Source organism: Symphalangus syndactylus, chromosome 22 (assembly GCF_028878055.3).
Source record: "Symphalangus syndactylus isolate Jambi chromosome 22, NHGRI_mSymSyn1-v2.1_pri, whole genome shotgun sequence".
NCBI lineage: Eukaryota > Metazoa > Chordata > Mammalia > Primates > Hylobatidae > Symphalangus > Symphalangus syndactylus.
Genome location: NC_072444.2, coordinates 69,778,935 through 69,851,023, shown reverse-complemented (window position 1 = coordinate 69,851,023; position 72,089 = coordinate 69,778,935). Strand labels below are relative to the sequence as shown.

General features: G+C 37.0%; 1 long non-coding RNA gene across 1 annotated transcript; it reads left to right on the top strand.

Annotated features, from left to right (window-relative positions):
* The first annotated feature begins 14,851 nt into the window (after positions 1 to 14,851).
* LOC134735607 (uncharacterized) lies at positions 14,852 to 63,174 on the top strand. Its single transcript, XR_010118869.1, has 6 exons — positions 14,852 to 14,933; positions 46,908 to 46,988; positions 48,124 to 48,177; positions 51,526 to 51,568; positions 62,010 to 62,080; positions 62,177 to 63,174. It is a non-coding gene; the product is annotated as an uncharacterized lncRNA (long non-coding RNA).
* The last annotated feature ends 8,915 nt before the right edge of the window (positions 63,175 to 72,089 follow it).

Genomic DNA, 72,089 nt, shown 5'->3' with positions numbered 1-72,089 from the left:
TTGCAAAATGTATTCTTTCTTTTACTCTTTTTTTAAGTTATGTTTCGGCAAGCCTGTAGGTAAAGATATAGACACCACAATTGTAAAGTGGTACATGAAATAAATACAAACTATAAATTTTTTTTTATTAAAAATGATTTTTTTTTTTTTTGAGATGGCGTCTTGCCCTGTTGCCCAGGCTAGAGTGCAGTGGCGCGTTCTTGGCTCACTGCAACCTCCGTCTCCTGGGTTCAAGCAATTCTCCTACCTCAGCCTCCTGAGTAGTAGGGATTACAGGTGCCTGCCACCACGCCCAGCTAATTTTTGCATTTTTAGTATAGACGGGGTTTCAGCATGTTGGCCAGGATGGTCTCAAACTCCCGACCTCAGGCAATCTGCCCAACTCGGCCTCCCAAAGTGCTGGGATTACTGGACTGAGCCACCGCAACTGGATGAAATGTTTCTTGCCAGATACATCAGATAATATATTGTTAACAGTAAAACTAGACCTATTTAGATATACTTAGATTTTCACTATCTTTAGCAGTCAAAATCTTCAAGTTTATAAGCTCATCACCAAATACAAAGTTGTATTTTGTAGCAATTAAGCAAAAAGTTTTACCACATAAAAATAGTTAATTTCCATATGGGATCTTTGGTTTTGTGCAGTCTGCTTTCTCTCTCTCTTGCTTGCTCTCTCTTTCTCTCTCTCTCTCACACACACACAATCCCAGTTCTTATCACTATTGGTCTTGTGAGTCTTTCCAATTAGACATATATGTATAATAAGATATGTGTAATAAGAAAGAGGAGCTATTGAAGATCAACGAAAAATTGTGAGTGTGTGTGTGTGTGTGTGTGTGTGTGAGTGTGTGGTGTTTTCTTCCTCTTAACAATAATGTATTAAGGTTAATACTTTATTATTATATTTTTCTTGGTGGTTGCTATTCCATTTTGTTTTGCTTTTGCTTATGTAGGAAGAATTCTTTCTTTGACACGAAGATTCGTTTCTTAGAAAACTATCTTCAATTGTCATAACTGGATTTAATAGTATGAATACTTCCAAAACTTTTAAAAGGGACTTTTTAAAAAGTCTAGTGTTCTAAAGAAAGGGCAAGAACTCGGGCTTCAGATAGATCAGGAATTTGTCTTTGTCCAATTGTCTTAAAGAAGCTATTTTTTTCCATCTTCTTTTTTATTTTGTGAGGTAATGAAATATTTAAATAACTGATACTTGGCAGAAACACTTATTCCCACAGTATTTCTTGCCAAAATGAAAGAAGAAAGATCCAAATATCAAACAAGGGACGCTGTATCTGTGAGATTATAAGCCTGATTTTGTACATGACCTCCTCCTTAAAATAAAATAAAATAAAATAAAATAAAGCAAGGCAAAGCAAAACAAAATGATTAAAGCAGTGGAAATCTAGAAAGCTGTTTGTGAAGTGATATAACCATCCTCAGTTGATGACAAAAATTAAAAATCCAAAAATATATAGCAAGAAACAATCTTGCTCTGACAGTAAATGGATCAGATAACCAAATCCTTTTTCCAGTTTCAATATCTGTTCAATTTTTAAAAGGAACAGAAAAGTTAGGACAACATGACCCATAACTTGTGATTATCTAAATAAAATTAAATGCCTTTGAAAAGTTTTCTACTAGAGTGGAGTGGGGGGAACTAGGTCAAAAATAACGTGTATTCACTGGGCTTCATTTTATGAAAGGAAATACTCTTCTGAGAAAATAAGTAATTCCATTCCATGCAGGTTTCATTTTTGTAAACATCAAATTGGCAAATATGCATTTGCTTTCTTCCCTAAGATTTGCCTTACAAAATGTTAAGGAAGAACTGACTTTACTAAGACTCCTCCATTTAATTATTGCATCCAAAATTTATTAAAGACAGAAAACAAAAACATTTGTAAGCCATGGGGACTGGTGGTAATTCAGGTACAGTGAAACCAGGAGGATCTGCTGATTCCAGATGGAGTGGATATATTCCCATGGCACCTATTACTTGCCAAATGTTTCGTAAAGCAAACACATGACCTAAAAGATTTTGCAAGTGTGGGGTCTTCAACAAAAAAAAAAAAGAATAAAGAAAAAAGTATACGCTTGCAAAAAAAAATTCTGTTCTTATTTAAAAGTCATTTCTTAATTCCGAACCATAAGTTGTTTTTAAAAACACACACACTTTTAATATTTTTCAGCTGTCATGCCCACTTTAGTGAGTCTACATGTGTGGGTACTCCGTAAAATCTCAGTGGTGGTGGCAGATGTCCCCTTTGAAATATTTCATCTGCTGCTGGGGGTGGGAAGGGGGTGTCACTTTGGTGCCATGAACGCCATTCCTTCTGAAGGCTCCAATTTAGGACAGTCTCTCTAGAGCAAAAGCAGTATTTCTTGATGTCACTCAAACCAGTGGTACAAAAAGCAAAGAAACATATGACTGTGTCAAAATGAAAAAAGAATTTTAAATAATAACATATTTATGAAGCCCTTTACAACCACAAAAGAACTGCTGTAAAAAAAATCAATAATTGTTATAATTAAGGCTTGGCTATGGGAGAGTAAAAAATTATATTGGTTGTTTGAAGTGACCAAATTCTATGTGCATGGAAGCCCCACCTATTCAGGGAAGACTCGCCTAGTGGTTGGAACCTCAGATGATCTCTTCCTTCCTAGCATTCCTCTAGCAGTTTCACTCTGCACCACACATTTTAGCACTTAATTGTCTACTGTCATCCTTTATCCTCTAATTGTTTAGAGGTCTGGTAGTTTAGTAGTTTCAACTTATTTTGAGTGAATCTGTTTTTCCTTCCTTCAAGACAATTAGTACGCTAAACAGAAGATACCTAATAAATATTTAATTGACGCATTCATTTATTCAGTAAATTTTCATAAACATCTAGTCCAGGCCAGGTTGAAAAAAAAATCACTGTCCCTTGCCCTCAAGTAGCATGATTTCCAAAATGTTTTCTTAATGTCCCAAGAGAAAGGGACATTAAGACAATGATCTCAGAAATATGAGTATAACTACAACCAGTGTTGGGTGCTGTGAAGGAAAAGCACAAGACACTGTAAGACAGTCTGTCAGGGGATTTGATGTAGATGAGGGAATGAGGTGAGGCAAAGTTTTCTGGGAAACTGACACTTCCTTTTAGGCCCAAAGAGTGAGTTAGAACTATCTAAAGAAGAGTGAAAAAAAACATCTTGGGAAGATGAAAATGCAGGCTAGTTTAAAGAACTGAAATAAGACCAGTGTGATAGGAGAGTAATAAATATGCTAGAGATGGAAGGAGACGCTGGAAAGTGTAGCAGCAGCCTCATCATGTAGATCCCTATGGTTCACAAAGAGGATTTTGAACTTCTATGCTGCATGAACTGGCAGGCCATTTAGGGTTTTGAAACAAGAAGTGGCATGATCAGATTTACCCTTTAGAAGAACCATTCTAGCTGCAGGGTGAATAATGGATTAGAAAGAACAAATGAAGAGGTAGGGAGACCAGGGAGAAACATATTTTATTAATCCAGGCCAAAAATGACACAATCATGAACTAGGGCAGATGACAGTAGAGGACATGGAAAGAGGTGGGCAAGCCTGAGGTACATTTGCAGAATTAAATCTTTAGGACCATATGGTGGATTTGATATAGAGCTTGAGACAGAAAAAAACCAAAAGTAATATGGCAGCTTCTGGCTTGAACTAGGTAGGCTGGGTGCAGTGGCTCATTTCTGTAATCCCAGCACTTTGGGAGACTGAGGTGGGTGGATCACTTGAGGTCAGGAGCTTGAGACCAGCCTGGCCAACATGGCAAAAGCTCATCTCTATTAAAAATATATCCGGCCTGGTGGTACACACCTGTAGTCCCAGCTACTCAGGAGGCTGAGGCCAGAAAATGGCTTGAACCCAGGAGGTGGAGGTTGCAGTGAGTTGAGATCATGCCACTGCACTCCAGCCTGGGCAACAGAGTGAGACTCTGTCTCTAAATAAATAAATAAATAAATAGAATAAACAACTAGGTGGATGATGGTATCACTTACCAAAACATAAAAATAAAAGAGAAAGCAGGACTTGATTGAGGAAGAGTAGGAATCAACAGATCTTAAGTTTCAACTGCTCCTGAGGTGTGAAAGTGGAGGTGTCAGATCAGCAGCTGGTAGAAGGTCTGGAGCTCAGGAGAGATTTGTTGGAAGAAGGTGGTTCGGGAGTCATCCCCCAAAAAGAGTGTTTGTAAAACAGGACTGAAAGAGTTCGCTTAGAGAAGGAGAAGGTAGGAAGAAGAGAAGCAGCCCAGGACAGCACAGAGGAACAAGGGAGAATTATAGATATGACAAGAAGGAGACAGAAAAACAAACCAAAAAAAAAAAAAAGATGAGGTAGGAGGAAAGCAGCGGAGTGCGAAGAAACTCAAGGACTCAAGAGAAGAGTCAGGAAGGACATCCTAGTTGTCGATGCCATTGTGAGGAGCAGCCTTCCATTTTAAGTGTCCACCTTGGGTCATTCCAATTGGAGGTTGTGCTGAAAACACAGCTTGTTCTTTCTGTCAGTAGCATCTGCTTTTATACGCCTTTTTTTCTCCCAATTAGCCTTACATGAGCTGCTCTGGATAATAATTACATATGTCTTTGCAAAACTGCGTGACTTACAAGAGGAATTCTTTGTATGCTAGGTAAACTAGGCTTTTAGGTCAAGCCATCTTAAATGTAGACTCCAAGTTTTGTAAAAATGTACCCAGCCATTTTTATATGATATGGTTAACAAACAGGCAAAATTTAATTTAGTATTCTATTATTAGATATTATTTGTAGACACATGACAATGAGTTGCGATTGTATCTAACTAGTCCTCATTCTCTCTTCTTAGCTCAAAAAAGAATTATTTTTAAAAATTGCCAAAATGGTAAGGGACACATAAAAATTAAAAAGAGATGTATTTTGTTGGTAAAATTACGGATATGTTTGTATTTTCTTTTAGAATTTCCCTTAAAGGCCTACGTTAAATACATTGCTGATGGTAATATAAATTAGTACAATCTCTTTGGAAAACTATTACTCCACTTTTTTAAACTTGGTATTTAATGATAATGTAATGCAAAAATTGCACATAATTGTATAGCTCTCTGAATTTTCACAAACTTAACATACCTCTATAATCAGCACACAGATAAGAAACAGACAATACCAATACCTCAGAAGATTCCTTGGCATTATATGTTTAATGTTGAACATTCCTTTAGGACTATTCTACTCATACACACACACACACAGACACACACACACGCACACACACAAACATGCTGTATATATGCACACATATACAGCTATTCTACATATGAATAATATATCCTGACAAAATAGTTGGAGTTGCTTTAAGAGTGTCCTTCAATAGCTATGAGAGTTTTGAAGTTTAGTTAGATTTTCAGGTTTACTTGGGGTGATATTCAAAATATTTAACCACTGATAATGCACATGTAACAACCAATCCAAACAGATGCCACCCTTGGACCTGGGGCACAGTCCTGCAGTCTCCCTGCTGTGCCGATATAATCTTTCCATTGCTGGATCATAAAGATATCTAGATGATTTCTAAGGAGAAGCCCTTGGAGCTAGAGTGTAGGGATAACGCCTGAGGACTATCTAACAAGTTATATAAGTAGGTCAATATTTTTAAAATTAATACAACTAGACATGGATCAATGATTTGTGCAGACTAACATTTATACAATTTGGAATATGTCCATGAAGAAAATAAATACAAATTGTCTTACTTTCACAAATAAAGAAAAGAAAAAACAGGAAAAAAGATTATTACTAGGGCCTCTCCCAGGATCCTAAGTATAAATAAGTTTCATATGATCAGTTTCATGAAAATCTACCTCTGGCTATGGGTGTACTGGAACATACCAGCTGAGTATTTGCTTTGAGTCCAGATGAATATTCCATGCTGCAGATTCTCAGACTAAACTAGACTACATGAGGACCTTCTCACTGTTAATGACCATGCCAGTGTAGACACGATCAGTGTATTTCTGTTTGCTGCTGTTTAGTTTGTGCATGATTCAGTTGCAAATTAAATTTGATTTTACTACATTAGAATTCTAATATTTGAGAAATACCAAGGATATACCTAAAATATTTCAGCAACAGTACTGCAGAATATGAAGCAACTTTGCAATCACTTCTACCACTATAGCACTTCTATAACTTAGGACAACTTTTCTTATACAATAAGGCATATGATACATGTTTGCTGTTTGAATAAATGAAGGCAAAGCTGGATTTGAATCTCAGCTTTACTAATTAACATTACACTTTTCTACACATTCTTAAAAGGGACAAGGTAATAAAACAAAAGGTGACTGTGAGGATTACTAAGAAAAAAAAATTCATATGGTAGATACTCAAAAACTGCAAATGCCTTCCCTTCTCTCCAGAATACAGTTAAAGAACACAAGCCTTGAATTCATAACAAAAAAAAAAATGGGCTTTTTCTGCTGAAACAGATCTCAGAACTCAAGACATTGGAACCAGGTTTTTCAATCATGCAGAAAGGTTTAATTAAGCGAGTGTCAATGTGATAACTAAGCCTATGTCACTGTGACCCAAGACCAAAATTAAATGTTATCAAAGACTTTGAATTCCACAGGGATATTTTACTGAGCACACAAGGGATTGTGTTCTATATTTGATGGCTTTGAGAAAGGGAAAGAAAGAAATCAGGAATTTTTTCCAATGAGTGGAGGGAAAAATGGAAGACAATACTGCTAGAAAAATACACAAATTATTAAATAATTCTTGACAACAAATAGAAACACGTTGGCCATAAATACATTTTAGAACAAGACAGATTATGTTTAAATGAATGACTAAAATTAAATAAATATTAATGCCTTTCTTTCTTAGCACACACAGAAAAGAATGAATTTTTCAGAAATTAGGGAAAGTCAAGTGAACTCAGAGAAAACAGAAAAATAAACTTGCCTTGTGGTTTTTAATAGCATATACATCATTAATGATCACTGAATTATTATTCATATCACCATTGAATGATGTGTAAGTTCTCATGCCTTAAATGTAATGAACACGTTAATATTTGTTAAGTGTGTGAACACATTAACAATATATGATAACCTTCTTTCTAGGAACTAGCTTATGGGTGCCAAAAGTTTTCTATTTCACAGTTTCATCATTGTTATTGAATTTTAAGTATTGTCTTAAGTTACCTTAACTTCACCCATCTGGTAAAGATATTTTATATGTAAAATCAAGGCTTTTCTTTTCAATTATATTTCACTCACATTCTCAACTCTATTTTTTATATCCTTAATTATGAACAAAGAGATCCTGAGAAATAAATCCATTTCCACTTCTAGCTACATTTCAAAATCTGGAATATTGAGTCTCCACGGAATGCTCAGCCTCAGAAAGATTTTCCCCTGGGTCTCACAGGATATATTTTACAGCAGTTTAGGAGAGGAACCAATAGTTTTTATGGTCCTCAGGAGGACTGGATTGGTAGAAGACCACCAAGCAATGGAATAAGATTTCAGTTCTGTGGGTGTTACTCGAAGGGATTTGCTAAACCTACAAATTTCCCCTTCAGGTTACTATAAGTCAAGGTGACATATATGTAATATATATATGAATTGGCAATGTAATTGCAACAAATGATTTCTGTCAAGAAGAATTTAAAATACATTTTTTAATCCTAAATATTTTTAAGAATATCAATGGAAATAATGTTTTCCAGTTTATGAGAAATCACTTGGTTACTTCCTAGAAAGACATTAAGGATAATATGAAATCTAGTACTCACAGAAAAAAAGTTATTTTTATATCTATAATTGTTTCACCTTAACAATACCATTTTTATTTGGAACCTCAGTGTCCTTAAAGGGTAAAATTTGTTATGTACATATTGTGACTATAAGGAGTCTTTGAAAAACAATAAAATAACACTGAAACAATAAAAGTTGACTAATGAGGAAATGAATGGAAAAAAACCAGATTAATAATCACAATAGTAACAGTTAACCGTTGGGTCAGGTGGAGTGGCTCACGCCTCTGATCTCAACACTCTGGGAGGTAGAAGTGGAAGGACTGCTTGAGGCCAGGAGCTTAAGACCAGCCCGGACAACAAAGGGGACCCGGCCTCAACAAAAATGTCTTTTTAAAAAAACAGCTGGGTACGGTGGCACGTGCCTGTAGTCCTAGCTACTCAGGAGGCTGAGGCAAGAGGACCACTTTAGCCCAGCAGGATGAGGCTGTAGTGAGCCGTGATCACACCACTGCACTCCAGCCTGGGCAACAGAGCAAGAACCTGTCTCTTTAAAACAAACCAGAAAAACAGTTAACCTTTGAAAAGTTTTTAGTTTGTGCAATGTGTGTAGTAAGCAGCAATTTTATGCATCTAATTTAATCCTCCTAACAATTACATAAAAAGAGAGGTAGGCTGGAATTAGAATTTGAATCCAAATAAGTGAAACTCTGCAGAATGACAGAGTAAGACTAAGAGAATAAAAAACATTTAGCCTATTCTGTTTCACATTACAAATTATTTCTTAAAAAAGAACCCTGGGCATGTACTGTATCCTTCAGGATAACTCTCAGGATTGCAATTTGTCAATATTCAATAGAAGAATTAAAAATCACCATGTATTTTGAACCAGTAATTCAACTTCTAAAATTGTATAAAATATAAATGCAAGGATGTTCATTAAAGCATTACATAAGATAATAAAAATTTAGAAATGGCACAAATGATTTGGGATTTGTTAGGTAAACTATGGTAGGTCTATGAGAGAGTTTACTGTATATCACTATAAATTATATTATAGAAAAATGTTTCTGAGCATGGAAAGAAAATGTTCACAATATATTGCTAACCTTCAAAAATGTATCCCATTTTGAATAGAAATAAAAACATGTATGTATATTTTGATCCCATTTTGAATAGAAATAAAAATATGTATGTATATTTTGAAAAGGTCTTGAAAGAAAACATATTAAAATGGTAATAAGCAACACTTCTCCCAGCTGTGCCCAGAATCTGGCATCCAAAGCTTCAGTGGTGGGGTGGCAGGAGGGGTGGCAGCAACATGGCGACCTCAAGGATGGAACTATGGTGTGAGTTTGGGTCTCATTCTAAGTGGTACAGCCCCCCAGCCTGGTTCTCTGGCTCACAGTAAACTCCACAATAGTTTTCAATAACTCTATTTTCTGCTTCAAGTATCCAAAACTTGTTTCTGTGGCTTGCCCTAAGGATGCCAGCAGATACAGGTCCTCCTTAGAGTCTTCAGTAAAGTCCTGTGTGAAACACAGAGCAAACGGCCAAGAGGTTCAGGTAATCTGTAGAAAAATGTCCAGCATCAGTTATTCTCATGATTTCTGGAATTATCAAATACAAATTCTCTTCCCCAAGATAAATTTTTGAGCAATAGCAGAGACACTGGAAGTTTACTGTGATAAAAGTGGAAATAAGGAAGAAATGAGGAAACTGCTGGAGGCTGGATTTCCCAGGTCCTACCTCCAGACGTGTGCCTATGTGTGCTTTGACCAGTGAGGGTAACAATTATCCCCATGGAAAAGAACTCTACAGAGAAATTCTATTTCAAGGTGAAGATCCAGATTCAGAAATTAGGACTCCACAAGTTACAAGTCTTGCAGTCAAAAACAAACAAAAAAATGCAGGCCTACTGAGGAGTTCAAAGTGGAAACTTGGTAAAGCAATTCCCAGCCCCTGAAAATAGCACCCACATGAAGGACTAAAGATATTCCAAATGGAGGATTTCCTAACATCCTCTAAGAGGTGATGACTGAGAAGAGTGACAAGTAGATAATTTCAGGGACTAGAAGAGAGAGGCAGCCTTTTGAAAAGGTACAATATAATTGATTTCATTTTCAGGTGAAATAGCTGGCACTATCACTGCCTCTCTCAATTCATCCATGTAACTTACAAGGGAGTTCCTATGACCATTTGGCTGAGAAAGAAAAACTGACCTGGGTCACATCATATGCTGGTACTGGCCAGCCATGGATTGCTATTCTACTGCAGCCTCACCCAAAGGTGTCCCTAAAGAAAAGTGATGAAGAGATAGCCTCTCTCGTGGGCAAAACTTGGAGCAGGAAGTCTTGTTATTTAGTATGCCTGGGAAGAGAAATGGCCTGAGGTTCAGACTGATTTAGAGGCAGTCACTGTTGGGTGGCTAGTTGGCCAGGAAATGGAAGAGTGTGAGAAGATTAGTGAGCACTGTCTGGGAAAAACGTTATGTGAATGTACCGAAACTGGGCACAAAGCATGAAGATGTTTGTATCCTGTGCAAAATGCTCTATGATTGTTGAGAACATCCATTCTTGAGGAAGTTCTCTACAATCATATTGTCAAAATAATTCATACAAAGGCTATCAGGCAGCATCCCTCCCCAGTGCTTATCCAATGGGCCCCTGTACAAAGATGCCATCATGACAGACAGAGGCAATGCAAGGCCTCAACCTCACAGTCTTCATCTCCACTTTATCACGATAACATGGTTTCTAAGTACAACCTCAGTGACCAATATTTAATACCTGACAGAGCATCATTATCAAAGGGATTAGCAGCTTTCAGGTGGCAGGTTGATTACAGTGGTCCTCTGTAATCAACAGTGAACCATTTTGGAAGGGGCAGAAATTTGGCTTCATTAGATGGATATCTATTCTATACATGGATTTGCTATGCTTCTGCCAGCACTATCATTTCATGAACTTATGGAAATATACTGTTAATCTTCATAGAATCCCACGACATGTTGGAGCTCATTTCACAGCAAAATGTGCAGCAAGGAATTTATACCCATGAAATTTACTTGTCTTGTAATGTACCCTATTGTCTGAAGAAAACTTACCTAATAGAACAATGAAATTAATTACTGATGATTCAGTTATGAAGTTAGCTGGGAGACCACATCCTAGGAATATTGAGTGCTTTGAACAAGGAACCATTATAAGGTGCTGCTTCTCTCATGGCCTGAATATAAAGGTTTGGAACAAATGGGTAAATGGAATTACCATTTTTGTTAATACACTAAATAACTATACTTGCATCATTTTTGCTGTCTTTATAACTTCATACTCAGCAGATTTAGAGGTCTTAGTTCCCAAAAAAGAAATACTTACATTAATAACACAAGAATTGTCCCTTTGAAATACAACTGAAACCCCCACCTTGATATACTTTGGGCTTCTCCTGCCATTGAGCCATCAGCCAAAGAAAGGGGTTGTGGGGATTGATCCTAACAACTGAAAATTGTTTTTGCTGAAACATGATGGGATTTACTCTCACCTTCCCTTAATACTTTCAAGCTTAGTAGTAAAAATCAAAATACAACTATCCAGTAAAGCCAAAATCACTAAGGGTTCCAACCCTTCAGGGAGGAAGTCTTGGTTCACCAGCCAGATAAATAACCCTGACCAATTGAGGTTCTGGTTGAGGGCAAGAGGAACATAAAAGAATGAAGGAAGGCAGCACACTCAAGATTAGAGACAGATATGAGGGTGATGCTAGCTCTGCCTGCTTTTGTTATGTATATATTAACAAATTATTTCTATTTTGCCCTTTCCTCTTTCTCTATTCATATGGTCTATGAGGGAGTGTTCATGATGCATAGATTTTCATTTTAATTCACAAATCACTGCAGTCTGAGAAACTGCATCTAGACCTGATGAAGAGGACATTGTATCACTTGACCACCTTCAACTTTGAGAATGAAAAGTGAAGATGAGACTTTTTATGTCCCTTTTGTGGAGAGGTGTGACAGCATCTTCATTTGTGTTATGGGTTGCATTTTATTAGGTAGAAGAATGAAGTCATTGTTTCATGGGAATAAATGATATATGGTTAGCAAAAATGCACGCTGCACAGGAAAAGGGGTGGACTATGCTACTTCCTTACTTCCTACTTCCTTACTGCTCACAGATTCATTTCCCACGCTTATTCTGCTTGCCAGAAATTAGCTTTTACAAACATGTTCAAGGTTTTTTGTCAACTACATTCTAGCTAGGTGGGGTAAATGGGAAGCCCTAATTATGAGTTTAGGCTGAAGGAAGGGATAAATTAAGCCCCCCATTCCAACCCTCCCACTGCTTCTGGTAGAAGCTCTAGTAATGGCCTCAACTCCTCATGGTTCAGGGATCTAAACAGCTCCTCTGACTGTGGTTTCACCTCCAGCTGACTGGCCCTGGTTCCTAGGCTCTGGTAATATCATCTTCTCCCTCTGCCCTCCAGGTGTAGGAATGGCAACACTTGTGTGGGTTGGCACACCATCCTTGGTTGGCTTTTCAGCCTTCTAATTCCTTTGTCATATATTTTAGGCTTCTTACATACTCCCAAGCATTGACTCTGTTTTCTCATTTGACCCTAACTGATCACAGTTATTTCAGTAGTTTAGGTGAAAGATAATGGTGATTTAAATTGAGGTGCTAGGGTGTTAGCAGTAGGTACCAAGAGATTTAAACAGAGTAGAGGACGTGCTATATATACTGTAGGTGTTGAAGAAAGGGAGGAATCAAGGAGAATACTTGTTTTTTTTTTTTTATTTTAAGCAACTGCATAGATAATGGCATAATTTATTGAAATGCACTAGATAAAGGAAGAAACAGTTTGGAGAATAAGAATTTTAAAATTCCTCTTTGTATGTGTTCATTATGAGATCCCTGTAGGATAGCAAAATGGGACTTCCCTATTTGACAGATGCTTAGTAGAAACTAGAGATTTGGGAAAAGACCCAGCCTCCTTCTTGATACTTCAGTTCCAAGTCCTCTTTTTCATTTGCAATTAACTTACGAGTAGTTAGATACCAGCTCCTTTTTCTGTTCTTGTCAAATGGAGAAAAAATGAGGAAAAATGAAATTTCTAGGGATATTTTCATTTAAATGATACTCTAATAGAATAAAAGAATTTGGTGGACTGTTTAAGTTTTACCAGAAAAGATTTTACCTGATTCTGAAATGGCAAAAATAAGTGATGTTCTAAACAAGGAAACCTTAAGGCAACTCTCATTTGCTTGTTCTGATGCTCTGAGAACAGGAAGCCTAATTACTCAACAGCCAAGTGCACTTAGCAATGTCTTGAGAAACTGCCCTCTGTCAACATTCTCTTTTAGGACATAATCAATTCGTTGCCTTAGCATCGGCTAAATTTCATTGGAATAAAAACAGGAGGAAAATACTGACCTCATAATGAGATTCTTGAGTCCAAAATAAAAATTTATAAGCACTGCGGTGCCTGAATGAAGGATATGAAAGAAGCACTAGTTTGTTTCTGGCTTTGCGAATTTAGCCATATTCTCATGTTTCTATTCCCACATAGTTATCGGCCATTCACATATAAACATATAATCAGGAATCAGGAACTACAATATTAATAAACAATAATGGGTAAGAACACATGAAAATATCACCAATATATTTCTGAAAAGGAAATTGGGTGTCAGATTATCTTTCCTAAATTTTATACATTTAGTGTTAGCTAATATATTTCTTGAAATACTTGTGCAGTTTATCTTTTTGTGATAATGTCTTTCAAAAAGTGTTGTGGAGTGTGATATAACATGAGAAAGCAATCCTACAGCAAATTTTGCTTTCTACCTTTGCTATAGACACTACATGCCAGTTGATGTGAAAGTGTGCATAGAATGTATATGTCTGTGTGTATATTTACTGAATACATCCTCGTTGATGGCTGGCCATTTCGCGGGGGAAATGTGAAGAGAAGTACAGTGGCATGGGGATGGGGAATTCTCCTCCTTAATCAGTCATATAAAATCAAAAATTCCCATGCTTAAAAGGTCAAAGAGAGAGTATAATGCACTTATGAAAAAGAGATAGCCTCATTAATCCAGTTGTTCTTGGCCCAGACAGCAGAAGAAATATAAATGCTGTCATCACTTACGTGTGAGATAAAGGATGAAATGTGGGAATTTGTCGGTTTACTGCAAAGACCATTCTTTTGGTTTGAGAACATTGGTGGAAATAACCTGAGCTGAGAAAAGCTCCCTATGAGGAATACACGTTATGGGAAAGTATTAAAGACAACGTTTGGTCAATGACCTTCTTGACATAGTTTAATCAAGCTGCACGCCCCGCACCAAAAAGACAACTGCTTGAAGAAGGGAGCCCTCAACAAGCCAAGACATTTTACCTTTCCTCTATTACATGAGTCTGGTAAAAGACACGAGTGTGCAATAAATCTCTAGTTCGTGCATTCAGAGGCTGCACTATAATAATGATAGACTATAAATCACAGAAAATATGTTACCTTTATTTTAGGACAGTCAATAGCTAGAAATAGTGCTAACCAATAGCACAGATGTCTAGTAGATACAAAAACGAAGGTTTGGCAGTTGTTTAAAAATGGGAAGTACAAGGATTTGACCTGAAATATATTAGAAAATAGCAGCAGTTTCATAGTTTTGTCAGGTTTCCAGTTGCATTTCACTATTTCTTTTTTAAATCCCATGTTCTGTTTTGGAAGGTAGACTGCAATTTTGGAAAACTGAAAAAATTTCTGTCATGCATTTCTAAAATAACGTTGTAAATATTTGTAGATCATATACACATACATGAGCTTTTATGTAAATTTGTTTTTCTTTGAAAGTTTAAGGATAATTGAATGCTGAGAATGGAAGTAAAATGAGGCTGTAAACAAATGGGAGGCTCCCGCAAGGACCCATGGGGATTGGAACTAGGCCTTCCATGTGCCAACTATTAGCTAATTGTGAGATGACACTGACTGAACAGACTCATGATCCACATCCCAGTGTCTGCCTCAAAAGAGCTGTTAGAAGAAGAAAATGCTCATTTGTTGCAACTGTGACCAAGTTCTCTGAAATCCAATAATGGGCAGCTGGAGATCCCTCACATAACTGACAACACTAAGGGTCAAAGAGGCTTCTGATACCCCTGAGGGAGAGGTAAGAAAAAGCAGACTAAGTATTTTAAGTACATCAGGGTTAACAAGCTATAATTTACTACCTTGTTGATTTTCTTGCTTGATGGAAGTCTGTAGAAACTGGGAACTTATGGAAAAGTAAATTACACTTTTTAAAAATCCTCTTTTTTGTCTTTCTCTTTTTTTTCTTGTGCCCCACTTTTTTTATGGTGGTGGGAGGGGGGATGGCCAGGAAGTTAGGCAAGTTGATTTACTTAAGCAGTTGAAACTCTAGAGAAATCTGATCTTAACTTCCCAGAGGTTGGAAAGTAATGCTGTTTCCTGCGATTCTCCATTTCCTGGGTTTAGCAGGGACACAGATCCCAAGAATTAAAATATGATGAGAAACTCTGTCCTCCTAAGATGTTCTCACCCCGGCAGGAAAGTACCATACCAGAAATTTCACAAGAAAGTCTGCTCTCATGAGACTCACAGCCAGACTTTTAACCATTTTGATAAGTTCAGAAGAGCTTCCATCAAAAAGCTTTCAAATGCCTGTCCCCAGTGACCCCACAGATCCCTTTGAGAGCCACCCAACACCACTTCATAGTTCCCATAAACACTTGGACCTTTCCCTGTGAAAGCTGACAAGTTTTCCCGAAAGTCCTTACATACCACACTCAGCCTCATCTTGCCAAATGTGCTATCTCAGTGGAAATTGCTGGAACTTTCCAGACAGATTTTATGCTACAGGCAAAAAGCACCTCAGTCACCAATGTGCCCACACCGTTTTCTGAGACTGTCGGTACCTACATATTTCATACACGATGTAAAAAGTCCCATGCTTTTTTTCCTCCCTATGTAACTAAGTATTGCTCTCATAATACTTTGTGAAAAATGTTTCATAACTATAGTAATTACTGATGTCAACGCCCCTGTTAATATTCTGGGTCTGCAAACATTTCACATCAGATCTGCACATGGAAAGGGGACTGCTCACCTCTACTTTGTAAATTAGCTATATGATTTATCTGTGGGAAACATTTCAAAAATATAGATTCAGAAAGACATCTACCACATGATGGCTTTTCCATATGGCATCTCATAATTATTTTGCTGTGTGTGAACATGATGAAAACAGTTTCATAATCCTCCAAGGGTCAGAGTAAATTATTTCAATTAGACATATTTCAGAGCAAACATTACCTTAGGGTTTATTAATAATATTACCTGAGAAGGAACAGCTGCCTTTTATGCATAAAAAGCTGTCAGCTTCTTACCGCTCCATACTATAGAAACCCTTTTGTGACTTTAAAAAAAAATGGCAGATTTTCTCATGCTTTACCTAAACACAGAACTTGGCAGCAGGGACCTGGTTGTAATCCTCAGCATGGGAGCTGGTGGGTGGATTTTTTTTTCTCTATAAACTCTTCTATAAACCACACCAGTCTCCTGGTATTTATTCTGGGTAATGCTAGAAATTGTACACAGATCCAACAGGCCATGTAAAGGAGTTTTGTAACTTCCTGAAGCCCTTTCATGCAAAATCCTTACTCTGAATGCAATTCCAGAAAGACGGGACATTACAGCAGCTTAAAAGGAAAGGTTTGCTCTGTTGTCTTTTTCTCCTCTACGTTGGGGCCTTGCATATATGAAATAGGTCAATTGGGGCAACATAATAACAGCAATTAATATGAAATTAATTGACCTATATTGAAAATGCAATGCCCATTGAAATGGCTTCAGAGCTAAATCACGTAGATAGCTATATTAATAATAATTAAGGATTGGAATTTTTCTCTGTAGATGGGTTGTCACTTTATAAGGGTTAGTTGGAGCTACATATTACTGCAGCACATCAATTAAGTTTTGCTTTATTATAACCACTAGTCTCTGAACATGCGTATTAAAAGATCTCAAGGCACAGAGTCTATGAGATGTGTGGAAAACAGATTAGAAATACTCTGTGTGTCTAAGAAATGTATCATCTTATCACAAGCTTTTCTTGCCTCCCACCCCAAGATAATGACATGATGACAATGATAATGTGATGATGATAATGATTATAATAATGGGATGATGATTTTGATAAGGGCTTCTCACCAACATGTCCTGCTTTTGGCAAAACTTTCCTAAGGCAAATGCATATTCATCTTGGCAGAACTGGCAAAGAATGTATTTTTTAGGAATTTGTTGCCGGTTGGATGAAAGATGGTATGGTAGGTAGTAGAATTAGTCAACATCAACTATTCAAATATTACTCTCTTGGCATTGAGACCCAGTGAGGCTTCAAATTCTCAGAGGATCTTAGCTGAGGCAGTATCTGTGACCTTATGAGTATTTTTTGAGATAAACTAATTTAAGTAGTGTGACTGAAATTTTGAAGGAAACTTAAATGTAAACACACATCTTTCAAATACTTGCAACCAACATTCCTTTTCACAAACATACATGAAGCCATAGATAAAGCAGTCCTTTACCAAAGACAGCAGGGAAATGCTGTGAGGAGAAGAGGGTAATCAGAAAATTGTCTTATATTTGTTTATTTTGCCAATGAATATTATACAGCTGTGGGTGAAGCACTGCATTTTGAGGAATAGAAATGAAAATTGCAATCAGAAAGGTTATTTGCATTATTCATTTCTATTTCATTTTAGGAAAATATCAATAAAAATGGGGAACATTATAGAATTTGAAAGAACCCTTGTATTATATTTTCTACATTCCTTACAGAAGGACAGAACATCTCATATGCTTTGTTGCAACTATTCCAGAAAAAAAAAAAAAAGACAAACACCATAATCATTGCTTCTCCATCCTACAATCTTATGCTTTCCAGGTCTCCTTTTTTCTCTCTCTCTTTTGGCACTCTAGCATGTCAGATTCTTGTTTTGTACTTGTTTTGACCCCAACTAAATGGTGGAGCACTAATAACCAAAAACAGAGCCATAACTGGATCAGGAGAGATCTGAAAACCTAATCATGCCACAGATGAACCATTGGCAATAGTTCAATGCTTACTTATGGCACCAATTTATTTCTTCCCATAGTGGCCACCATCTAAGTAAATGAAGCATCATCTACTCAGTAGCTCAGAAAAACAAAAACAAAACAAAAAAAAACCTGAGAGTCATCGTTGACTGCTCTCCTTCTCTCACACCCCAAATCCAAATCAACAGCAAAATGGTCAGTTCCTAATCAAAACATATTTAAAATTCAACAACTTATCATTTCCATGGCTATCGCCATAAGCGAAGCCAGTACCATCATTTTTCTGTACTACTGCAATAGTCTCTCAGTACTCCTCATACTACTTGCTTCTATGATACTTTTACTCTCTATAATTTGGCCTCCACACAGTTGTCTGTGATCTTTCTAAAAGATATATTATATCATGTTCCTACCCTCAACCTTCCAATGCCTTCCCATTATACTTAGAATAAAATTCGAAATCCTTATCATGGCTTCTAAGTCATGAGATTCTGACAACCACTCTGACTTAATTTCCTATCATACTTCAACTCACTCCCTGCACTCCAACAACCCTTGCCTTCATATTCCTCTACACCCCAAAACCCTTCCTATATCAGGGCTTTTACTTTCTGTTTGGAATACTTGTATTCCAGATATTTGCATGGCTCACTTTCTTTCCTCAACCACCTTTCTACCCAAATTTAACCTTCCAGAGGATAACTTTTACAATCCCACCTAGAATATTCTGCCATGTCAATGTCTGTAATGGTTAAGTATTTTTTTGGAGGTGGAGACAGAGTCTTGCTCTGTCACTCAGGCTGGAGTGCCTTGGCACAATCCTGGTTCATTGCAGCCTCAACCTCCTGGGTTTCAGCAATCTTCCTGCCTTGGCCTCCCAAAGTGCTGGGATTACAGGTGTCAGCCACCACACCTGGCTGTAATGGTAAATTGCATGTGTCAACTTGAGTGATCTAAGGGATGCCAAGAAGCTCATAAAACATTAATTCTGGGTGTGTCTTTGAGGGTGTTTCCCAAAGAGAGTGGCCTTTGATTTGGTAAACTGAGTAAGGAAGATCGCCCTCACCAATGGGTATGGGCATCATCCATTCTGTGGAGGGCCCCAGTAGAACAAAAAAGTGGAGAGAGGACAAATTTTTTCTCTTTGCTCAAACTGGGACATCCATTTCCTTCTGCCCTTGGGTATTAGCAACCCTGGTTCTTGGGCCTTCAGAACCTGACTGGGACTTACATCATTGGCCCCCAATTCTCAGGCCTTTGAATTTAGATTAGAACCTATATCTCTTGGCTCTCTTGGTTCCCAGGCCTCTAGGCTTGAACTGGAACTGCACCACTGGCTCTCCGGGGCCTCCAGCTTGCAGACAGTAGATCATAGGATTTCTCAGCCTCTATAGGCTTCTGAGCTAATCCTTCATTGATAATAAATCTCTTTCTATATATCTGTGTGTGTACATCCATCCATCTATCTATCATCTGTCTATCTGTCTATCCACCCATCCACCCATCCTTCCATCCATCTATCCATCTATGTATCCATTTATCCATCTACATCTCCCATTGGTTCTGCTTCTCTAGGGAACCTTCACTAATACACTATCCTTTTACCTTACTTCATTTTTATTGTTAAAACATACTTGACAGTTTAATATATATGAGCTACATTTATTTACTTACTTGCTTACTTAATTATCATATATCTTCTATCAGAATACAAGCTCCATGAGGTCAGAGACTTTGGGAGTTTACTTATCACTGTATTCCTAGCACCTAGAACATTTCCTAGCACATACTGGATACTAAATAAACATCCATGATCTAAATGATTATATTTGACTCAATTTAAAGGTTTGAAATACATGAAACTAAGATAACAACAGGACATGTCATGTAGTTTCATCTGCCCTTTTTCCATGTTAAGGGAAGTAAATGTGTATTCAATCGTTATCTAAAAAACTGACAAACCCACCTGAAGGTAATAACATGTATTGTCCTTAACTCCATACCTACTCCCCAAATACCAGGTAATGCACTGACTGTCTTTGGGTTTATCTACTTCTTCTCAAAGTATCTTGTCTACTTTTCATGTTTAACTCTGAGATCATAAAGTTTCAGGTTCTGCTTGTGTACCATTGAAAGACTTGAACTACATGTTCTCCAAGATCCCTTCTAGCTACATAATTCTACTGAAAATGTAGAGAAAGGTAGAACCAGTGGTGACTCAAGTTATTTAATATGCCTCTATGTTCTAGTTTATTAGTTACCCTGTCTATAATTTTAATATGCAACTATAGTTACTTGATAGCCTAGATTTTCACTTCGTAATGGAATACAACTTACAACGTTATGCATTCTCACCGAATGTCCCTGATAAGTCTCACAATCAAAAGAATGAGTGGTAATCAAAAGACTAGAAAATAGCCCTGATACCTAATGTGTCATGCGCTATTCCATTTAAGCAGGTTGTCTTCCTTTTGTAATTTCATTGCCCAACTTATAAAATAAGTTTGATGCACAAAACACCTACTGAAATCCTTTTAATATGGTCTTATTTCCAGGACCATATTCCAGGTTTCTTGGAAGAAGACATTAAGAGTGATTTTGATAAGTCAAGTATGTCAGAATAAGAGGTAGCATTGGTCAGAGGGAGAAATTGAACACCCATGGAGGTCTAATAAAACCTTGGCCAAAAGCTCAGGTGCATATAGAGCCCTTCAGAGTTCTCCTGCCTTAGGCGGAATATGATGGATATTTACATCTGCCTCAATCAATCATTCTATCAGGGCAAGGAGTGGGGTGGGGCAAGAACATGTCTTGGAACATGCAGCTCACGTAAAACTTTGGAAACCCTGGAGGAGCTGACGAATGGAGGCTGTCTTCCAGCAATTGAGTCAACAAGTCCTATCTTGTAGAGGGATTGGGGTGACACATTTCCATCCCTTCTGGTCACAGAACCATGTAGCAATTCCTCTTATATGTTTTACGTTAATGCAAAAGAATAAGATATGTCCTTTATGGGCACTTTTCAAAGACCACTAATATGATACTCTATGTGTATTACTGTGCATTCTATTTTCAATCTATAATGGGCAATGGTAATAAACATTTATGATCTACGCTGAGGTGTGCATGAATCTGCAAGTGCCCATGGGCTTGTGTGCATAAGAGAGCTTGAAGTATGTCAAAGGTCATTTACAGACTAATATCCAAAATAGAACAGAGCAATTACCAATTCATAAATTGTGCTTTGGCTAGACTTCTCCTTTCTAGACTTTTCCAGAGCATTGCCTTTAGCTATGGGCCTACTTAATTGGCGGTGTTTGAATTTTACAAACCTCAGATCTCACACTACTGTAAAGGGTTCATCAACATATTCATACATGTAGCTATCATAAAAACAGATGTTTACTTAAAAATAACATAATTCCTAAATTTTTCTAAGTGTTCTTTGCTGTCATTATTATTTGGCCTGGAACTACTAATCATAGAATACACCGTAATTATTCTTCCCTTTTTGCCCTTTCCACTTAAATAGTTTAAAAATCATGTTGGTCTTTTTTTCTCTCATTTTTTGAAATACTCCACCAATTGGCTTAGCCCTTTTTTTTTCTGTGTCACCTTTTAATACAGGTTTTCATCACCTCTGCAAAAGGGATTTTTTTTCTCCCCAGTGAAAAAGATGGATTGGTAAGCGGCCCTACAGCCTATAAACTGTTTCCTTTTAATTCAGGCCTGAGCAGTTTGGCCTGGCTCACATTCAGGTAGTATATAACTTGTCTGAACTCCTTCTAAAGGGCCTCCTGCTTGTGCATTTATGCCTGAACACTTGGGTGAGCCTTGAAACAGCCTCTCTACAGAGTGATGGGATGTTTGCTCACCTCCAGCCCACATTGTAATGAAGCATGCCCCTTGCTTTTAAAATTCTGAGGTTCTGACCTTTCCAGGTGAGGCTTTCCCTGGAAATGGCCCCCTGAGGCTACTCCCAACTGCATAGTTTATGTGTGGGACACCAGTAACTATGTTCACTCTTAAGGGTTTTCTTTCTCTTTACGTTGTCAGCTGCTTTCATGTTCCAACATAAAGGCCCACACAGGAAGTATTAGGAGAGATTTCTAGACCTCCTAAAGCTAAACCTGGTAAAGCTGTCCTTTAACATTCAAATACTCAAAATCACTTAGTGTAAATTACAAATTTTGCAATAGTATATTGATTTGAAGAAGAGTGGTATAATATGCAAAATAACAAAAGAAATTTTTTCATCATAAATGTCATTGCCAAGAACAGGAACTGATGTTACTTGGCTTTGATCTTTGTTTTCTTCCCCTTCCTCCACTGCTTAATTCAATATGTATCCCTCCTTTACATAATGCAAGAACCACTCCTCCAACTCCTTCTTAATTATAGACTATTCAGGGATCCTGGATGTCCTAGATAGAACCAGTATATTTTGGCATTGTTTTATTCAAACCTCTACCAGGTACTGCATGTTCAAGACAATTTTCCTTTTAAGCGCCCCCCGCCGCCCCCACCAAAATCAGACTACATAGATAATAGCTCATTCAGTAATCAGTAGATTATGAAGTGGTTGAAATGTATTTGAAAATTAATGGATAGATTGAGACAAAGAGGCTACTCAGATTCCTTTGATGAGATGATACAGCAACTTACATCTAACCTAACTGTCTGCTACTCCCTCTCACCCAATTAACTATGCAATTGCAAATTTTATGAAAATATTTCAAACTATATTTATATTACGGCCTTGTCAAATACAGTTTTTAAATAATTTTGGCCCAGGATTGAAGATTTAAAGGAAAAGTGAAAACTTCTCTGTCCTTTATACGCTACCTTTTTACCTAACACTTGGACTACCATCAATTATTCTGCTCATTTTGGGGGGAAAAGTGAGAAGAGTTATGGAAGGATAATATTTGTAAAAGGAGACAGCAGCACATCATGACAGACTTTACAGCATGTTTCTGTGCTAAGCCTACTACACAGCAAACTAAACTCAAGAGGGTCCTGTCCTCTACCATCTGTGACTGGAAAAAGAAGATAAGAACAAATAAAAAAGCATTAAGCAAGGATTCGTCAATGTGGTTAGATATCTAAAAATGATAGTTGTGAAAAGGTATCTGTGGGATGAACTGCAGTCTCTCTTTTAAAGTGTTATGTAAAAAGAATTTAAATTGTGATCATGAAGTATGACTTTAGGGAGCCAAACAAAGTCTTGTCTGAGAGAAAGACCAGAGGATGAGCTGGTCAAGATCCCTCTTCCCTCCAGCACAGTGAGTCAACTTCATATTAACCATTCTCTGATTAGCAATCTTTTTTATTTTTCTTTTCTTGGTTCAAAACATTTCCATAAATTGCAATTATTTCCCACAGTGTCAAATATATTTTCCTTGACAAAGGTGATTATTAGGTATTAAAGTCTAATCTCATAAGAAATTTGTGAATTGTTAAGCCTATTTCTTAACTAGTCAAGAGCAAATCCTTCCTTCTCACAACTTTTCATGCTAATGTTGCATGTTATCACCTGCATGTCAGCAGAAAATTCTTTAGGCAAAGATGGTCCCTTCAGAAGAGAACAAGGGCAGTTACTCTGCTCTAAATGTATCATGATGGACTTTGATCTTTCCAGTCACTCGAGATATCTTTTATTTTTACCCAGAAAAAGTAGTCCATATGTTCAATTGTAGAGATGAAAATATTAATTTAAACCAAAAGCATATTGCAGGAAAAGCAATCTAATTACAAAAAACCATTTATACAGAAAAAGCATACTTTCAAATAAAGTAGTGAAAAGGTCACCACAAATCTTTATAGGCTAAGAAAATGGAATCAAATACATAATGTTAAAAATGTACAGAAACAGTTTTTATGGAGGACTAACACTGTTCTCTGTTATTGATGTCTCTAGTAGATTAAGAGAAAAATAGAGACCATTTGAAAATTAACTAATATAGTTAAATTAACAAATATACTTTCAACTGGGCACAGTGGCTCATGCCTGTAATCTCAGCACTTTGGGAGGCCAAGGTAAATGGATCGCTTGCACCCAGGAGTTTGAGAGCAGCTGAACAACAGGGCAATATCCTATTTCTACAAAAAATGCAAAAAATTAGCCGTGCATGGTAATGCACATCTGTAGTCCCAGCTACTTGGGAGGCCAAAGTAAGAGGATTACCTAATCCTGAGAGGTTGAAGCTGCAGTGAGCCATGGTCATGCCGCTGCACCCTCCAGCTTGGGTGGCAGAGGAAGACCCTGTCTCAAGAAAAAAAAAAAAAAAAAAAAAAAAAATAGAAAAAATAAAATAAAATTAAAAAATATACTTTGACTATAAACTCTACAAAGAATATAGAATATACCACATTTATAAAACATGCAGAAAAAATAGGCATGTAGAGTTTCAGAAAATATTTTAGTATATTCCACAATGCAGAAATTATTTAGGGTACATTTTCTGACTAACATAAAATAATATAAGAAATAATAATAAAACGCTAAAGAAACAAAACAAGCAAAAACTCTAACCATTAGAAAAGTTGCTATAATTTTTCTAAATAACTTTGTTCAGACCAAAAAGAAATAAAAGTTAACAGTTAAAGATAATTTAGAAAATAATAAAAATTAGTATATTACATTTTAACTTTTATGAGATGCAGCCAAGGTGGTATGAAGAGACAAAATCACAGCCTTGTAATATTTTTGCAATTAAATAAGAAAGAAAATGAAAATAAACCAAGAGTTCAATTCAAGAAGTTAGAAAAAGAAAACCCACTTAAGGGGAATAGAAGAAAGATAACAGTGAAGATAAAAGCAGAAAATGATTTGTTATAAAAGAAAAAGATAATAGAAATATTAAATAAATTCAGGAAGTATAAAAGAAGAGAAAAATTTCCTGCAAATAAAACCCAGAGAAACAATGATTGAAATTATAATGATAAATACCTGTGATGTATTGTGTACTTTTTATGTAGCAGACACTACACTTAAGATTTGCCTATTATTTCAGTTAATCCTTAAAACAAAACTCTAAAGTGTTTATTTCTGGGTTTTTTTTTTTATTTTTTATAAATGTGGTCACTGAAGTTGGGGGTTTCACTTGCTATTATAGCAAAGCTTCTTATGTATCAATGATGGAATTTCAAAGAAGAATCCTCTCACCCTTACTCCAAAACCTGTGCTCCTAACAACTACACTATTTTTAACAAAATCATATGATAAAGATGGTCATGGAAGATTAAAATGCCTAATTCTAATTAGTTTGATAATTTGAATGAATTGGGCAATTTTCTGATAAAACATACATTTATCAATTGTACCATGTTTAATTAGACAATCCATATATACAAGTAAACATTGAATTAATTGGATATGTTACAAAAAAATTATCTCCAAACATGCTCTAAGCCAAAATGGTATTTTATTTTAACTAATGAGCTTTTGCTTTTAAATGTTCAAAGAACAAAATTGCTGTCCTTATATTACTTATCCTAGGATCTAAAAATAATAAACAGTAGTTTTTAAATTAAATTTTTACTTATTCATTATTTGAGACAGGGTGGTTCTTTGTTGCCCAGGCTGGAATGTAGTGGTGCAATCGTGGCTCATTGCAGCCTCAACCTCCTGAGCTCAATCGAGGGTCTCACCTTAGCCTCACAAGTAGCTGGGGCTGCAGGCATGTGCCCCCAAGCCCAGCTAATTTTTGTATTTTTTGTAAAGATGGAGTTTTGCCATGTTGCCCAGGTTGGTCTCAAACTCTTGGACTCAACCCATCTGCCCACCTTAGCCTCCAAGTGCGGGGATTACGGGCTTCAACAACCCGCCTGGCTAGTTTTTTAATTTTAAAAATTACATATATGGTATCAAAATTTGATAAGGATAACAAGAAAGTAAGGAGATTATGCATTTATCTCAGTTACATAGATGTGAAATCACCAAATACCAGCACTATTATGAAAACATCTGATTGGATAAAATGAAATCCCATTACTCGTTAACCATGATATAGAAAAGCTCTTAAATCATTCATCAGCCTCACCTTATTGTGAAATTACTAGAGATATTCTCATTAAATTCAGGAACAAGGGAAGAATTCTCATCATCATCATCATTGCATAATAAAGTTAGGAAGGCCCTGGCTAATTAAACAGCCAGTGAAACCATTTATAAGAAACAAACAACATTTGGAAAGTAGGAGATAAAACTATCTCTATGACTAGACCACACCGGAAACAAAATACATACCTTACAAATTCAAAATTAATGAGTGCTGATGAGATGATCCAACGCAACAGAAAAATGATACAGTCTTTAGCTTCTTATATATTATAAATAACCAATTTGTTGGAACAAAGTCCCACCTGCATCTAAGTATGCCTAAGAGCAGAAAAGAAGGACTAGATCCCTGCAAGTGGAAATCCCTGTGGCATGCTGCTGACAGGCTGAAATTTCCATGCCGTCTCTATTATTCACAAACAAAATGTTACTGTGGTCCTACTAGGCACCAGGGTCTGTCCAGATGTAGAGAAAACAGCATTGAAAAGATCCGGAAGATATAATTGTAATGGAGCTGATAATTGATTGGGATGAGTGGAACAAAGGATCATAAAAATGAAAAGTAAATAAACTGAAAATGGAGTGAAATATGCTATTATGAATAAAATGGGCTAATGAGGTGGAGACTCAGGGAGTACTTTGGGTTGGGAATTCAGTCTTTCCTCAACAGGTGACATTTAACCTGAGAATTGAATGATGAGAACTAGCTATGTGATCAGGTTGAAGAGAATTCCAGATAGAATCTTCTATGTCGACTTAAAACTTTATTTAACTTTTATGTTGTATTTTATAATACTATAATACATGCATGCTTCTTTCAATGTAAATACACTGTGGACTTTTCCTCCGAGATTAATGTCATATTCATTGAGAAGTCCATTCAGACAGGCTTCTCCATTTAGTCGCTTTGACTTCAGTTCATTTTGTCACTTCTTATAAACTAGCTGTTAGACATTGTTCTCCTCCTCTTAGCCAATATCCTTTTCCTCCTTCCCACTTTACTCATTAATATATGCAATATACTTTCTCATCTTATCTCTAACTCTCACCCCCATCTGAACTCATTACTGAAATGAACGATGGGGTGTCTCATTTGACATATTACTTGTTAATAAAAATTGTGATACCCAAGTGGCCTCAATAAATTGTATTCATACAAATTAAGGAAATATCAAATCGGCTGTTTCAAAATGTTCTTTTTTACCCCTTATCATTCTGACACACACCCCTAAGAGGGATCATTTTAAAAAATATATAAGAATATTAAAATAATTTCATTTTAATTCTGATAGTAAGATGGTAGCAGGTTAGATCTTATTCTTCTCTCCTCTCTTGGACTCTATGAGGTAAGGAAAATAGCAACAACAAAATTCGTGAACTCCATTTCCAGGGAAATAGCAAGATAAATTTCAAATTGTGTAAGTGTCGATTAAAGCAGCTGAGGCTGACAAAGCCTTTCAGAAATCCCTGCGGAAAGAGGCAACAGAAGCAGCAGTAGACTACGAAAAATGGGGTGGCGTGTTGGGTGGTATAGCTGGTGGTAGGAAAACCTAGCAAGTGCCAGAAAAAAAAAGTACACCTTCTATATAGGAACTATGTATTCTTTGGTGATAGTGGCCATGAAGACACTACCGAGCATGGGAATGAATGTAAAAGCACTAACGTGGTGGATTAGGTTCTGAGGGAAGCATGGGCTACAGAAGGGGTTCATACTAAGAAAATGTTCATCAGTAGACAGTGAAGTTTCTAAGAGTTTTTAGGGTGTTTTCACTCAGCAATCTCATAGGAAGCCTAAGATAAAGGGTTAATCTCAAAGAGATTTGTAGACATGGCTTTTCTCTAATGGAGTATATTATTAATTGATAACTAAGAAACCAAAAACTGAGCCAGGAACAGGAGCTCATGCCTGTAATCCCGGCTACTTACGAAGCTGAGGTGGGAGAAGTGCTTGAGGCCACAAGTTCAAGACCAGGCTGGGCAATATGGCAACACCCTGTTTCAAAAAAATTAAAAAAGAAAAAAGAAATCAAAAACTTTTTAAAGTAATTACATTGGGTTAGACTAAAATGGACAGAAATTGTACAAAATAAGAGGGCTTTGAACCTCAAAACTTCTACAGCCACAGAGCTGGTTGAGAAAGCTATTAATATGTAGATGTAAATATTGGCAATTTCTATCGGAAAAGAAAGGATAACTCAAAGGGAAGAATCAGGAACCCAGAGGGTATAGCCAAGACTCATGGAGAATCATTTTTAGGGAGTCAACAAGCCCCTAAACCATGCTGGATTTCAGAAATTGCTGTGAACCTTATACAACTGGATTACTTGATGTAATGACTCTATCTCTATCCCACCCCTGCATATTGTGGCAGGGGGAAGCAAGAGAGCAGAGAGTACATGGACCTCATTTAGTTGACAAAATTCTGGACTGCTAGCTGATGCCATAAGAGAATGAAACTTTTGCAGACCTTAGGAGGAGATGAAAGTATTTTATATGCTAGAGAAAGTAAACAATTCATGGCCAGAAGATGGAAGGTGTAGATTAAAGACAGCTACAAATTATTTTCTAGCCTTCTCTTTCAAGTATAATTCCTCTCCACTTAAATCAGGGTTGACCCTAGTGCTTGCTTACTGAATCGAATGCAGGTAAATTCAACTACTTCTGAGGCTGAGGCTAGGTCATAAGAAGCCCCTCAGAGCTCACCCAGTCTCCTTGTAATACCCCTATTTGAGCCATGAGCTGCCATATGGTAAGACTGAATACCCTGTTGAAGATACCACCTGGAAAGGCCCTGAGACCACATGGGAAGGAAGAGGGTCCCAGCTGAGCTTAACTTCTTGGCCCATCTCCACCAGGCCACCAACATACAAGTTAAACTATTTTGATACCTTCGGACCAGCCAAGCTAGCAGCTGAATACAAACAAGTGATAACAGTTAACAAAATATGGAGCAGAAGAACTGCCCAGCTGAGCCCTACCTGAATTCTTACTCCCTACATTGTGAGATATAACAAAATATTGTTGTTCTACGACACTAAGTTTTAGGATCACTTTTTAGGCATCAATGGACAACAGAGCATCCATAGTAATGTATATAATATGTACACACTATGTAATCTAAAAGAACAGGAGACTAAGGGTCTTACAGTGAGGTATAATTTTAAAGCTAACCACTGGAAGACAAATACAAACCTTATAAAACATCAAAGTCCCATCAAGAAAAAAACAAAGAAAACAGACTAGAAAAAAGGCTTAAAATGCACACACACGAATACTTGCTATAAAATCTTGCAATGAACAAATGTTTCTAGACAGCAATTTGTCAATATGTAGCACAAATCTTAAAATTGACTATATATTTTGATCTGAGAATTACATCGGAAAAAAAACTTCTAAAATAAATTTTAAGAAATGTATGTAAAAGTTTATGTACAACGTTGTTTGCTGAATAATCATTTATAATAGTAGAAACTTGTAGTCATCATTACTACCCGAAATATAAAATGATTTAATAAATTATGGCTTATCATATAAAAGAATAATGTGCAACCTCTGAAAAACATGTTTTTAAGAATATTTAATAGCATGAAATCCATGCAAAGTATAACGTGAAGTGCAAAAGAGCAGAAAGCAAAACTATATGTAGAGGATTATGCAATTTTATAGGAAAATGAAGCACTAATTAACATACAGGTACAGTTTTTTAAAAAGAAAAAACAAAAAACATCAGTAATGTCACCTACAGTTAATGGGAATAAATTTTTGTTTTATTCTATATATTTTAGGGATACTCACTAATATTTCCATATATTTTGTTAAAATTATAAAAATCTATTTTAAACAAGCAAACAGGTAAATCATCAAACTAAGGATCTGCCATCTTTCACAGTGAAGCTTTCTACTCTCCCTTCTATAATTATGAGTTGGATTCCACAAAGAGTGATGGTTAAATCAGCTCAACCAACATTAACACCCTAAGAAGACATATCTGGAGCAAAATCCTGAAGCATATTTATTCTCTATATTTCTGGAATACTTATTATTCTTGAGGTGTCCACAGATGTCTGGTTAAAGAGGAATTGTCTAGTTATGTATCATTTTAGGTACCTTCTAGATTCTTCAAAATCGAAAGGCAAAACCTTGTTCCTGGGGCCATCATGTAGCCAAGTGACATTTCCTACTAGATACTGAACTCTGAATACATATCACTCCACACAACATGGAGATATCTTATCTCTGACAAACTGTGTTGTCTTTATTTAATTAACGGTCTCCAATAAATCCCTGATAATTTGAATATAATTTTCAGTACCCCAAAACATTAAAAAAAGAAATCTTTCTGAGCCACTACTCTTTCTTGGTTTTCTGTTATTGTTAACTCAGTTCCTTTTTGCACATAGAGTAGTTTGCAAGCTGAATTAATTTCAGGATGTTAGGTAACTGTCCAGTCTTTTCCATGCCATTGCCTCCTAGGATCATGAAAGAGTTAAATCTCCTCCAAAGTCACCATCTAAGAGTACATACATGGGAGGAGCATCTGGCTCATTATTAGATTATGTGGGCACCAGTCAGCATAGAGCTCTGAGCAGACTAAGTAATAGCAGTGGAGGCATAGTTGTGGAAAAGCAACCCACAACTTGAATGGCCAGGACACAAAATTACTCTTTGGTCTTGGCACAGAGATAGGCACCACTTTCTTTTCTATGCAGCTCTTTTTACTTCAAAAGAAAAACATTCAAACTCATTAGCTTACATTACTTTCAATCAAGGATCTAAAAATATGAAAAATTTTAAATGCTGAGATATATTTTCTTCTCAGATCCTACCTTAGGTATTTCATTTTCTCATACCCTTTCATACTCTCCCACCCAGAAAGGAAAAAGAAAGTGCCTGGTATTTCACCGGACCTGAAGTCAGAAGATCCTAAGTACCACAAGAAAGACTACTCTTTTGATATTTTTGGCAAGCACCAGGATTGGATGTTCTAGAATTCTGGCCAAATTTTCCGTCTAATTTTGCCGACTAACTTGTGAGGTTCTGGGCATTTGGAAAGAAACAGATAAGCAACTCAGCATCAGACTTTTAAAAAAATAAAAAATAAAATCCAGACACTAAAGGTCTTCAGGCTCAACACAGGTGGTATTTTTACAGTTCGCAAAGTCCTGTTGCCTGGACTCCATTGAGAACTTCTCCATTGAGTAGTTTCTCTGAGTAGTCACTCAGAGGTCATTGCAAGCATCAGTGGTTCCTCTCGCTAAAGAACAGACACTCTGCAGAATCAGAAGGGGATTTCCGGGTTACTTGATGGGTCTAATAATCAACTCTCTAGCCACATCTAGACTCCACACTAGCTGTTTGACAGTCGGACTTTATGCATGCTTTGTTTGGGAACACAACTGTGAATACAACTTAAAATGTAACTGTAACTTGCAAGGCTTCAGGGTCTTTTCACTTGCATGCTTTTCCCTCTACTGAATATTCCTCCCCCAAATATTTGCATGGCTCACTCCCTTACTTATTTTAGGTATCTTCTTTTGATCATATCATCAGAAGACCTCATTGACTACTCAATACAAAGATAAAAATCCTTCTCCCTCTTCTAACCCAAATAAGATTGACAGATGTAGGGGCCTGGGTGGGAGGAAGGGTGCCCAGCTATATTTGAATTTCAGATGAACAACAAATATGCCATTTTTTATATAAGAATGCTCCAAATAATGCTTTGGACATACTTACACTAAAAAAATTACTTGGATTTATTTGGAATTCAAATTTAACTGGGTGTCCCGTATTTTATCTGTCAAGTCTAAACTACCCCAATGTTCCCTTTTCTCCCTCTATTTTAGCTTTTTCCACAGGATACATTGCTACCTGACTTGTCACATATTTATTAGTTATTTTATCTGTCTTCTGAGCTAGACTGAGGGCAGGGCACCATTGTATTCTAGCACCCAGAACAATGCCTAGCATGCGAAGATTTGTTGCATAAGTGGAATGAATGAGTGAATGTTGATACACTACTATGTAGAGCTTGGGGATGTGGTCTGTTTGCTCTAGGATTATCCTCTTCCTCTGCTACTCCATCCTGGCGAGAAAAGGGCAGGTTCTGAAGGCCTGGTTTGGCAGCTATAGGCTTCTCGGAAAATTCTGCTTATGCTTCCCCATTGTTCAGGCTTCCTTACCAAGCCCTAGCCAGTCAGTTTATTTTTTTCAAGTTTGCCTGGTGCTTTATACAGAAACCAAGGAGGCGGAGTAGTTTGGAGATTCTTAGCGGGCTGTGTTTTCAGAAGGAAAAACCTTGTTGGATAGCAAATGTCATTCTGAATTTGTTCAATGTCAGAGCAGAGCTCACAGAAAGTCATTGTCTATGTCTGACACAAATCTTTATTATGCAATTGAAAATGTTCTCAGTTACTCTAACGTACTTTTAATAAAAAGTTTAATGTGTTTTTATTTCTTCCAGGCAGTAGGTAAAAAGATGTCATGCAATATTGATTTAAAATCCTACCAAGTTTGCCCTTTTTTCTAAGTCATTTTTTTCTTTGAAGATAAATACACACCTTCATGGACTTTGTGTATGAGTATATATTAAGATTACTTTATGTCAGGAAGTAAATTGCTATTCTTTTTATTTTTAGGAAAAAATATTATCTTTCCATTACACATTAACAATGAGAAGCAATATAATATACTATCTAATTGAAATTAGTGTTAACATGTATACATCACATAAAAGTGTTCATGAACTCATCTTTAGGTATAACCTGAAAAAAAATCTGCCAAGCAAGAATCATAATATATGAAATTCTGTAGTTTAAAATATTAACTAGAAATAAGATTAAAATGATGAGAATATAAATGATTTCATAGTACTCAAGTTCATTTTACATTTAGGGAAACATAGGACATAGAATAAACATAAAAATCTGCTATAGATGGTGTAATTTTTAAATTACAAAGTTTCAAGTTTCTCAAGTCCCAAACACTCAAGTCTCTAGCACTTTGAAGTTAACAGTTACAATTTAAGATGCAAACAACAACTATTTGCCATAAATAATCCATTAATAATAAAGTTTCAGCTTAACCACTAAAGTAAAAACTTGACTTTTTTTTTTTTTTTTTTTTTAGAGAGAGAGTCTTGCTCTGTCACCTAGGCAGGAGTTAAGTGGCGCAATCTCGGCTCGCTGCAACCTCCACCTCCTAGGTTCAAGCAATTCTCCTGCCTCAGCCTCCTGAGTAGCTAAGACTACAGGTGTGTGCCACCATGCTTGGCTAATGTTTTGTACCTTTAGTAGAGATGGGGTTTTGCCATGTTGGCCAGGCTGATCCTGAACTCCTGGCCTCAAGTGATCCACCTCCCTCAGCCTCCCAAAGCGCTGGGATTACAGGCATGAGCCACCACACCTGGCCCAAACTCAACTCTTTCTATGGCTTTATAAAGAGTTGGTTTTCCTGCCATGTATATTTCCCAGGTAGTTCCACCTTGTCTCTATTATCTAATGTTTTATCTTGAAATTTCAAACATAGTTTTTGCTCTTCAGCATGTCTTGCTTCTATTCATCACCAAGGGCTCTTCCCAAACTCACTGTATCTTTGAGTCCATAAATAACCTGATCCCCATCTCAACTCTGGAAATCTGATTTCACTTCTTCCTTTAAAGATAATATAAAATCACCCTTTAACTTTTAGTTCAACCATATATAGGCTTCCATATTCTCCAAGCATGTTTTTCTCTCTCTGAACATTCCTCATTTTATTATATTTATAATAAAAATATTGCAAAATTTATTAATTATTATATGCCAGGTATTTTATATGCAGTTGATAAATTGTAACTTATTCCTAACACAACCATTGAATGTAGGTCCTATTATTATTTCTTTCTTCCAGAAAAGTAGCATGAGGCCCACAGAAACAGAGTAACTTAGAATTCAGCCTGAGAGTATAGTTCCAGGGCCCTAGCTCTCACTCACTGAGCTCTAATGACTTCCATTGACTTAACATGTATGCTTCCCCACCTGACTGTGAAAGCCTAAAGTTCAGTGGCTCTTTATTCATAAGCCTTGTATCTCCAGTGCCAGGCATAGTTCCTGTATCACAGTAGGAATTATATAGTCTTGTTAAATTGGAGGGAAGAAAGGACAAAGGGAAGGAAGGAAGGAAGGAAGGAAGGAAGGAAGGAAGGAAGGAAGGAAGGAAGGAAGGAAGGAAGGAAGGATTAAAGCAAAATATTGTGCTTATTTAGACAACTCAGTTGGTATTTTACTCTTTCAGCATCTTCTGAGACTGCTCATCTATTCTACCAAAGACAAACAAAAAGCAAACAAATCAAAACAAAACTTTCACCTACCCAAAGCAAATAAATGAACTTAAGTCCTTATTTAAGTATAACTCATTTCTTCTAGGACACTGAACACAAGACACCTAGAGGTTAACACACTATGCTTTCAGTCAATCTGTTACTTTTAAAATGTTTATTAAATACATATTGAGTCAGCCAGTTCACAGGGTGTTTGCCCTGTTCTGTTTTCTTTAATGAAAAAAAAATCTTCTATCATACATAATTTATTAATTATATTACCTGTTAATTGTCTGTCTTACCCTTTTGACACATAAACTCCACAAAGGTACACTTCCTTGCCTTATTCGCTAAGGTATCGTGGGCACCTACAACCATGCCTGACATAAATTACACATTCAATAAACATTTATTAAATGAATGAATCAGTGTGAAAAGTTATAGAAGCTGAACAGATCATGGTGCACTTAGAAGGGAACGGAATTAGCAGAATTTGGGGTCCCACTGGAGACATATAGTGAAGAAAAATGTAGAATCAAGAGTCACTGAAAACATGGATGATATTACCAATAACCCAATGGGGAATACAATAAAAGAGAAAAAGAGTTTGGAAAAAAAAGTTGGGAGTTAATTTTGACCAGGTTTAATTTCAGTTCCATGCAGAATATCCGGGAGAATTCCAGTAGGCAACCAAAATGCCTCACTACCTCATTACTAGCAGGCAAAGGCCATAAGTATCAAAGTATTCAAACCCTAATTAAGAACATCAGTATTTGTGACTGAGTTTGCAGTAGGTGATTCCTTGCTCTTCAGCCTTCTGCTGTGAAACTATAAATAGGTTGCACTATACAATTGAAAAAATAAGCTATATTCCTTAGAATTCAGTGTGTATGTGCATTTATGTGTATTTGTGTGTGTGTGTGTGTATGTGTGTGACTAATGTAAGATATGTTGAGTATAAAGTAAAGTGCTACTTAGTTTATTAATAGGAAGATTGAAGGGAGCCAGTTGATGGCAGTTTTTTTTTTTTGGTCCTATCCATTAAGATCACGCTCACTAATTTAGAGATAAAATAGAGAAAATGGAAAGACTTTCAAGACACAAAATATTGCTAAGACAGGATGCAAGAAATGAAGAGAATTTATAGAATCAAAACTACAATTGAAAATTGAAATTTTGGCAAGGAGTAAGGACAGCAGAAAGGGGCAAGAGCAGATGTACAGAGATCCTTTAAGGAACATAACAATGTCAGTGGTGTACAAATTGTATTACATTGATATTCTCAGAAAACGTAAGGCAAGTGCATCAGTCAGAGTTCTCCAGGGAAACAGAACCAATAGGATATATATACCCTATGTTATATCAGGAGCTGTGTTTTAAGGAATTGGCTCACAGGATTATAGAGGCTGGCAGGCCGGCAAGTCTGAAAGCCATGGGGCAGGCTGACAGGCTGGAAACTCAGGCACGAGTTGCTGTTACCGTCTTGTGGCAGAATGTCTTCTTCTTTGGAAAACTTCAGTTTTTGCTCTTTTTTTTATTATTATTATACTTCAAGTTTTAGGGTACATGTGCACAATGTGCAGGCTTGTTACATATGTGTACCTGTGCCATGTTGGTGTGCTGCACCCATTAACTCATCATTTAGCATTAGGTATATCTCCTAATGCTGTCCCTCCCCCCTCCCCCCACCCCACAACAGGCCCTGGTGTGTGACGTTCCCCTTCCTGTGTCCATGTGTTCTCATTGTTCAACTCCCACCTATGAGTGAGAACATGCAGTGTTTGGTTTTTTGGGGCCTTCCATCTTGGCTTTTTGGGGCCTTCCGATGATGGGATGAGACCCAACCCTGTTATGGATGGTAGTCTCCTTTACTTAAAGTCAACTGATTATAGATGTTCCCCATGACCTGGCAACACCTCACTCCATGTTTGATTAAATAATTGGGTCCTACAGCCTCACCAAGCTGACACATAAAATTAACCATCACAGCAAGATCATATCCAAAATTCAGGTGGAGTAAAAGTAAAAAGATTCAGCTGTTCTAGTTCCCAGTGTGTACCTTACTATTTATTGAAAAAGGTGGAGGAGGGAAGAATGGGTGAGAGAGAGTGAGTTTGTGTATGGAAGGCACTAGCTGAGGAGACAATGAGTAGTGAGAACATAAAGCACAGAACAGTGGAAATCTAGAATATCACTGGGCCAGGAACCAGAGCACCTGGTTTCTGCATTCCCCATTTGTTAGTTATTGTAATTTGGTCACCAGTAACACAATTTATCTGACCCTAAATGGAAATATCTATAACTGTTCCATACACATCAAAAGATAATTTTTCAAGTCAAATTAGATGAGATGTGAGTTATTTTACAAAACAAACGTCTTTATATTTACACATATATTATTACCACTATCAAGACCATATAAACTGAAGTCTAGGTTACTTCAGTAGAGATGGAGTTGAGTGAACATGTGAACTCAAGAGATATGTTACATTCAACATTTAGAACAGATTGTCACCAAATGCCACTGTCACCAATGCTGCCCACTGTTCCCTCAGCTTTATTTATTGAAGCTGCATGATTAGAGATCACTGTTCTCATCACAAAGCACCAATATCCACTTTAAATTAAAACTATGAGCTGAGCAAATATGCATTGCATCTACCAGGCTATGGTGATCAATATGAAATTAACATCTATAACTTCAAATGAGACTTAGAGTTAGTCTCTGAGTGAAGATTTAGCAACAAAGATTGCTGAGTGTTTAATCAAAAGGTGATTCATAGTTTTAATCCTATGTTATTAGTCTTTCTTCTAGCTTTAGGAATGTTTTAGTAATCAAAATGTCAACATGGAAGACAAATAATTTGAAAGTCTTGAGTTATTGGAGGTTCACAAATTATACAAGCAAACTACATTTAAGCATAATTAATAGCATATATAGCATTGCGATTAATGAGTTGCAGGAAAAGCAAGAAAAATACTTTCTTTTTTCCCAATAAAAAGAGAAATATCTATGTGTACATACTATTCACTTTAATGTATTTATGCATCATTACTACGAAAATGGGGAAAAAGTTTCCAAGCCCAAGTGAAGTGCACCAGCAATAGCGATTAAAATCCATACAAACCTGAAATAACACAAATAAAATCTAAGTTAAAATATATGAAAATACATATACTAGCCAGTAAGTAAGTTTGCTTTTACCAGCAAAACGATTATGTCTTCATAATAGTCCTTTAATAACTGAATTTCTAGTACATTTAAATATTTATTTACAGATTATCATCTGTTTGGTATAAAAGCTAGAAGATATCCGAGGTGGTATCTAAGAGTTGGAAGTCTTAATTAAAGTTTTATAACAGAATAAAGATAAGGCATTTCTAAAACTGAAATGCAAAATAATGAAGAAAACATTGCTTTAGAAAAATTTAAATTGTACTCAAAATTGCTGAAGCATTTTCACTGGGAATGAAGAGTAAAGTGAACTTCATGTACATATATTGATCCAATAGAAATCTTCCTTAACTTGAATTCTCCAAAAAAGCAGCCTCAGGAGGATTTGTGGATAGGCACTTTTATTTTGGGAAATTCCTCTTAGGAAGCAACTAGCGATGGGCACTGGAGAAAGCAAAACAGGAAAGGAAGAAAAATATTATTGAACTGAATATGACTGTGGAAATGGGGGCTCAGTGCTATTGGGGACCCTCTGGGAAACCATATAGAATTCACCCCAGAATTGTCTTCCGGAGCTCAGTCTAGAGGGCAGTATTTCATCATGGTTCCAACTTCCCACTCGTCAAAGGTCTATTGAAGCCATGGATTCTCAACACTTCCAGTGGGGCACATGCTCGGCCTTTTATTCTGCAGCTGCACAGAAGCCTGGGGCAAAAAGCAAAGGAAACAAGACAGCTGATGTCGGACATTATCAGGCTCACCTGCTCCTGGCTGCAAGGCAGGGCAATGGCCAATAGGTGAGCTGCTACAGGATGAGATCACACAGTGTCCCTAAGGGGTTAGCCTTCTTCAAATATCGCTGGCACAGCATAAAGCCAACCTGGATGGCAACATGTTTTTAGAAGCTTTTTTCAGAGACATCTGCCCCAACATTTTAGCAGAGTTAGGTAAATAGATTCATGGAACTTTGGATCCAGAAGTTATCTTGGAATACTTCCGGTCAAGACATTTGCTTTTATGTAGTAGGAAAGAGAGGCCCTAGATATTTTAAAACCAAATGATCCAGAGCAGGATGAAACCTAAGGATTTTGTTTTGTTTTGTTTTGTTTTGTTTTTCCCTAATCCAGAGCTTCTCTCTTTTTATTGCATATTTGAGATTCATTTGTGTGTTTCTCCACAAATATTCAATGCCTTCTGGATACTTTTGCAGGCACTATGCTAGATGCTGGGGACACAGTGGTAGAAACCAGACAAGGTCCCTGCAATGAAAGAAAACATGGGGAGGGGAAGGGGGAAAAGAGAGAAAGAAGAAAGGAAGGCAAATTTATAGTTACAACTGATGTTAAGCTTTGAAGGAAAAATCCATGGTGCTAATTTGTGACACAATTACCTAATAATCACTGAAGAAGCCTTACTCATTTGATTCCACTACCAATTTCTGTTTATCTGTCTCGTTAGAATAATGTCATTAGTTTTATTTTAGTTTTTTTGTTTTTTGTTTGTTTTTTTAGCATATGCAAGTCCTTCTAACAAAGCCCACAAAGAAACAAAAAAAGGTAAATTGGTTTTGCCTCAGGATAGCAGAGCCTGTAATACATTTTATTTTCATTTTCCTCCATCATGTAACTTCTCTTTCCTCCATTTTTATACTATTATACTTTCTTCTTTTCCTCCTGCCTCCCTGACCATTGGTTTTGTTTTTCAACATTTGCTTCTTCTTTGTCATTTCAATGTTGCATTTTCCTAGGCAGGTTGTGTCGCTTTTTTCTTCTCCTTCTATCTTCTTCTTAGGCAGCCTTATTCATTCCCCATGACCGACCACACACGAAGTTTCACCGTTGTGTATCTGTGGTCTCGATGTCTCCTCTGAGCTTGAGACCTTGTATCCCACTTCTCTCTGGATACTTTCACTTGGATATTTCAAAAGCAATAGGTCAAAATGAAATACACAGTTTTCCTTCTATCCTGGCCTTCTTCCTCAGCAACTCTCTCCTTCCCCATTGAAGGGCATCTCAGGACACCAATGCACAAGTCAGTTGCCAGGGGCATTCTGCACATGCCTTCTCTTAAACTCCTCCATATCCATTCCATAATAGAAAAACATTTATTGACACCTTTCTTTTCTTTTCTTTCCTCTACCGACATCCCAGTCCAAGCTCTCATCCTCTCTGTCTTGGACTACTGCAGCAACCTCCTATCAAAGGTAGCCATTCACATTCAATGTGGTTTTCCACACCATAGCCAGATTGCTCTTTCCAAAATGAAAATTCTAGCTATATTCACCACTTGTGTCTTTTCCCCCTTGTCCTGAGTAAAATGTCAGTGACTTCCGCTGCATTCAGATGAAGGCCAAATTCCTTCAAGTGGCCACAAGATACTACCTAGTCTGGCATAGGGAAGCTAGGAATATACTCAACTTTGTTTAATAGTGTTTGGTTATAATGCAGTCAAAACAAACATTCTCTGCTTTCCTCACATAAAAAACATAATGCCTGGATTCCTAGAGGTCTTGTCACAATTGTAAATATGAGTAAGCAAATTTTATATCTTTTTCAAAAGATCAAATCTCTCCAACAGCTTCTGGTTTCAGTATTTGTTTCTCTCTTAAGAGCAAAAAGAAACCCATTAGTAGCCACATGCTCAGAATATTCAATGGTATTAATTATATCCTATTTAAATGTAAAGTAAAATAATCACAAGAATCCTGGAGCCATAATTATTGAAGACTAAGGTTCTGGTTGTTGCAGACCTGTAGAATCGGAGAGGAAAGTGTGGTGGGGAGAGATGAGGAAAGAAAGAAGATGGAAAAGTTGTAGAAGGAAAAAAACAAGGTAATAAGATTTCAATCCACTAGCAGCACTGGACATACCAGATCTTGATGGCAACATTGGACAAGGTTCCCCTCCAGAGATAAGGCCCATGTCCTGAAAAAGGGAAAGACTAGGAGCCTAGTTCATTCACCATCTTCTTAATTTTTCACAAAGCCAGTCCACAGTGTGACAATTTTCAGGTCATGATAAAAGTTGCCATTGGGCTTGGCATGGTGGCTCGTGCCTGTAACCCCAGCACTTTGGGAGGCCAAGGTGGAGAGATGACTTGAGGTCAGGAGTTCAAGACCAGCCTAGCCAACATGGTGAAAACCCGTTTTTATTTAAAAAATTAATAAATAAAAATTAGCCCAGTGTGGTGGTATGCACCTGCAGTCCTAGCTACTCGGGAGGCTGAGGCAGAAGAGTCTCTTGAACCCAGGAGGCGGAGGTTGTAGTGAGCCAAGATCATACCACTGCACTCCAGCCTGGGTGACAGAGCGAGGCTCTGTCTCAAAGATAAAAATTTTAAAAAAATTAATTAAAAATAAAAAATAAAATTTGCTGTTGTACTCCTGAAATAATAAGACTCTTATAGACATTAAAATGAAAGAAAGAAATATAAGAAGGAAAGGAACATGCCTTATTTAAAAAAAAAAATCTGCATACACCTAAAATATATGCCTCAAAAAAGATTGCTTTCTTTCTAGTTTTTCTTTCAAAATTTCAAAGGCAGGACAAGTTCCCATAACAATAAGAAATAGTTTTTTAAAAAACTACAATATAAATATGTATTTTGTGGTCTATGCTAAAATCTGCTTTTTGAGTCATGCTTCATGGTGACTGCTTTAGAAATGTCAGTCCACAACAGACTCAAACTTTATCACTCAAACTTTCCTCTATTGCACAAGACTGAAGTGGTATTCGTAGATCCATTTTTATTTCTTTTACTAAACTACTGCTGATTGCTTCTACAATTTAAAAAATTCCAAATATGAATGAATATTTAGTATCTTTTTCCTTTTTGAGTGATCAGTGTGAAAAAAAATACAAAACTTAAAACAAACAAAATGGACTTTTCTCAACACCAAGAAGTCGTCTTTGGAATTATCTTTAACATATAAACATCAATAGAAAGATCTAGAAAGGTAATTCTGTTGATCTCCTTAGGCTGAAGTGAAGACATTAATTATTTTACAAATGACAAATCATCTTGATTGATTTCCTCAACCAATTAAATTTATTAGCTAACTTTCCCATATTCTACCTGATTCTCTCTCTAGAACAAAAACTTTTAACTAAATAAAAGAACTATCAAAAAGAAAAGTGAGAATATGCTGCATTCATAAGTACTTAATACATGTTGACTAGCTATATTTTTATCTATTGTGTGTTCTATATGTATTGTGTGTTTTCAAAGTTGCATTTTACATTATTGAATGAAGGTTGGCTTGAATGACTAGGGAAAAATGTGTGAATTAGATCCAGAGTAAAGCAGAGCAAACAGTCATCCATCAATAGATGATCTATGGGAAATGGACCTCTCCATTTTGCTGCTATCTGTAATATTTTTATTCATTCTAATCAGGCACATTGCCCACAGATTAGTGCGTGCACATACACACACACAAACACATACAAACACATACACACCAATGTTTAAGAAACCTCCAGGTCTATCTCTATGGCATCATTGAGTAGAATAGGAATATTTTCCTCTGTTAATCTGTATGTTCTATACAGTTGGAAGTATACATTAAGTCTAGTTTTTTTTTTTTTTGAGACGGAGTCCCGCTTTGTCGCCCAGGCTGGAGTGCAGTGGCGCAATCTCGGCTCACTGCAAGCTCCGCCTCCCGGGTTCACGCCATTCTCCTGCCTCAGCCTCTCTGAGTAGCTGGGACTACAGGCGCCCGCCACCACGCCCGGCTAATTTTTTTTGTATTTTTAGTAGAGACGGGGTTTCACCGTGGTCTCGATCTCCTGACCTCGTGATCCGCCCGCCTCGGCCTCCCAAAGTGCTGGGATTACAAGCGTGAGCCACCGCGCCCGGCCAAGTCTAGTTTTTAATTCCCAGAATTGAATTCTTTTTTCTTGCATGGCTGAAAACATGTAGGTTAGTGACTCTTGAGCCCATATGCGCACAAATACACACCCACACTTCTGTGACACGCAGAAGAGAGAATCTCTGGAGTACCTCCCTTCCGCAGAACACTTTTCCTCTACATTTAGGTCAATGAGAACTACATTCAGGTACAACAGCCTAGGGAGTAGGAATTTTTAGCAGGTAATTGTTATTGAAATAGAGTTTTAGAGAGCACCTCAAAAAAGAATCAAAGATGAATCCACCTGAAATCTTTGCTTTGAGCCAAGAATAAAATAAAAACTTCACAGCATTCTTTGTAAAAAAGAAAATTACTTTATAACTAATAATCAGAACTAAGAACAAAGTTTTCATGAGTTTTGTGTTCCTCATTATAACCTTGTGTACCTTGCAGAGTTATACTTAAAAAGAATTTTTTAACTACTCTGAGTTAATCAATTTGCTAGAAATTCTACATTAATCTAAATGATGATTTTCCTCTCAACAGATTATTCAAATCTCACTCAGATCAACAACAGTTAAAAAACAAAAAGGCTCACTGTATCTTACCTAATTCTAATTTTGCATTATGGATGGATGAAGTAACACCTAGTAGTAACAAGAATTGCTTTAGGCATTTTATTACTATGTTATTATTCATTTATTCAATAAATATTTATTGAGCACTTACTGTGTTTCAGGCAATGGTACAAGTTGCTGAGCACAGAGTGATGAACACAAAAATGATACTGCCTTCAAAAGAGCTTATATTTTAGCAGGAGAGATGTGTATTAAATGAATAACTGCACAAATAATTGTGGTAGGGTGACATTTTGAAATGTGAATTCATATATTTTCTATATATTTTCTTAGACTTTCTTTAGCCAATTAATATCTTCTATGCTTTTGCCTCAGGAAAGGAATATGCCACAACTTAAATAAAAAAAAAAAATAATTCAAACAAACAAGTCTATTCTTAGCTTAGCCCTCAAAAGGAAGCAAAGAAATAACCCTCAGGTTGTAAAAAATGTATTAATTAATGAGTTAGAACCAAGATATCATATTTCAAGATAAAGAATACAATTTCTTAGAGGATGATAGGGTACATGTTGAGTGAGTCCTGAAGAAAGATTTCTGGCTATCTGCTTCCTCTTCTACCTAGTCAGGTTTAAGCAAGAGAAAAACAGAAATCTTAGATTGGCTGGAAATCTGAGTATGAGGAGACTGGTGCTCCTTTCCCACGTGGAGACTTGGGGGTGGGGGCAGCAGGCTGCAGGCTGTCAGGCCTGGTGGATCTGAGTTGGCTCAGAGAGTGTTTGCATCTCATGACAGTAGCATAATGCCCATGTGCTTAAGCGTAGCCAAAAATATGACAAAAGGCCTCTCAGAGATTCCTGTGACCCCAGCAGACCATGAGACTGGCAGAATTTTGCTCAGAGATGCAAGAGGGGGCCTGGAAAGGAAGAGAAAAAGAGAAAACCACCAGTCCTGAACCGGTTTGCCTGGCAGGATCCAGAAGCAGCCCGTGTGGACTAGTGGGTAAGACCAGGACACCAGACATCTCAGAGGTTCCCATTCAGGCTGTGACCTTGACACTTGATGTCCTTGCCTGAAGCCTTGGCTCTGTGTGAGCCCCGTGGTGCTTTGACATATCCTGTTTTGAGTGACTGTTGCCCCACTTTCCCTCCCCCTTACACATCCTTCTTCCCACCCACCTAGGACTAACCCAAGAGAAGGATAGGGTCTTGTTCTTTTCTCAGGGACCCACCCATTCTAAGTTTTCAATGTTTATTTTCCAACTTTCTGTACACCTCAGGCTGAGAAGGTTTTATCTAATGGCAATAAGGCAGCTTAGCTCTGAATTTGTTGGGTAGTTTTTCAAATGTTTTGTCTATGCCCCGAGTTCTTTCTACTTCCCCAGAAAAATAGGCTTTGGAAACTCAAAAGCTAAGACTTTACCAATTTTTACTTAGCATTTCACCACGTTATTACTTTCCTGAATTTTAGGGGAAGAACTAAGGGTACAAGGATATAAAAGGTACTGTATCAGCTAACATTTCAAAACCTTAATCCACTACATAATTATTTATGTGCAGTTGTAATAAGCCTTGAAAGAAAATACAGAATTCACGAAGAGTAGAAATTAGGATGAAGCAAATTTAGTATATGAATGAATTATAAGGAATGAAAGAGGGAATAAGAGAGAAAATAGGGAAGAAGGTATGTATTTGTGTTCAAATATGTGTGTGGGAGGAGGCTTAAAAAATCTAACATTCAGTAAATAATAGAATTCATAATATCTTGAAGTTATCTGAGACAGATCTTAGTACTTAAAGAAAGACATGAAAAATGCCATAAAAGTGCTCTGTTGTAACATCAGAATTCATTTGTATTTATTTTTAAGCACTGAAATTTTAAGACGCATATTAGCTATTCATATCACCATAAAAAGACAACATTTTAATTACAATTAGCAAAATTGCTAAATCTTAGAAAAGACACCATCGCTTCTAAAATCCTCTGAACACTCTCACAAAGAAAATACCCTTCTCTGTCCCAGTTCCAACCCTCTCCCACAGTCCTTACTCCAAAGCTCAGTTAGTGTCTTGGTCACAGAATAGAAGAAGAGGTTTTATGTAGATAAATGAAATCAATAATATTTCACTCATTTTACAAGTTCATAAGTTATACAGGCAACAGAAACAGAATGCCCAAGAAGGAAACACCAAATAGTCCTGCTCAATTTGTGTAAATAGATGACATTTTAGAAGGCAAAATCTTGACTATTTTCAGCTGACAAATTCTTTGGAAGCTTCTTGAAAAAATAAGCTGGCGATGGTCACATATTTCAACTTTAAAATGAAAGGAATCTCTGAACTTTCCTTCTTTAGCAATAAACTCCCTTAACCCCTTCCCCTCCACACCATAACAGCAACAACAAAAGAGTATCAGTTAAGATTCTTTCTATGTATGCACACACCCCTCTTTGCCTACAGCCAAGTTGAAATTGAAACCCGGACTCTGAATATACCCTTCAGATCTCATCAATCAAGTTTAATACTTGCATTTTTCTCTTTAGTTTAGATCACATTTTCTCATGATAAAAATGGGTAGTTGGGGCTTAGAAAATGGGAAAACTGGACCAACTATGAACTAGAGCAAAGTTGAAGACAACTCTAAATATTCTGAGTATGTTCCGTGATTCCATGAGCTTTCCTGACAACTGGTCATTCTAGCCTCACCGCATCCTGTGGTATAATGTCACATACCCAAAGACCATGATGCAACATGGCACGACTTCAGGAATAGGAGTTTCCATTTAAAAACAATAAATAAATTGTTTTTCCAAGCAAGTCCAATTATTTTACTGGGTATTGGCTCTGAAAAAGAGTTGTGAGTTTATTAAAGATATTTAGGGTGCTGGTTCCGTGAAACTTAGCTGCATGTGGCTATTGGATCACTTACCCATTTTCTCTGCCATGTAAGAAGAAAACATCACAAAATATAACTATTAGTTGGCTTTGTGGTGTTGGGTTAGTGTGCCAGTCTGAGGTTAGAGCAGAGATGGGATCCCAAGCCCTGGGCTTTGTATTATATAGTATTGTATTTTTGATGTTGTACTTAAGGGTCAATTACTGTTTCCATTATAAACCCTGTTTTTCAAGGGTTTATAGCTCACCAATTTTCATTTTGGTATGCAAGCTGCATGAATATACAGGTTTTAAAAATAGCTTAAATTGGGCAGTGCCATTTTTAGATATAAGTCAGTAAAATACACTTTTCATTGGTTTCAGTTTGTTTTCAATGTTTCCAATCTAAAAATTTATTCTCTCTTAAAATGCAAAAATGCACATTTTTTCATGCTTTTTCATAACAGCTTTGCATAGGGGAACTGATAAAGGGAGTAAAAAACATATCAACTGAAACTTCAAAGAAGAAAACAAAAATAACTTTTGTGAAAATTTGTAGGTAAATGTCACTTTAGTCAATGTTCTCAAAAATCAATAAACTAATCGATCAGTATTCCCTAACCATGGGCACTATTTCGTGCTCAATACTGTGGTCAGCACTGTGAGGAATAGCTCCTGTCCTCAATGTGCTTGAAATCCTAGTTCTTGGGATCCTTATGAGAAACAAAATTATATAGCTGGAGCTCTGGACTTCTTTAATCCTTCTTAAGTAGCCAACGCTAGTAGGTTCTAACTATGGAGACATCAATATTAAGCAAAACAGCACTGTACATTAAGGCAGTAAAGTGGTAAATCATTAGCCAAGACCTTAAGAGGCAAAGGCACTTAAAGAGTTCTGCAACTTATTGGTGTCCTACAAAAGGAGCAAAGGGTTCCAGTGTATAGACAAATGCCCAGATACAGAAATGTATCCATCTATGGTCTTGCAAGTTTTAAAACTCCTACCCTGACCATCAGAATTAGAAAATCCCTACCTGAGAGTGAATTGTTTTCCATAGCATTCTGAATTTTCCAAAACATAAAACAAATTAAATTTTGTTTTATTGCAAAGTAAAATTCTTAAAAGAGTTGTCTACCTTATTTCTACTCTCACTCAACTCTCATTCCTCAACTTATTCTTTTCTGGTTTCTAGCACTGCTGGCTTCCAGCACTCTACTCATCGTACTGCACTTACCTAAGTTACCGATAACCCTCTTGTTGCTACTGCCAATGAGTAAGTATTTGCTTTTATCTTTTATCCAAATTTATCTGTATTTAGCAGATTGCCACCGTTTTCTGTCTTTTGTCTCATAATGACCTTTGTCATTTTGTTGTTGTTGTTCAACTCAACCTCTACCCTCCCCCTCCTATTGTCATTTCTACTTACCTTTGGGGGAATGCTCCATTGGTATCGAGTTTTGGTGGGTGATAGTTATTTCTCATTTATGGAAATTGAACGGACAAAACCTTCTCGTTTCCCTAGAACAAGGTGCAGTGCTGTAAGCAAGGCTCAGTTAATCAGATACTTTCTCCTAGGGCTTGAAGCTTGATCAAGTCTGGATCTAGGGATAGTTAGAGACCATTTTCTTTTAGTGGCAGTTACAACCCATCTCCCAATTCCTTCTGCATTGCATTTGTTGTCTTTTATGCTATCTAGTTCTCCAGAGCTTGGTTTGTTCGTACCCATTTTCCAAACCTAGTTCTCCATATCCTCATCATTTCTGTTATCTCCGGATATTCTTCAATAAAGTTATATTTGTATAAGATAGTCAGCCACTGTTGCTTATAAAAACATTGATTGATATGATTTATTTCTGGCTCTTCTTTTCTGTAGTGTTTATAGGTTCATTTTCCTCTGTTTCTTAAGTTACTTTTAAGTTTCCTCTGTCTATTCCTTATCTACTAATAAGTTACAACTCCTCCAGATACTTTTTAATGTCCTTTCTCATTTCACTCTACATTATCTATCTGTGCTTATTGCAGCTACTCCCTTGACCTCAATCTCATCCATATGCTAATGACTTCCAAATCTATAAAACCATTCTAAATCTCTCCTGTGATCTTCAGATTTTTTATTCATGCTATTTTTAATTAATTTATTATATAAATATTTATTGAATTTTAACTATTCATCAGATATATGGTAGGAGATATGGTCTGGCTGTGTCCCCACTGAAATATCATCTTGAATTGTACACAGAATTCCCATGTGTTGTGGGAGGGACCTGGTGGGAGATAATTTGAATCATGGGGCCAGTGTCCCCCATACTGTTCTCGTGGTAGTGAATAAGCCTCATGAGATCTGATGGTTTTATCAGGGGTTTCCGCTTTTGTATCTTTCTCATTTTCTCTTGCTGCCGCCACGTAAGAAGTGCCTTTTGCCTCCTGCCATGATTCTGAGGCCTCCCCAGCCATATGGAACTGTAAGTCCAATTAAACCTCTTTTCCTTCCCAGTCTTGTGTATGTCTTTATAGCAGCGTGAATGGACTAATACAGTAGGATACACACACACACACACACACATACACACACACACACACACACACACACGGATAAGAATAAGAAGCAAAGTGATAAGGTTTTCCATTTTATGGAAGTTAGTCAAGTGGATTCCATAATTTTGTGAACTCCATCATGTCATGAATCATCAATCTGACGGATTTCATATTCTAGTGGACTCCACAGGTGCTATGCAATACTCAACATGAGATATCAACTTGGATATCTCAAAAGTACTGAATTCATTTCCTATCTCCCACATCTGCACCAGTATATTCCTCCTACTGGACTCCCTATTTCAATGAAAGTATTCAATTGCTACGTCAGCAACCTACTGAAAACACTAAGTACTGCTCTTCACCCTGTCCTCACATCTGTACCAATCATTAAAGCCTGTTTATTCATCCTTCTCAATATATTTAGAATTTTTCCACTTTCCATGATCACTCCAACTCCTTTCTCTAGGGTCAGCACAACAGTCTGTTAACAGTCTTGGCTTCTATGTCTAAATTGAAGCCAAAGTGAATTTGATAAAACACAAGCTTATTTGTGATTGTCTTTTCATTAAAACCCTTCGAGGACTCCATAATAATCTCAAAAAGAAGTCCAAACTTTTTCAAGTCACTTCCCTTCTCTTTGTTCACATTTCTAATCCCTCTTTTATTGACCCACACGCTCCTTACTCTAGCCATCAGAAATTCTCTCACATCAGCAAACAAATTGCGTGCTCTCTCAACTTGCCTGCTACTCTGCATATCTTCCCTGTTCCATATGAATTCCAACCAGACCAATTCCATTCATTCTTAACATACCTTTACTTTTCCTAGGAAGCCTCACTCTTCCTACAAGACTGGGCCATATCCTCTTTTATCCATTCTGAAGTCATCTTGGTCTCCCTAACATTTATTACTCTGTATTATTAACTGTTGTGTTTTACTGGTAGATTTCACTAGACTGTAAGGTATTTGAAGGCAGAAGATATATCTCCTCGTATGTTTTTTCCACACTACATAGTAGGTGATCAACAAGCATTAGCTAAACAAATAGATGAGAAATGTCTATCTTAAACTCGCATTATCAAAAACCCAGTTTCAAACTGTGAAAATACTTCTGTTGCTTTTTCAAGGCTTACAATACTTTGAATAGATTAATTTGACTATTCACAGATAGTTATACCTATCTGAAAATTATGGCACTTACGTTAATAAGATGTGCTATATTGCATCCATGATCAGATGATAAAACAGCAGCAGGATCTAGATGTGTTGTTTAGCCGTGCCCCATCCATGCCACACAACACACTTTCAATATCCTATTTTCTTTGAAACTAACATGTTTCTGAAACCATTTTAGAACCTACTAAGGTTGACTACTTCAGAAGGATTGCAGAAATCCAGAGTCCCAGGAATATAATTTTGTTCCTCATAAGGATCCCACGAGTCTATTTTTTTTCATTTTTATTATCTTTTTTCTTCCTTAAACTTCTTCGAAGGTAAAGAGAAGTGGTCCTGAGAAGAGATCCAGGGTGAGAGAATGGTCTCCATAATCACACAGGTGTACATGAAAGTACCTATTAAGCGTCAGGTTATGCTGAACCCATCACACAGGGCAGTGTAGATAGTCATGTGCATTCAATGTTTTATAAAATTAGCATTGTGGAGATTCTGCAGGATCAAAACTATCTGCATAGTAATATTAAGATGATTTTGTTTTTTTCATCCTCACTTTCTCATGGGTGTACAAAGGAGGTTTTTCCAGAGGCAAGATACTATTCAATATGACAATAAATTGAATGAAGAAGCAGATATAAGAACCCAGACAATTAATGAGATTTACTAAAATCTCATTATAAAATAGTACTATATAAATACAGTGCTACTCTTCTCATTAAATACTTTTGGCTTGGAAAAAATGTGGTTTTTTTAATCAAATAAAACCACATTTATGTTAACATGGAATAGATATTTTGAGAACATATTAATAAGTAAATGTTTAAAATTTCAGTTTTAATTTCTGGTAAGGTAATATTGATAGCTATAACACGTAATTATTGCATGTTCTAAATAACTTTTTAGTGTAACAGGATCTTGAAGGCAAAAAGTTTGAGAAGTGCTGACATAAACAGTGAAGTAATTATAAAAAGAGGCACCTAACCACGAATGATACTGCAGTGGACCCCACTGGGGACTGAAACATGTCCAGGTGTGAGTGATGACCAGGTTTGATTTGGCACCCCTCCCTGCCATATGCGTGTCAGTCTTCCAGGATTGCAGCGCCAGGATACACAGCCTGTACACTCATGCAAATGTAAGCACTAGGCTTTCGATGATTAGTTGAGGACACTCCTTGCACTTTCAAATCCCTTTTCTTTCTTACATAATCTATTCTAATCTATTCAAAGGGTATAATTATTTGATTCTTATGGAAGGCCATATTTTCAGACATACCACTATAGTGCAGTAAATTTTGGCCAAGTGTGAGTTAAATAAGGAGAGTCTTGGAGCACGCATCGTTCTCTACTCTGTTTGCAGCTGTCTTGCTTCAGCTGACTCTCAATAGTTGTTTGGATGCCATGCCAAGAAGGTGTGCAATGTCTGTTAAGTAATTGACTGATTGATCAATGATGGCCTGGAGTCCAGGAGAGAGCATTGCTTCATTCTAGGTAGACTAGCCTATTAACAATGTAACAAACTACATCTGTGAATAGAAGTATTCAACTATTCTCTTATTCAATGTAAATGTCTCATTCTGAAAGAGTGAATACAAGGTCAGTGCAAGTGTCTTCAGTGCCTTGGGAGAGGATGTTAAGGTTTCTTTTTTTGATAGACTTTTGCTAAGAGTAGCAAAGGCATCATAAAAAGAACAGTTAACAAAACTATTTTTTTCGTTATCAAACAATATAAATATGTCAACACAAATGTTCTTCTTTTTAAAAAATTATTCATGAAGTCTATCTTTGCTGGAACTAGAGGGCAAAGATAAGAATTATAGAAGACTAACTCAGAACTGATTGCAATTTCAGAGGACTAATATAAAAATATTTTAACCCCAATATTATTTAATACCTTAACATAAGGGATAATTCTTCACCCCGAAAATACAGTATAATAAAATAAAGAATGCAGGTTAATCCTTAATTTGACCTACATGAAATAGTCACCATGTAGAGGTAAAATTACAGAAAATTTCAAGGTCTCTAGAAGGTCTCTGCTTAAGTAAATGAGATCTCAGATTTTATATTCTGACATTCCTTACTTTTATTTTTCCTCAGGTACAAAGTTATATTAGGACCCCTCTCCTATGAAATCAACAAGGTAACTGTCTTACCTAGCTGGTATTGCCCCTCTTTATTTTGGGGTCTGCATGCATTTGTCACTCATACTCAGATCATGTTTTTGTGAGAGGCCACAGAGTAATTTTCTTTAAGGCTATCAAAGCCTTCCTCATTATCCTTTATGGGCTGTGCAGAAAACATCTCAACTATTAGATATTTAACTGGAGTGCAGAAGAATGGGTTTGCTGGCCCCCTCCAGTTCCTTGGTTAAAAGCTCTGTTCATAATCAGTTTCTGGTTCTTTAAATGACCCTCAAGAGGTTCCTTCCGGTCCACTTCAGCTCCCTTTTTAGTGTTCCATTGATTTTCCAGACTTTAGGAACGTGTCCTTAACAGCCTGCTTTTCCATTGGCTCTCTCTACTGAATGCTAAAGCAATACTTTGTTGCTTCATACACTGAGACAGGAATATCTTGAGAACTAACACACCATTTATAACAGTACAGTTTACAATAGCACTTCCTGCAGAAAGAAGGTGCCTCTCTCAGAAAGAGAAGGACAATTTCTGCACCCAATTTACTTTCATAACTACAAGCAACACCCTTGTTTCTTGTCAATAAAAAGGAAGATAAAATAGAGTAGCAATCACAATACATAAATGATATTATTTGTCCCCAGAGTGCATACCAAAGAGTAATTCACTCAAAGAGCTCACATGAATTATGAATGGCAGGAAGGCAAAGAGAGGGAATGTTAGTACAGACCCATCTGCACTGCTGTTCTACGAATATTTTAAAGTCAGAGCAGCCAAAGGAACTATGTGATAAAATTGTAAAGGTATATCATTTACTTTTGGCTCCTTCTCTACTCTCAATCTCATTTTAACATTGAGACACGACAGAATCTGTGAATCTGAAAATATAATTTGTATTAAATTGTAATATCAAATAGATGATCAATATAAAAATCTGAAAAACGTCATGGGAATGGTGAGATTTTCAGAGACGTTTCCTTGACCTTCCCCAAAACAGGAATGAAAAAGCAAAGGAAAAAGAACAGAAAACGATGTGAGTTCAAAATTACCCATAAAAGTAGAAGGCAAAAATATTTGCTCACAGAAACTGGAGCATTTATGTGGCATTTGGTAATGTAATAGCGTGCACGATGGGCTCTGTCCTGACTGAAACTCAGTGGCAAAGCCGTTATTGTTTCTGTGGCCAAGAAAAGGAGTATTCATATTGTAATATAACATATTGTTATATTGTCCAGTTCTTTTTTGGACTCCATAATAAAAAATTATAGTCATTTTCTAAGGAAAAGTCATAGAATGATCAGATCATAAGCTCCATAAAAAAAAATGTGCTGGAGACCTTGAGTCTTGTCTCAGAATACAGTATTCATGTGCCCTATTTTCTTGTATTTTCCTCCAACATTTTCTTTAAGGTCCTTTTGAAGTAAAAAGCCAGGGGGAATTTGGAGGGGATGGGGGCAAGAAATCTTTTCTTTCTGCAGGAAAAAAAAAAAGTTCCAATTTATAGAAGAGTTTCTCTCTCTCACACACACACACACCCAAAAGGGAATAGCTGAATTGAAACAGAATCATTACGAGGAAGGAGTGTGTTAGGAGAAAAAATATATATATAAAGGCAAAGACTCATCTAAATGAACCTAGTTTAGGACCTTACCAAGGAGACAGCTTAAGTTATCTTTGAAAACGGGTGAGTCGCCCTGCTTGGCTGAGTTTGAATTGAATGTTCCTAAAGTAACATTTCACAAATAGGGATACCCTTCCATTTCACACTGCTCTTTCTCGAAATAGCAACACCATTTAGCAATATTTCATATCAAGACAATTACATTGTAGAATTATTGTAGTCTTAGTGCTTCATTAAAATTTAAAAAAAGTTAAATCCCTGTTTTGTTGAACACGAGAAATGAATAGTAAATATTGATTTAGAATGAATGCAAACATTTCCCTAGGAGTGGATAATTACTGCCTTTCTATGCAAAACACTTATATTTGAAGAAGCACTTCACTTACTTTGCCATGCGGCATACATTCCTTAGTACATTTTAAATTATACGTTGTCCTGGACAGTGTCTGCTCTATAATTTCTTGTGTCTCTACACCAGAGTCAGTATGTAATTTTAAACTACAAAGTTTCTGCCAACTAGGAGAATAGGCTTAACTCTTTCTCTTTGCTGGGTTCACAAATCCTTACACGAGGAGATCTGGAAAACCATAGGACAGATGATCTCAGACCTTGAGCAGTTCGGTCTCTTTTCTCAGGCTAACAGAAATGCCACTAGTAACTGGCCACAGATTTATAAACCACAGACTAAATGGAATATAAAATTTATGTACCTAAGCTTACATAGTGTACATTTAAAAAACAAATTAAATAATTACATCAGAAATGTTGAATGAATGACAAGTGTTATGAATACTTGCCATACAAAGGTTTCGTTTAAAAAGGGACCATCATACTTTAGAATAAATCTTTTGTCAACACCTTTGATTATCCTAGCTTTATCCCTCTGCCAAGATATTTGCAACTCAGCACTGTCTAAATTGTGTAAAGAAATACATTTTAATCATTTCAATATCACCTGGATAGGTGGTAATTTAATTTAGAAATTGATGTTGGAACACTTTTAATTGAGTTCCTAAATACAGAAATATTAAACAGTACAAAGTTATTAAAGATTATGATTTTCATCATTTTACCTATAAAAGTACCCTTCCCTAAAGTAATAAAAACACTTGTGGAATAACTTCATATTAGAAAGACCAAAGTAAATGAAGAAAGCAAAGAAATGCTAAATTTGGAGTCAAGTTACTATGCAGGAGAAAAACAAGGTCAATGGATTGTTTATGTATCTGGATGCAGCAGCATATCTGGATTCCATAGAATCTCTGTGTTTGTAGCTTATGGGATTTAGTCTTATTTATTCTCCCTGGTTTCAAACAGCATGCAACCTTCTACCTCTTGGATATATTAGTTTTACGATATAGGAAAGATAAATTCTAAGAGAAGCAATACAATTTCAGTGATTATACCAACTATATATGTGCTTGAAAAACATAGATCAAAGTTTTATCCTTTTGCATGCCATGTCGTATCTTGTGGCATCCACTGTGTTCTCTTATGTTGACATCCTCTCCTGTTATTGGCTTATTTTATAAGAATTTGCCTGGTCACAGGAACTGCCTGGGGAGCTCATTAAAAACACCATTCTGAAGACTTATTCCTGAGAGGCTGACCCGATGAGTCTGGAACTGGGCCCAGGGAACTACATTTTTTAAATGCTCAAGATAATTTTTATGATTAAGCTTGCTAAGCACTGATCTAGATCTTCACCTAACCCATCTTCTAAGCTCAACTTTATTTTTAATCGGTGTAAGTGGTATTTTCACTAGACATACTTCCGGGGAAAAGGGCGAAGTCTACTCCTTCAATCTGCTCAGTGAGAAATAGTTTTCCTAAATGTCTTAGTGTAAAATGAAAGCACAACTAGACTTGACATTAATTCATTCCGAAGTGACAGTATTGAGTGCCAGGCCTACTTCTTGATGAGGGTTTTGATAGAGGTGTCCTTTAAGGAATGGAAAGGTACTGAGTTACTGAAGTGCAGACTGGAAAGGAAGTGGGCACAGTAAATAGATACAGAACTGAGAGGGCTGGATGAAAAGAAGACTGATGTGATGTTGCCTTTGTCAGAAATGAGTCTAAACTCTGCGCTTCGGAGATATACTAAATCCAACAGTCATCTGAGAATAGACTGAATCTGCAAAAGATTACCTGGATTTTGCTGATGTTAACTAAAAGAAAACAAAAACAAATGCACACACAATAAAAAAACACAGAAATGACAATACTTCCATAGAGATTATAAATAAAGAGAGACCGCACTGGCGAATTTACTAGCACGTGGAAATTTTTCAAATGTCAGGTTCCATCATAACCACGTGAATCGAATACAAGCTTCATTGTATTTGTGCGAGCGGTATCAGGAGATGTTCTGAAAGAGAATGTAGCAAATATCCTACATGATGTCAATACTAATGTAAATGATATTGATGAATATCAGAAATACTTACAACAAGAAATAGTTAAATGTGAAATATCATGAAGGTAATTCATAGGTACGTTAATGTGTTTCACTTTGCCTATCATGTCCCACCCACTTCTTAGACACTCTAAACAGTGAATTTTATACAAGTGGCTTTTGCCCTTTTCAGTGCATTCAGTGCTAGCATGGGTGGTAGGGAAGGTGTGAGCAAAATGCCAAGGCTCTTACTGAAAGAAGATACACCTAGACCAGGGTCTAGAATCTAGCCCTTGACACCAGCATTCACTGGATCTCAGAACTAATTTATTTTTTCTTATCTAAACCACTACTGATGGTAACACACTTTCCAAGTTCAGCAATGTTAAAAGGTGAAAAGAAAATGTACATCTTATACAACGGACTTTGGGGACTCGTGACAAAGGATGGGAGGTGGGTGAGAAATAAAACACTACTTGGGTACAGTGTACGCTGCTTGGGTGATGGGTGCACCAAAATTTCAGAAATCACCACTAGAGAACTTACGCATACAACCAAACACCACCTTCTCCCTAAAATCCCATTGGAATAAAAAATAAATTTTTAAAAAAGAAAATGTGCATCTTAGAATCAGTAATATGCAGAAGCCCTTAAAGTTAAAAAAAAATAGGAAGACTCCGTAGGTTTTTAAAGGTATTTATCAAAGAAACGCAAAATTGGCAAATAAAGAGCTAGGAATTGCCAACCCCTGAATCAGTCTCCTAGTTACTGGCCCCTATGAGGATGACATGAGCTGCTAAAGCCACTTTGTCATGGCACAAGGACCTTTGTCCCTCTCAGATGAGGCTATGACACAATGGACAAGAGACATCTTTCAGAGAGCAGATCTTAGAGCAGCCAGACTGTGGGACCATGGGAAGCTCTCTACTACCAGAGGGGAGCAGTCCTGCTCTCGAGTCCAAAAGAATATGATATATGCCAAAAACTCCAGACCATTGTAAGTTGTTTCCCTTTCTCTCTTTTTCTAAATGGTAGTTTTAATAAATTTATCCTCTCCTTCCTGCTCTATCATCTATGGAGGGGATACTAGAAAATACCATTAAGCATTCAGTGAGTGAACCATGGAATTTCCACATCAGAATCAAACTCAAGGCAAATATATACCCCTCAAAGATCCTGAAGATACACCTGAGAAGCAGTAACAGGGCAAGATTTAGCTTTAGTTCTCCTTTGGAAGGGGTAAATATGTTTATAGGAGACAGGAGGGTCACATTATTTTACGCAAGTGCAGTACAAAATTATTCCCATATAAAATGTAAATTACTTCAACCACTGTGGAAGACAGTATGGTGATTCCTCAAGGATGTAGAACCTGAAATACCATTTGACCCAGCAATCTCATTATTGGGTATATACCCAAAGGATTGTAAATCATTCTACTATAAAGACACATGCACACATGTATTTATTGCAGCACTATTTACAATAGCAAAGACATGGAACCAACCCAAATGCCCATCAATGATAGACTGAATGAAGAAAATGTGGTACATATACTCCATGGAATACAACGCAGTGATAAAAACGAATGAGATCACGTCCTTTGCAGGGACATGGTTGAAGCTGGAAGCCATCATCCTCAGTAATGTAACACAGAAATAGAAAACCAAACACTGCATGTTCTCACTCATAAGTGGGAGTTGAACACTGAGAACACATGGACACAGGGAAGGTAACATCACACACCAGGGGGATGGGGGATGAGGGGAGGGAACTTAGAGGTCGGGTTAATAAATGCAGCAAACCACCATGGCACACGTATACCTATGTAACAAACCTGCATGTTCTGCACATGTATCCCATTTTTTACAAGAAATAAAGAAAAACAGTAATAAAGATATTCACTGAAAAAAAATTATTCCCATATAAAGAATAGTACATGTAGAGAAAAATAGGGCACAGTAGTAACCTGTTAATGTATACCCATTACAGATATTCAGTGTCATATTTGCCATCATGTGGAGACAGCTTGTTTAAAACGAATCCATCATACAGGAAAGTAAGTCCTGGAAAAGGGAGGGAGAGAGATTAAAAATATGTGTGTGTGTGTGTGTGTGTGTGTGTGTGTGTGTGTGTGTGTGAGAGAGAGTGAGAGAGAGGAAAATGAGCAAGGGGAGGGGAGATGTGGTAAGGGAAGAAAAGAGTTCACAGGACAGAATTCCTGGAAACGTAAGAAAATATAAAAGAGAGATTGGGTTGATTTTTTATCTCCATCAATTGAAAGAGACCTCATTAATACAGGATTAATTGGCTTTTAATTCAAATTTTTCAATAGCTTTGCAAAGGTAGGGTCGAATAAGAAAGCTGTCGTTGATTTACTGTCATTAAATCAGTGAGAGTAGAAAGACAAAGCTGATTTCATATTTCACCTCCACAGAGAATATGAATCTAAATCTACCAGAACGGATAACCAGGAAATATGCTGCTAATGAGGTCAATAACAAACAGCAATAATAGTGAATAATTATTGAATTTGTACTACGTGCCAACCATTAATAATATATTTACATCCCCTCAACAACTAAATGAAGTACTTACTCCATCCTGTAGAAGACTTAACTCCATCTTACAGATGAGAAAACTGAGGCTTAGGGAAGATCAATCATTTGCCCAAGGTTTCACCACCAGCTGGGACTGGAACCTAGGCTCTTTGCCATCAATCATCCATGCCTGATCACCATACTCAAATCAGGACAAGTATAGCACTTCTGAAGTACCAGTAAAACTTTTGAATTTATCTTTATCTCCTGCTCAAGTCCAGAATGAGAGTAAAAAGCATTTTCCCTCTGCCAGCAATACCACTAACATTGCTATATTGACATTATTCAGCAAACTGCTTTCACTTAGGAAGCATGGTGAAAATTCACTGTCCAAATACTCGAGACAGTTTTCCAACAAACCAAAGTTCAACTAGAAATAGACCCAAAAATTCGAAAGTAGTAGAAAAGGTGGAATTTATTATTTTTAAGTCTACTTTAAGATTTATTTCAAGATCTGACTGACCATACTTCCATGTTAGACAAATTAGGACAGAACCTAATTTGCCTGGCTGTTACTCCAGCGTTGAGCTCAAACTCACCCTTCTCCAGTCCTTGCAGTGGGACACCATTTCAGAAAGCTGAGTGTTCAAAGGAATGTTACTTCTGCAAACAGCATTCTTAATGTCAAAGGATAAAGCATCACAGTTGTGGGGAAAGTTATGCATTTACCAGGAAAATATTCATCAGCCTACCCAGTTGGTCATTCACTTCCCCTCTGGCTGTTTGGACATATTTGAGTACGTATTAAAATACCCACGAGATCTCCAATCTTAATTATAAAGCTTGAGAAAAAACATCCAGTGAAAGCTATTTTCAGGTATAAAATTAGAAACTCCTTTTAACTCCTTTGCCTCAAGATTTACATAACTGTGAGGGCAAAGGAATCACATGATAAAAATACCAGATACTGCAGATTAGAAACAAAAAGCAAACCAGCCACATGCCAGTTTCTTGTTATGAGTTCCAGAGGAGACCAAAATCATCGTGAATGAGAGAAGATGTAGTGTGGACAGAAAATCACCCAGGATAATCAAGGGATATATTTCCAACTCTATTTCCCCCCACAGAACTGTTTTGTAAACATCAGTGAGCTAGAATCAAATGTGGATCCCATGATCAAGCTGGCAGAAGTCAAACTCCCTACCTGGATGCTTGCAAATTGTAAATCACAACTTTACAAGGATTTAACTTTTCCCTTTCCAAAATAATCAAATGTTGTGGTGAGGGGGCCACTAATCATGACAAAAACTATACTTCAAATTCTTTCTTTTGGTGCCAAGTCCAATAAGTTCTCTGAGTGAAATTAAATGCACCATCTTATTCCAAACCACAGCTTCCCTTGGGGATGTGCAAATCTCAAGTGGGGGCCGAAAGGCCAGTTGTATCAAAGCCCAGGGTTACACCCATTTTTTCAAGGTTTTTTTTTTCCCCTCTTTTTAACTACTGCCTGTAGTATAAATGGCTCAGGCCCCTTTGCTTTCCAGCCTTTGCAGTCAAATTAGCATCTTCATACTTTCCACATTCTGCCTCTAAAAAGCAGGCCAGTCTCTGACTTCTCTTAGTTCCTCACAGTTTTTGTTTGTTTAAAGAGATTCTCAGCTGAACTCCAGGGAAGGCGGGGGGAAGGAGAGAAAGAGGAAAGAATATATGTATATATCTCTACATATCTGTTATGTTGTAAGCAATTACCAGCTCCATCTCTTAGATCTGCAGTATCACAGGAATTAGAGATGGAAAAGGCCCATTAGGTCACTGTGCACACCCTGTGCCCACACAGAGCTTTTCCCTACAGCACATTACCTCTTCTGAGAGTTTTTCGTATGTTTAAAGGATAGCCAATGATAACATAGTTTCATCTTATTTCTTTTTGCTGCTTTGTTCTGTCCAGACTACAACATGCCATTTCTAAGGATGCTCTAGGGTGACTTCTCAAAGGACATTTTTGAGTGCCCATGAAAAGTTAGAACATTTGTGCTATACAACAACTATATTCCGTAACTTCGGCATGGAAGCATACATAAAAACAAATTTTAAAGAGCCAACATTTAGTCCCAGGATGGACATGTTGCAAATAAAACCATTTTACATAGACATATTCTGTATATCTGGTGCATTATGCCATAAATATAACCGTGTTAGTGTGCATACATGTTCACATAAAGTGTGGGCAAATACTCATCATTACCCGAGAGTGTTTGTTTCCTAAAACTTGTGCCAAATGCTGCATAATTCACGGAAATGTGATCCAAAATATTTAAGGTTATGTTTCACACAATTTCTTCTTATCTCTCTTAAGTCATACATCTTAAATGTCAACTTGCATAGGGAAATATTTAATTTCAAGGATAGTCCTCCGTCAGAAAACTCTTTATCTCTTCCTTAAGTAGTTTTGTTTGTTATTCTTTGTTCTTGTTATAAGGTAATGGAGTATTTTGGCTTACTTTTTATGTGCCAAATCTAGGTATGTCTACCTGATGGACCACCAGTTTCATCCCTTAGGAAAAGAAATACAATGTTAGGGGAACCTAGCATGCAGAATGGACACACTGTTTTGTTTTTAAATGGCAACCATCTTTAATCACTGTCCTTGAAGACTAATAGGTCAAATCAATATTACTATTTGAAAGCATATTATCTTATTCTGAGACCATAATCAACTGTGATAAAATTTGTATTTTTATTATGCCATATTCTAAGTTATATAGTATTTGTCTAGGTGTAATGCATGATATATTTTTATTTTTGATAATTTTAATAAGTTGGTCCATCTGTGATATGTGTGATAGAAAAAAAATTCTCACTACTCTACTAAAAGTCAGGATAGTTCAGTAATCAAGAGCCTCAGACATGAATCACCAAGGTTTAAACTCTTAGTGTACCCTTCACAAGTCTTATGATTGTAGGCATTACCAGTTATTGTCTATGTTTATTTGGTCAAGTTCTTCATCATATTTCATCAGATTTAAGATATCATCGATCCTAACATTGAGGCTTATTTGATGTACTTGTAAGGAAGTAAAAGCAATGCTAATTAAATGATAACATGATGCTTGCTTATCACTTCACTTTCTTTAACACAATATCATTCTGTGTGCCAACAAGAACACTGATGCCATTTCATTTCTTTGAGTACTATGCCATTGGCTCTAGGTTGGTTTTTTTAACCAAATTATTAGAAATTTATTCTGTAAGTTTTGATTTTACGTTTTTTGATCACAACAAGTCAACAAAATTTTGAAACAACAATTAGAAAAATATTTTAAAAGGTAATTACACTCAACATACATAGTTCTAACAATGCATGTACAACACCATTGAAGTAAAATGTTGCAATCACCTACAACCAAGTGCATGCATCTATAGGCATTGACAACTATGCTATGACTGAGATTATAAGATGCCATTAATTGTAGGAAATATCCTGATATCAGAGATGGATGGATAGATAGATAGATAGATAGAGATATACAGATAGATATAGATACATAGACATAGATACGGGGAGAAAAAGCAGGAACCATAAAATTCAACCAACTCCTATGTGCTTTATTGTTTATTGGTAAATTAAGGAATATAACAACATCTGGTATAGAGTTTCTGGGATAACTGAATAAAACCAACATACCAGATACACAGGAGGTCCTCAATAAATATTAGCAGCTATATAATTTTTGCTGTTACTGTTATAAATGCTTAAACACTGAGTATCATAAGGAAATGTGGTAGCATTCAGTGATTAGCAACTGGAAAAAGAGAGACAGGGATTGTGAAAAGTGGAGTACCTTTTCAAACTTATATTCTCTGTTTTTTCGTATGGATTGTCCTTGAGGAAGAATTGTGTCTCTTCCTCATGCCCTCAACTCCACTGAGGATCCTGCCCTGTCTTAGGAAACCACTGCCATAGGTAAGATTATAGATCGTCTCAGGTGAGTTATAGATAGAAAAGAATTGAGCAATTTTTGCAATCAAGCAAATAAATTTTTCTTTTTCTTTTTTAAAGACGGAGCTTCACTCCGTAGCCAGGCTGGAATGCAATGGCGCAATCTCGGCTCACTGCAACCTCCACCTCTCGGGTTCAAGCAATTCTCCTGCCTCAGTGTCTTGAATAGCTAGGACTACAGGCACACGCCACCACATCCAGCTAAGTTTTGTATTTTTAGTAGATACGGGGTTTCACCATGTTGCCCAGAAGGGTCTCGATCTCTTAACCTCGTGATCTGCCTGCCTCGGCCTCCCAAAGTGCTGGGATTACAGTTGTGAGCCACTGCACCCAATCCCTATTTTTCAAATCTTGGGTTAGCTACTAACCAGTTGAGTGGCCTCAGGCAAATTTAAGCTCCCTGGGCCTCAGGGCCTCCATGTGTAAAATGATTAGTGATACAACTTACTTAAGTGTGAGAATTAAATGAGATAAAGTATTAGAATGTTCCCCATGATGCTTGACACATTAAGTAGACACTAAATATATTTTCATTCTCTCCTTTAATTTGCCAAGAATCAGTGGTGATATTTTTAGCAAACATGATTATTTGAAAGAGGAAGGCATCAGTTGAGGTGATAGAAAATAAAATAAAAGAAGCCGAGATGAAGGACGAAACTCATAGTCTTTACAAAAGGCTTTATTAACAGGCAAAGGTTTGCTTATAAAATTAGTGATCAATGGTTTAAATAATACTCTTAAAAAGAAAAAGTCTAACTTATCCACAAAATAAATGTAAATAACAGGGGAACTCAATTTACTCTATGTAGGGAAAGATTAAATTGGTGAACGTTAGAGGAAGAAAGTTTGAGCTCCAAAACCCATCAGGTTCTTCCCCATCCTCACTCGGGAAGCTTTGCCACTTGTTATTTCCTCTGTAAAGGGTTCTTCTCATGGCTGATTCCTTGGGATCTTCCCTTCCTTCAAAGTATCCTTTTTGAGCACTGTGTAAGCCTTTTACAGAATCCTGTTTATTTACCTCATCACTGTTGTTTATTTACTTGGTTAGCTGGTGAGTCAGAGAGCAGCATGATGTTGGGGCTAAGTGCATGGGCTGCAGCGCCATCATGCCTGCTTTAAACCCTCGCTCTGCCACTTATTAGCCACTTATTTTTGGCAAGTTACTTGTGCTGTCTTCCTCGCCTGTAACGGGAAAAATAATAGTTTCCACTTCATAGACTTGTTGTAGGAGTAAATGAATTAATATATGTAAAGCACCTACTAACTGACGTGTATGCGATGTCAATAACTGCGAGGTGCTATTGTTTTACTTTTATCCTCCTTTGCGTTTCAACACCTTGCTTAATTCCTGGCAAATAATTGGCACTCAATAAATGTATATTAAACCAATGAAAGAATAAATATTCTGAAGAATGTTCCTAAGGGGAGACCTCCAACAATAAGACAAGTTGCTCTTTGAGGGCGTAAATCTCTCTTAGTCAACAGAATTGCTGAAAGAACTCTTAGAAAGATTTTAGAATTCATTCTCCAACTGCACAGGAGATGTAACTAGTGACTCACTAAGTTCTTTTTTTTTTTATTATTTTTTTTTTGAGACAGAGTCTTGCTCTGTCGCCCAGCCTGGAGTGCAGTGGCATGATCTCGGCTCACTGCAACCTCCGCCTCCCGGGTTCAAGCGATTCTCCTGCTTCCGCTTCCCAAGTAGCTGGGACTACAGGCGCGTGCCAACATGGCCAGCTAACTTTTCGTAGAAGATCCTGATACTGATCTAAGGTAGCTCTCACTTCCCTCAGAGCATTCTAGTTTACTTACAGACAAAATGAAGGTTTTTGACTGAATAATCTCTAAGCTCCATCCTCTCTAACATTCTAGGGTCCTATGCATGAACTAGTCTAATCTGTTATTACAGGCATTACATTTTTTCCTGCAAAAATTTCCATAAGAGAAATTGGCTCAAATAGCACCTGGCCCAGAGTTGTTCTACCCCAGGGGCAAGGAGCCCAAACCACTGTTGACTATGGTGTAGTCACTGCCATTTGGTGACTGGAACATCAACAGTCCTTATTCCATGCCTCCTCTTTCCACTATTATATTCTCCTTCACTTTTCATCTTCCACAGGAATACAGCCTAGCCTTGTGCAGCTCCAAAGCAGAGGCATTCTACCCACACATCCGTGCAGAAATCAGAGCCAGGAAAGCCCCATTAGGTCATGCAGACCACACCCCTTTTAGAGCAGGAACGTCCTCTCCAATTGACATTTCAGCTCCTCTTCTGGCTCCAAAGTGTGGTTGTGCTTCAGTGGTTCCTGTACATGGTTTGAATAATGGTTTATAAGCATGCTGGGATCCCTTGAAAATAAAGGTTCCATATAAAGTTATATTGCTATTTTGTTTATTATAAAAGTTTTTTTTCCTTTTTAATCTTCCTGGGAATAGTCACAAGGAAATTTCTCAGAGGAAATTGTACGAGCAAGCCTTTTGACCTGATTTTTATCAAAACTGATAGCCATCCAGAACCTGGTTCATTAATGCCCTGGTTGCCCGACTGTAAATGTCCAATAGAAAAATTAGTTTTTAAAGCAATCAAAATATTATTTAAAGTACTATGTGTTAATTACTGTTAACCTATTTACTCACATTTCCCATGAGTAAAAGTATATATTTATTTATTGTCAATGTAAATTGTTTATTTTTAATCATATAACAATGCTTCATTGCCTTTGAATATGAAGACCTGTAACTGTTAGTTTGCTAAATGTTCATTTTAAAAATGTTTACTTGTTTCATTGTGCTGAACAATACAAATCCAAGTTAACATTACTCTATTTGACAAGAAACCCAACTGATTAACACAAATGTCAAACATCACTGGGGATTCAACCCAAATCCCTGGCCACCATCTAGCCATTCCTCCGGCTCAAGGACAATTTCACTATTTCTTTGTTAGTCAGGGAACATGGGAGTGAGAAACAAACATCCTAGATGATCATCACCAGTAGCTTCTTGCATGCTACTTATGGCTTTCTTCTTGTAAAAAGCTTAAGGCAAATAGCCTGAGATAATACTGATTTTTACCACACACAGAAACAAAATTAGCAACATCACACCTGTTTTATAGAGTTGAAACCTTGATTGTGGCCACTGGTCATTGTTACTCAAGTCATAGAGATAGAATCAAGGAAGAGCCAAAATCTGTCTACTAAGTTCTAACGCACAATCACATTCACAAGACCACATTTTCTTAATGCTGGCGACTGGAACAGAAAAGCACCCCACAAAATGTAAAGTGTTATTCGAAGGTATACCAGAAGTTGGGGGGGCAGGCACAGTGGCTCACACCTGTAATCCCAGCTACTTGGGAGGCTGACACATGAGAATCGCTTGAATCCGGGAGGCAGAGGTTGCAATGAGCCAGGATGATGCCACTGCACTCCAGCCTGGGTGACAGAGCAGGACTCTGTCTGGAAAAAAAAAAAAAAGAAAGACTAAAAAGAAGTGGATTTGTTGGTTTTCCCCATCTGCTCCTCTATTTAAAAGGGATGATTGCAAGGAGTGGTGCTAAACTCAATATATGCTTAAGAAATTGCTATCATTTTAGATAATTCAATAGGTTACACATTTATCAGTGACATTTCATAAGCTAAATATAATTTTATGATTTTAAAAAGGCTGCTGTTCACGTTAGAAAGCTCTGGGTAACTCTTGCCTATACTGACACAGGACTAATAATGCACAGGAACCCAACTGTGGCCCATAGTCGGGAACAAACTGCAACTTCTAAAACTTTCCAATGAAACAGGGCCCGGAAAAGAATAGAGACAGATATGCACTACTTAGAAATGTGTAATTTCAAGTTTTTAACAAAACTAGAACGAGTGATTTCCAGAAAGGGGCTCAAGGGATAAATAGCTATTGAAGAGAACATTGAAAACACAATTTTTGGATCAAACTAGAAGAACACAGACTGGGTACAAACTAGCAGAAAGTATTTTAAGGTTATTTTGGATAAGAGGCCAAGTGACTAACACAAAGAAAACAATAGGCTCAGCATTTCTAAAAACGTAATAGTAAATACGTCAACACATGCGGAAAAATGTCAAAATTTTCCTACTAGGAAGCATTCCTCCTAGGAATGCAGTCACTGAGGGCAATATAAAGACACCAACATTTATGCCACATTTACCAGAATATGAATTATCTATTTATCTATTTCTCCATTTAACACATCTGCCCAATTAAACCTAGCTATCACCTCAAAGTGGGACTATTTAGAACATTTGATTTTTAGAGACTAGGGGCTAGCCAACATGTCTCATTTCAAGTTCAGTTTGAGTGATGAGGACCACAGGAAGGCTGCTTGGGTCACTGCAGTGGGAATTCAGAGGCCTCACACTGGCTCAGCAGGGAGAGTCTGTGATCCGTGATTGCTACCTGTCATGACCAGGGTAGAGGGAGGGAGAAGGGTATAAGCCCACCTGCCAGTCATTTGATTTTCTGATTCAGTCCATCCTTCTTAGTCTACAGTTGAGGACTTGGGACATAGGGAGCTTACTCTTAGAAATAAAGAGAGAGAGGACTTGGCTGAAGAGTAGACAGACACAAAGTTGCTTTTTTTGTAGAATGAGGGTATCTTGATACTCAGTTCCCTGCATTTTCTTTCCCCCATTACTCTCCAAATACTAACTATTTTAAATTTTACAAAATAAAACTAACTATGTAACTAATGAATGTAATGAAAACACAGTTCACTTCGACAATAATATAGTCCTAGATGGAATGAAACAATTCATTCTACCAAAAACCTCTTACTGTTTAAACATACTCATAAATCGATGCAAGCTTCTAATATCTACCTTTCTGGGAAAAAAAACATTTCTTAAAACTTAATTTCTCTCTGTAGGACATTTACTTCTGCAAGTATACTGGTTTTCCTAGGCCCCCTTCCTTAGGCTTCTTTCTCTCTGTTTAGAGAGTTTATAAATCTAACTGACTTAATCCCATTCAGTGTGATACTAAAACTAGTAATGAAATGTAGAGGAACAATTAATGTACCGACTTCCCCTAAAACTGCACACCAAAATGCCCTTGAGTAATCTCAGATTACTGGCCACATTCCCTTGAAGCTTACAAGAAGAAGTATGGAATATCCATTGGCCCAGCATTTACCTTCTATAACCACACCCAATATAGAATTACTTTTTAGAAATCTAAATGAAATATTTCGGGTAAACAAGTAGTTGTTGCAATTGTAATCACTGGATATCTAGTATCTATACTAGATATCCAATATAAAATATCCCAGTCCTAATAGATGTTATTCTTTCCCTATTATTTCCCCTTGTCACTTAACCCTTTTTTTGCCTTGTATTCAGATATATTTATTCTGAAACTTATTTGCAAGTTAAGAAAGCAACTGTCTCTACAAAAAGGTTTCTGGTGAGGAAACACATGAGAACCATGACAACCATTACAATGGAAGTACCTCATGCATACTTGGATTCTTCCATCATATTTCCCAGAACTATCTATACTCTTCACTGGGAAATCAATGGCACGCCTCTATTATGTGAGTCTTTATTGAAAATGTTTTAACACAGACCACCTTTTAAAAAATAGCATGGGGAAGGGCAGTCATGAGACATATTTTATGACTTTTATGGCTTTGCCTCTCCAGCTGCCCATTGAAGAGATATTTTGGCTCAGGTTTACCTATCATGGCAGCATGGGCCCATGGGGACCCATGGAAGGCTGTAATGAGGGGTTCCATTAACCAGTTTCATTATTTCACAAGGCCTAAGGGAATAGCACATTCACCAATAATAAGGCTACTAAAGCTAGAATGTCAAATTACTTTGCTTTGGGGCAAAATCTTATCAATTTCCTATGAAAACTCTTATTATCTCATGCTGATCAGCGTCTCTGATTGGCAACTATGTATGTGTCTGATTAATAAAGTGTGAAATAAAAACAAATGAATTGTTTTGTTTGTACATTAATTTTTTTCAAAACATACAGTCCCAGACATAGAAGATAATTTCAGAGAAGACTAATTTACACCAAGTGTTTAATGTCAATCTAATATCTTGAATAATAATGGTGATGATGACACAATAGCTAAAACTTACACGGCACATTCTGAGTACCAGGCATTGTTCTAAGCATTATACAAACACTAATTTATCCAATCATCACAACAGCCATATTAGACAGGGCCAATTCTAGGCCAAAGTAAGGTTATAAAGTAATAACTGAGGACCCTGAGAGAGAGGGCAGTCCAATATTATGCTATTGTGTCACAGTCATACGGAGTAACTGCTGAAGCAGGAAATACTCTGATTAGGGTCTCACCTTTTATTATAACAAAGATAACAGCACATAGTGGCTTACTCACCTGTAAAACTAGGATTATCACTAGTTTCTTCAAGAGTTATTGATAAAATTAAATAAGTGAACTTTTGTAAGCCTGTAGAACAATACCTGGTACAAGGTAAGTTCTATTTGAATAATCATACTCTTCAAATGACAAAGCATTTTTTTCCTCCCCTTGAGTGCAAATCAAAGTCCTGGGGCCAACCCTCTCACCTGTGTTCAGTATGGGTAAAAAATTAATTTGGAAAATGACTTTGCTTTTGTCTAATTACCAATATGCAAGGAAATCCATTGGCTGCCTAAAAATAAACCATTAACTCATCATACTGGTAAAAGCTCAGCATGAACATTCCCTTTGCAAGCAGGAAGAGGGAGGTGAGGAGGATGACACCATGACATGTTGAGTTCACAGGCATGAAACCAGGCACCTGAGCCCTGCTGGGGACCCTTGCTGAGTTTTCCTTTCTTTTCTGCCTCTTCAGAAACACCCCTGTGAGACTGGTAATTTACCACTAAATCTATGAGCATAGGAAGAAACTTTTAAACTGTAACACGCACATAAGCTATGCATTCCTGGGACAAGCAGATCATTGCATAATATAGCTCAGTTTTAATAAACCTCCATCCTTTGAAGCTCCATTGTGGAGGAGAGTAATTCCACGGCAGCTTTGAAGTATACTCCCTTAAACAAAGTAAGAGAAACGCCATTGTTTATTTTACTACCATTTAAGAGTTAATGAGAGATTTGCACCTGTACAGCTGTTGTGGACTGTAACTAGCTCATGGAGTGAATGTGTTTTCTGCTTGAGACAGTTGTAAATGCCTTGAGTAAAAACACGGAGGACTGCTAATGGATAGGTTTATTTTAAAGCATGCCATCTGCTATCAATCACAGAGAAGTATAGGAAGCAAGTTTGGCTGGGCTCCCTCCTTGCGAGCCTGATAAAGACAGGGCTCCAGGACTCGGGAACATTGAGTCCTCAAGAGAATAAAACATCAAACCTACTCAGCAGCTCCACTAACAATAATAAAAATGCCTCTGCCTAAAGGTGACATTCTGAATTTACGATTATTTGTGTCTATAAAGTGTATTCTTTGGCTCCTGACTCATTCTGACTGTCCCACTCCGAGAACAATACATTAAGCCTGCCTGGAGTAAATGGAAATCCTATCCTTTTATTAAACCAGCAGCCAGTACCTGAGACGATCTAATGCCCTGTTGGATCACAGGAAGATTTTCGGTTCTGTTTTGTTTCTTTGTAAATATTTTTCATATGAAACTTACAAACAAAATCTATGTTAATGCACTAAAATACATAAGTGACGTAGGCAAGTATGTTTCTTAAAAGACAAAATAAAATAAAATAAAAAATTAAAATGGAACTAATTCTTACTAGTCTATCATGCTCCCATTACAATGCGGTTGGAAAATTGCCTGTGAGAGATATGTTATGGTAAAATTTAGAACCCGTTGCTCAGAATTGTTTGTGTTCTTTATGCTGTATGAACCAAGCATACTTTCAAGAGGACAAACGTTATTTTCTCGGAAATCTCCCAGCTGTGGAATCATAACCAATATTGCTTTCAAAAATGGATCCCAAAGTATTCCTTGAAAAATGCCGAGCCTGGCTTATTAAAAGTGCTGCCTGCTGAAATCCTCAGTGGACAAAATGAGTTGTGGTGGCACTGGCACCTTCTACAGCTTATAATGTTAGATTCTGCCTCAAATCTGCAGCTTAATGTAAGTCTATTGCTAGCCTGGAATACGGAGTTGTGAGTGTTTGGGGAAAACCCACCTGGCCAGCAAACTCATGAGCCTAATTAAAGTTAATAGAGAAATTAAAAGAGGAAGACACTGCCTCAGTAGTGGTAAGAAGAAATGTATAAGGCAATAGAAATTCAGGGCAAGAACTTAGATTTTTACGTTATGCATTTGTTAGAAATATTTCTTTTTTAAAGACATGAAAAAGAAATTGGTATTATTTGACTTGCCATATACATGATTTTTCTACTAAAGAAAATTAATGTTTTAGGTTAAATCGTATCAAATTGGAAAATACTTAACCAATAAGCACACTTCAGATCTGCTGTGTATCAGAATTTTGCTAGGCTCTATGACAGTAGGAAAGCAAAGGCATTATCTCTGCTCTTCATGGAGAAAAAGGTTTAACACATTCCGTAGAATTTTAGAACAACATCATAGAGCCAATCTTAAGAGCCACATTCTTAGGTAGACAGAATAAACGCTACAAGAGTTCAGAAAATAGGGAGAGCAACGAAGACTGCAGTAGCAAGAAAGGCTGGTTAGGAAGACTTTCATCGTTTCCTTAAAAGCAGAAAAAAAATATAAAATAAATGCAGAAAATTTATAATAATTCAGACTTAAAATGATATAAAAGAAATTTACCTATTGAAATTTCAGTTTACTTTCTATTGCAATATGGAATTAAATGTTGAGTCAAGTTATGAAACACACCTAGAGCAGAAGGAAGCCCCAACAATGCTTTCGTCCTTTGACAGAGGTTAAAAAATAATGTCCAGGCCGGGTGCGGTGGCTCACGCTTGTAATCCCAGCACTTTGGGAGGCCGAGGCGGGCGGATCACGAGGTCAGGAGATTGAGACCACAGTGAAACCCCATCTCTACTAAAAATACAAAAAATTAGCCGGGCGTGGTGGCGGGCGCCTGCAGTCCCAGCTACTCTGAGAGGCTGAGGCAGGAGAATGGCGTGAACCTGGGAGGCGGAGCTTGCAGTGAGCCAAGACTGTGCCACTGCACTCCAGCCTGGGCGACAGAGCGAGACTCTGTCTCAAAAAAAAAAAAAAAAAAAAAAAAGTCCATACTGACAGAGCAGGAAATGTATTAATAAATGCATGAAGCAGGCAACGGCAGAAGCAGACTGTGGCAAATTAAAGGGCACCTGCCTCATCTAGAGGCAGCCTCTACCCAGCACGAGCAGGTTAGTGCCAAGAAAGGAAGACAACCCAGTTTTGGCAGATCTCCAACTATCAAAGAAAGCTGGAAACCTGGCTTTTAAGTTATACTTACCAATTTTGTAAGAAAAAAAAATAAGGTTGAACTAAATACCTTACCACTGTGGGACAGACCCAGCCATCCTCCTCCAGGCTTCTCAATAGTTCATGTCATAGGGAAACCTGGCTCTTTATTTCTAGGAACCTTAAAAACAAGTCTATAAATGCCACCGTTTGCTCCTGTATTACATTTGGAGTCTTTCTGAATGGTGGCACCACCTAACTTTGCAGAAGGCCAATTCTGTGGGTTATTTTAGAAGAGTCTGAAAGCTTTGTATGAATGCTAAAGGTTAGTATGTTTCTTAAACCAGATTTGAAATCCCTGACAAATAAGTCAGTGGAGCACTAATGAAAAAACGACTGTGATAGGGCCTGTGCTGCTCCGATTAGACATTAGTGGCTGTATCTAGAAGAGAGATACCTGAAGATTAGCACAGTAATTTGTTCCTCTAAACCTGAATCATTTAATCTCTTTTCTTAAGAAAGCAGTGGTCTATGAATATGGTAAAGAATTAAAATTGCATTTATAAAGTGAATTCCAAAAGACTTAAGTTTTTAATAAACAGATGGATC